The 72,089-nt window shown below is 42.8% G+C and overlaps 2 long non-coding RNA genes and 2 other non-coding genes across 6 annotated transcripts; 2 read left to right on the top strand and 2 right to left on the bottom strand.

Moving 5' to 3' along the window:
* Positions 1 to 27,655: 27,655 nt before the first annotated feature.
* Positions 27,656 to 40,959, top strand: LOC114430268 (uncharacterized). Its single transcript, XR_003669977.1, has 4 exons — positions 27,656 to 27,690; positions 40,039 to 40,212; positions 40,296 to 40,518; positions 40,911 to 40,959. It is a non-coding gene; the product is annotated as an uncharacterized LOC114430268 (long non-coding RNA).
* Positions 38,591 to 38,663, bottom strand: trnak-uuu (transfer RNA lysine (anticodon UUU)). Its single transcript has one exon. It is a non-coding gene; the product is annotated as a tRNA-Lys (tRNA).
* Positions 40,960 to 43,145: 2,186 nt separating the features above from the next.
* LOC114430265 (uncharacterized) lies at positions 43,146 to 48,696 on the top strand. 3 transcript variants are annotated; one of them, XR_003669974.1, is made up of 9 exons: positions 43,157 to 43,207; positions 43,297 to 43,354; positions 43,443 to 43,484; positions 45,432 to 45,563; positions 45,688 to 45,750; positions 46,081 to 46,221; positions 46,287 to 46,949; positions 47,937 to 48,064; positions 48,138 to 48,696. It is a non-coding gene; the product is annotated as an uncharacterized LOC114430265 (long non-coding RNA). The 3 variants fall into 3 exon arrangements; XR_003669975.1 differs by having other exon boundaries at positions 43,443 to 43,569; XR_003669973.1 differs by lacking the exon at positions 43,443 to 43,484 and having other exon boundaries at positions 43,146 to 43,207.
* Positions 48,697 to 51,614: 2,918 nt separating this feature from the next.
* On the bottom strand, positions 51,615 to 51,687 carry trnak-uuu (transfer RNA lysine (anticodon UUU)). The gene has a single exon. It is a non-coding gene; the product is annotated as a tRNA-Lys (tRNA).
* Between the last annotated feature and the right edge of the window lie 20,402 nt (positions 51,688 to 72,089).

Genomic DNA, 72,089 nt, shown 5'->3' with positions numbered 1-72,089 from the left:
TTTTCCACTGTCACACTGAGAGGCACTCTGGACTCTGACTCCAGCAATCTGAGTTCAAATCTCAGTGGAACATTTTGTTTGGACAGTAATCCTGGTGTCCTATCTACACAGATCAGTCTATGGAGAAGTCCACAGTCTGTTCATTGGTCCAGCTGTAGTCATTAATTACTGAAATAAATCAACCTTTTCATGATATTCTACTTTCAAGTGTTTATTTCTTTTAGTTTTGATGGTTATAACTGACAACCAATGAAAACCCACATTCAGTAGGTCAGGAAATGAGAATATGTGAAAAGGTTCAATATTGAAGACACCTGGAGCCACTCTAACCAGATAATGAACAAAACACCTGCAAAGGCCTTTAAATGGTCTCAGTCTAGTTCTGTAGGCTGCACAACCACAGGAAGACTGCTGACTTGACAGTTGCCCAAAAGACGACCATTGACACCTTGCACAAGGAGGGCAAGACACAAAGAGGCTGGCTGTTCACAGAGCTCTGTCCAAGCACATTAACAGAGAGGGAAGGGGTGTACAAGCAAGAGGGAGTACAAAGTGTTCTGCCCAAACAGGGACTTGAACCCTGGACCCTCAGATTAAAAGTCTGATGCTTCCAATACTTCACTAGTGCACTTCATGTAGTGCAGTGAGTCCTGATTGACTTGCAATTGACCCTTTGTACAAGGCATCCTCCAGCCTGCATTTTAAGAGGGAGGGTGTAGCTGGATGGATGAGGATGGATAACGTAGTGGACTCCCACCCAGCAGATCAAGTCCCAGAGGTTACAGCATCATTTATTAGCTGAGTTTCCCCTCAGGGAAGCTGCTGTTTACAAGCTGTTTACAGAGAGAAGCAAGAAAACAACAGTCAGCATCATCTTCCATAAAACACATGACAATAACATGTGAGACAGAGAGTTTATGATCAGTGCTCCCCCTGCTGGTTAGGACATATGATGACATTTTAAATGTACCAGTCAAAAGTCACTCAGTGGTTTGTCTTTGTTTTTATGACTTTCTACATTGTAGATTCATCCTGAAGACATCAGAGCTATGAAGGAACACATGTGGAATGATGTAGTGAACAAACAGTGTTAAACCAAGCAGAATATGTTTGATGTTTGACATTCTTCCAAGCAGCCAGCTTTTGCTTTGATGACAGCTTTGCACACTCTTTGCATTTTCTCAATCTGAACTGAACCACCAATGCTGTGCAATGCTGACATCTAGTGGTGAAATCGCAGGTTACAGAATCAGATCAGAAATTACTTTATTTATCCCAGAGGGGAAATTCTTGTTTGTTACAGACAAATAGAAGAAAAGATAATTGAAATATGAAATAGAAATATTGAAATACCTAGACAGCATTTAAATCCCTGAGTTGTATCTAAAGAACATATTTACTATTGTATAAAAACCTTTACACAGTAAAGAGCATGACATGAATGTATCAGTATGAATGTACAGTGTCTGAGTGACTGTTACAGTTCAGAGTTCAGTAGTTTGACTGAGACAGGCAGGAATGACTTCCTGTGTCTCTCAGTGGTGCATCGTGGGAGTCAGAGTCTGTTGCTGAACAAGCTCCTGTAGCTGGTCAGCACAGTGTGGAGCGGGTGGGAGGGACAGTCCAGTATGGTCTTTATTTTGGACAACATCCTCCTCTGACACACCTTTGTCAGAGAGTCCTCTCCCACAACATGGCCGGCCTTCCTGATGATTCTGTTTATGTCCCTCACCCTCAGACTGCTGCCCCAGCAGACAACAGCATACATGATGGCACTGGCCACCACAGACTCATAAAACATCCTCAGCATCGTCCTGCAGATGTTAAAGGACCTCAGCTGCCTCAGAAAGTAGAGGCGACTCTGGCCCTTCCTGTAAACAATGTCCACGTTCTTACTCCATTCCAGTTTGTGGTCCAAGTACATTCCCAGGTATTTGTACTCCTCCACCACCTCCACACTGACCCCTTTGATGCTGGTAGGGGTCACTGGAGCCTTTGTCCTCCTCAGATCCACCACTAGTTCCTTTGTCTTTGTCACATTGAGCAGTATGTGGTTGCTCTCGCTCCAGGTGACAAAGTTATCCACATACATCCAACCACTGCAGAGTCATCAGAGAATTTCTGGAGGTGGCAGGTCCCTGTGCATTAGTTGAAGTCTGTGTAGAGAGTGAAGAGGAAGGGAGAGAGGACGGTCCCCTGTGGAGCCCTGGTGTGGCTGATCAGTCTGTCAGACACACAGCTCTGTAGGCGTACACACTGTGGTCTGCCAGTCAGATAGTCCACCATCCAGGACACCAGTGGGGCATCCACCTGCATCGCTGTCAGCTTCTCAGCCAGCGGGGCCAGCAGTCGTTAGCAGGGTGAACCGGGGTCACCTTTAAAACTGATACAGCTCATTGGCCCTTTGCACACTGCCATTAACTCCACCCCTGCTGCTCCACCTGTAACCAGTGATGGTCCTCAGGCCACTCCACACCTCTCTCGTGTTGTTTTGCTGAAGTTTCCACTCCAGCTTCCTCCTGTACTTCTCCTTGGCCTCCCTGATTTTTATTCTCAGGTCCTTCTGTGTAGCTCTCACCTCCTGCCTGTCACTCGCTTTGAATGCCTTCTTTTTTCTGTTTAAAATGGCTTTAATGTCCTTAGTCACCCATGGCTTGTTGTTGGGGTAACAATTCACTGTCCTAACTGGAACAACACTGTCCACACAGAAGTTTATGTATCCAGTCATGCACTCTGTGATCTCATCAATGTCCTGCCAGTCAGTCACTTAAAAGCAGTCCTGAAGTGTTGCAGCCTCCTCATTCCAAAATCAATCCCTCCTCCACATAAAGTCAGAAGTTCTAAATGTGAGTCATTAAATGAGAGGTTCCAGCAGAAACTTCCAAACATCTGAAGAGAAGCTGAGAAGCCTGAGATACAGGGGCTGCAATCTGTGCTTCAACTGTTCCTGTTTAGACAATAAGAACAGATCATCACTGTCTTTTAAAATGTTCTGATCAAATCACATTAGTTTGTATATTTATATTACACACAGAGCTGTTGTTTCAGTCACATTCATTTGTTATGTGTACAGTGGGTGCAGGAAGTATTCAGACCCCCTTAAATGTTTCACTTTGTTATATTGCAGCCATTTGCTAAAATCATTGAAGTTCATTTTTCCTCATTAATGTCCACACAGCTCCCCATACTGACAGAAACACACAGAGCTGTTGACATGTTTGCAGATGTATTAAAAAGACAAAGTGAAATATGACATGGTCCTAAGTATCAGAGCCTTTGCTGTGACTCTCATATATTGAACTCAGGTGCGTCCATTTCTTCTGATCGTCCTTCAGATGGTTCTACACCTTCATCTGAGTCCAGCTGTCTTTGATGATACTGATTGGACTTGATGAGGACAGACACACACCTGTCTGTATAAGACCTTACAGCTCACAGTGCAGGTCACATACTGGGTGATGACGTCCTCCTGCAGGTGTTACTGTGGAACAACTGCTCTGGATTGGGATGAGTCTGAATAGAACTTTGTTAGCTTTGTAAAGCTGTGTGGTAGTTAGAGAGGAACTGAAAAGAGTCAACAACAAGGAGTTGGTCTCCAATGGAATAAAGTTAAACATCAAGGCTCGTCCAGGATTTGAACCCTGGACCTCTCGCACCCTAAGCGAGAATCATACCCCTAGACCAACGAGCCATGTGTGCCTCCTTGTTTTTCATGTCAGTTGGTGGAAGAACAACACAAAGCACATGTTCTTCTTAGTTTGACATTGGTAAAGATATGAACAAAGATTTCTTCTAATTGTGTCAACAAAGATTGAACACTTTGCATATCACTGTCCTCCACGAGGAGACTGTCCTCCATGAGGAGACGACTGTCCTCCATGAGGAGACGACTGTCCTCCATGTCTATTTTTTTTTTTTTTATTTTAGATAAAAAATTAATCCCAGAGGGAAATTCTTTACAGCTGCTGCCAAGCAGTGTCATACAATGACTAGCAAGGCATGCCACAGGCTAGGCTGTGGCATTAGCTCAACATTGAATCATAAAGTCTATTTGTTGCATAACAGGAAGTGGTCTTGTATTAGGGTGTGACCCTCCTGAGAAGCAGAACCTCTCCTTTATAGGGGCTGTCTTGATAACACCTGAATGCTGCAGAGCATCTTCTTCTTTCCTGCTAAATAAATAATGGCCCTGTGGTCTGGTGGTGTCGGTTCACCTTGGACAGCGATGGACAGGAGGACAGGAAGGTCCGGCTGCTCTCAGCTGGGACCTGTGTGTGTCTGGGTGCACACACACCTGCAGTCTGCCCACAGTTACTGACGTAGCCACTCCGTCACACCCCAGCTGACACATGACCGCACCAGGTGGCTGCTGCTATGACAGATGGTGGTTGTCAGCATTCCTCGTTAGTATAGTGGATAGTATCTCCGCCTGTCACGCGGACGACCGGGGTTCGATTCCCCGACGGGGAGAAAGACTTTTACCAGCAGATAGGATGATACTGACCCTGTACATTGCTGCTGCAATAGAAAACATTTCCCAGTTTGGGATAAATAAAGTATTTGTTCTGTTCTGTTCTGTTCGTCTTGTGTCTTGTGAGCTTTAGATTATATTATTTCTTGGGCTCTATGCTCTAAGTGTCTTAAAAATATGTGGTTTCCTTTATTTACAGTGTGCATGTCATGTGACTTTACTTATGCAACATGTATGATAATGTTCTGTCTCCTCTCATTTCCAGACGTGCAGCCAAAAACATGTGCAGTGATGATATGTGACGGTATCATCATGGTCTCAGAGAGAAGAGCTGAGTGTGTCTGTTCTGATCTTTGTTGTGTCTCTTCTCCCCTGTAGTTTCTGCTTGTTGCTCCGTCACACGCCCTCTGCTGGTGAGCTGCGTCATTACACACAACCTCTGCTGCTGTCAGACTGTATAATAACCACTTCTGATAGGTGCAATATTCACACACCACAGTGTACAACACATTATTTATTTAGTTATTTATTTAGTTTCTCCACATATCGACACTAATGCTCCAGATATTTCACGTTCACCAGCTGCAGTCTGAATATTAACACCATCATATAGCATTTTCAAGTCCTCATACAACCTGCCCAAAATTCCATCCACTCCACAATCAGACAACTCACTCTTCTTTGCAACAGCCAGTAGACGGATTGCAGCAGGTTTTGATCTATATTTTGGATGAATGTTTCCTAATGTATAATAAAACATCAGCAACTTATTCTGGGAAGCATGAGATCCAAGTGCATTGCAGATTTCAAATAATGATCTGTAAAGCAGAAGGTGGGGCTGAAAATAAAGGCTGTGATTTCATGAGCTCTCCATCTATGATGTCATAGAGAGAGCCACTTCTGTATTTTGGTGGCTCATCTGTCAGTTCTAACACTTTTGGATGGGACAATAACTGTTCTGAACTTGTAATCAGAGGTATGTAATGAAAACATTCAGGAACTGTGGCAAGAACCCTTTTGTCCCTTTTTCCTGCAGCAGGCGGTATAGCCAACAGAAAGCTCCTCTGACTCCACACACTTGACATTGTTCTTAATCACATTGTCCTGCCTGTATGCTGTCCAAACACATGTGAATGGATCCTCAATCCGGTCCAATACTGCCAACGCTTCCTTTTCAAGTTCACTTCCCTGATGTTGAAATACAGTTTGTAGCTGACTCCTCAGACTAGTCACCAACAGAGCTTGATATTGCTGCATTGCTGCCAAGACGTCATTCACACCTCTGCAGAACAGACAAGAAATAAGAGCAAATTAAATACAAGCAGTCCATGTTTTTAATTTATTAGCATGCAATCTCTATTACAATGTGTATTATATTAACATCCACACAATGATGCTATTTAACTCATTATTAAGGCATTCAAAGTACATTCAAATCCTAATTAGATAGCAGAGAGCAAATACAAGGAATTATTAAACATCACATCTCATAGAGAAATATGCTGCAGCTCATTGACTAATAGGGTCACTGTAAATGTATTTTTTATTTTCAATATATATACACAATATTTGAAACAATGTTTTCAATTGCAGGCATCAGCCCAGATGTGCACCATTCAGTGAGAGTTAGGCTTGTCCTTGACATGCAGATAATCAACAGAGCCACAAATCAAAACAGATGTAATAATGTTGTATGTAGACAGACCTGTGAAAGATGGTGCTTTCTCTTGCAGTCAACATAACAGCAGTAGCTTGTCTGGTCAGACGGTTACACCTGATGTCCTCCTTAAAAAGAAAATCACTGTTCCTCCACACAAAACATGATGCTGTTATTAAACTGGACAGGACTCACCTCTGACTGACTTGATGCAGAGAGTCTACAGGAAGACATGACCCCTGTTTCCAGCACTGCTTCATCCGTTCGCTCACTGGTTTCCCCCGTCGCTCAGCTGGACTGTATGCCCACACGGTTCTCTTCACCTGATGAAGCTGCTGTTGTCTTCTCTCCCTGTGAATGGTTGCTGCCATGTTCAAGGTGTTCGCGGTGGTTTCTTCCAATGTGACCATAGTGAGTTGTAGACTCCATATTCTTTGGTGCATCAATTCCACAAACAAAGTCCGGACTACGACTATGAGCAGTATTTATATGACTCAATAAAGACTTGAGAGTGAGAGCTACAAACACAAAGCAGATAACACAGCGCCAAATCATTCCCTGTTTTTAGCCTTAGCTAGCAGCTAGCTGCCTGCTCTGCATGAAGCCGACCTGCTGACACGTCATGATGAAGGTACGTACCACAATTCCATGTCTTATAACAACAGAAACCACTTACTATTTATCAATTATCCAGATATGCCGATATATTATGAAGCAATATGACCTTATTTACGTGAATATAGTTTGTAAAAATGCAAATTAATCGTATTTAGGCTTAGTGCCCCTCCCCGCTCCCTCTTGGAATATGGTACATTCCACCTGTCGCGTTTTTTTCCACTTGGAGTCCGTGAAGCTAAACTTTAAGCTAGAGGTTACCTGCTGCTGCTGTGAAATCATAATTCTCAACAAACTGTGGATGTCAGACTCATAAAATGGACAAACTGGACGAGGTTACACCTGCCACAGTCAGAGGTATGCTACAAGGGTTACTTTGATGTTGTGCTGGTGTTAATGGTGAGTTAATGTAGTTAGCCTAGCTTAACAAGTTGTGGATTCGCGGCTAAAGTTTAGCAGCTAAAACACATAAAACGGGCTAATCTAGTAATAGCTTATGTCTCATTGAGCTGTGGGGCCATTCTCTCAATGTCAAGGACTGTAAACACTGAAAATACAGCAACAACTGGTCATTTGTAAGACATGAATACATGATGTTAAGTTCACATACTACTCTTGAAGTAGAAGTAGCAAGAAATAAAAAATGTGGAAACAGGTGCTGACAAAATATCCTCACCTACTATGTAAAAATCTGAAGGAATTTAATGATAACCTCTGTTTCTTGGCCCTGACTAACTTTTCTGTTTTACAGCTGCTAATATTGGAGAAGACTTGATCCCATCGCTTTCCCGAGATGACGTTAAAGACCTCTTTCCTGGTCCTGAACATTTCTGGAGGCGCCGGGCTATATGGCTTGTAGTGAATCAAAATGAAAAGGTCAGATCTGTCTGTCACAGTATAACAGGACTGATAAACAGCACATGGTTCAATATCACTATCTGTTTCAAATACATTTTTTAAAAGTTATAAGTGTTTTTTTCATTCCCCAAAATGATCATGTGACTATGACAAAAATGCTCAATAAATGTTTGTGTAAATGTGTTTTAGGTGGATATTGCTCTGGAAATTAATCAATCTCCCCCCACTGGAGGCAGTGACCTTTCAAAAGAGGAGGCAAATACTTCTAAATTTGTGACTATGTCCAACCCAGAATACATGGTGTTCACGGACAGTGAGCTTGAACAGGTGCGACGCTCCTACTTCGAGCAGAAACGACTGGGAACTGAGCACAATGTGACCTTATCCAAGGAGCTCTTTTGCCGACTCATAAGAAACACTATGACTGATATTATCTCCATCGCAAGAGCCACAGAGGACTCCAGATACCCTGCCAAACATGAGGTGCAACCAAAGTTCCACCTTCCAAGAAACCACGGCAAGAAGTCAGTTCTGCAGATTCCAGTGCATCCACCATTATTCTGGAACATTCACCTGTTAGTTCCATGGGCATCCCAGTGTCACCTAGAGCCAGCACCCCAGTGCAAAACGGGACAGCAGTGATGAAGAATGTATGTATTGTATTAAATATAATTTTGGATGAGTTCATTCATATGGCACATTCTGGACATTCAGCAGCTTTGGAATGTTTCACTATGTGTCCAAGAGTGTCTGTACTCTGGTCCAATATTTTACTTTTATATCAAGCAACACAAACATTAATGAATTAATGCTACCACTTACTCAGTTTATTATACTGACAACTTGCTTGTTTGGATATCTCATGTCCTCTTTCCATCATAATGTCCCTGTAATGTCTTCAGCTTGTTCAGTTGATGTCTGGACAGCCAGAAAATCCAAGCAGGACACTACAAGACCCTCCAAGAAATGTACAAGTCCAAAAAGCCAAACAAAGCTGCAGTAACTGATTGCTGAACCTTGAATCCGAGTCTAGAAGACGCTTCATCACCTCTGACGTCTTAAAGGATTCTAGAGGCTTACCCTTGTTTCAGGGAACTGGATCACGTAAGTAATGTTGGTCCCACTTAGTTCACATGACTCAGTTTGTAGCCTGACATAAATAGCATAATGTTCATATGTCTCACACATTATAGATTTGTTTGGCCTGATGGTGAATCATTTTAGATAGAATGTTAGACTTTTTTTTAATTCTTCACTGAATCTGTTTTTCAGGTGCTTGACGAGCTGCAGCCACTTATCCAACCAACCAACTTCCAGCACATATCAGAGATGCAGAACAGATGGAAAAGCTTCTACTCAAAGGTCCAGTTTTATGGTGTGATGAAGAAGGCCATGAAGCCTCCAAAAACTTTGAATGGAGGTGAAGTCATGATGCATTTAGTTCTTTTTACATAATAATGTCTCAGTTATTTATGTTACAGTTACTTATAGTACCACGTTGTATTGTGCCTTTTCCATTCAACCAGTGGAGCATATCACAGCTGTCTTCAGAGCCCTGCCACTGCTCTGTCCGTCCAGCACTATGCCACCAAAGAAACTGGGCTCGAGCAGCCAGGCTCTTTTCCATGTCCTTTCGGTAAGATTGTTCATAATATATTCCTGTTTTTCATACATTTTATATTTAGTTTAGTTACTTTGAGATAAACTTTGATCATTTCCAAAGTTCCAGGGGAAGGGGAAGTGTTTTCTACAGTGTGCTTAATGTAGTACTGACTTCATTGGCTCTAGCTGTGCTGCATTCAGCATTTGCAGGGCTGAATGCTAAGGGGATTTATTGTGACCATAGAATTTCACTAATGTCCTCATCCAGGTCAAAGTTCTGTTTTTCTAATCTTCTTCATTTATTTGTGTCATCCAGACTTCTGAGGATCCTGATGGGTTCATGCAGCAGCGGGGCCTGTCTTCTCCTGTTCTGCTTGTTTCTGAGGACAACTGCATGATCGCCGTTGGAAACACTCCAGTGAGCAGCTTCACCATGGACAGACTTAATGAGGGACTTCTCTACCTCATGGCATATTACTATGCCCTGCACATACCCAAAGTGCATTTCTACACTCCTGTCAGTACTGCAAACAGAGGTACACAACCATTCAGTCCATGAGCAGGATTTGACCTCCCACTACAAAGAAGCGATTGGTGAGTGGAAGTCCTTCCCTGAGTGAGTGAGCCCCTTTGTTTGTAGAAGCTTGTGTTTGATTTTCAAAGAAAAGTTCATCACATTCGTCACATTTGTTGTTGATGTTTTTTGGAATGTGGAAGTGGTCCTGTTTTGAATTAAATACAATATATTGAATGAAACACTTTTGGTGTCTTGATTTAAGACAACTTCACTTATATTTGTTATACTGTTTTAAGAAATGATGTCTTATTTTAACTACATTTGTGCAGATTAAGGTGTCATTTCCTAAAGGTAATTTAGTAGATAGACTTAAATTCTAATTTTAAGTTACTTAATCTTAAATTAGTGGTTTTTCATTTCTGGTTTTAGAACAAAATGGTTTACTTGAATGTTTTCTGTCATGTTTTAAGTTGCATTTTAGTCTTACAGAGCCAAGAATTTTGTGCCTATTTTAAGAATTCTTGTCAATGTCTGGAGTACATCTTCCAAATCACAACGGTGTTACAGCACCTCTGATTGACCCCACACCCCTGTGAATCACCCAGGAAGGGGAAGACCTTAACACACATGGAGGAGGCACATGTTAGCCCCAGTGGCCTAATGGATAAGGCACTGGCCTCCTAAGTGCAGAGGTCAGTGGACCAAACCAACCTGTGTGAAAATGCATCTCAATGTTTTCCCTAAAGAAGCAAAGTCCACATGTCGGTGTGTCTCAGCAGCTCACTGTTCATGAGCACTATGCTGCACTGAACTGATATACACTCTAAAAACTGTAAGCAGGCTCTACTCAACGTGGTGAAACAGTTTTACACTTCAAAATATTAAGTAAACATGAAACTAATTATTTAAATATACTAACAAAACTGAGTAAATGTAAGTAGAAAAGTATATCTGTGGATGCTCTCATTCATCAGGTCAGAGTCATTTCCAAGAGTTTAAATCGAGGCAGCTGGTGTCAGGGTTTGTGTAAGGAGGTGAGGACACAGTTGCAGGACGCAGAGTGGTTAAAATCCAAAAGAGTCTTTTATTTAAAGGCCAGGAGGGCAAAACAATACAAAACCAAAAATCACACTTAGCGTGGCAAAACTAGATTCAGAAAAAAAGGCACATGGCATAAAAGGCAAGAGCAAAAACAAGGCATGAACGAGGCTTCTACCTGGAGCCTGGTGGGGTCAGGCAGAAGTACATGGAGTAGGCAAGGATCTAGGCATGGCATGGCATGGACGAAACATGGAACAAAACAAACCCTACACCAGACGAGACGAACTAGCAAGGACAAAGGGGAAGACGCAGACTATATACAAAGGGACCAGGGAAGACAACGAGGCACAGGTGACACACATGAGGGCAGGGCTGGTAATCAACAAGGAGGGAAAACACAGGAAGCAAAACTCCAGACAATACACAGGGAGGACAGGACTACCAAAGTAAAACAGGAAACACAAGACAAGACTAGACAACTAAACACAAACCCAGGAAAACAAAACACCAGAACTACAGGAAAATAACAATAACTAAGCACAGATTAAACTAAAAACCCAAAACAAGGACATCAAAAACCATAAATAACACCAAGTCGTGACAGCTGGACTCCAGGACTGTTTTTGAAGATGTTTCCCACTCCCCCCGAGTGGCTTCTTCAGTTCTGCTACTGTTCTGGTTGGAATCTGAGTTTTATGTGTTCAGGACCTCTGTAGGTGGATCTTGCAGGAGCTACCATGACTAAGATCCCTATAGTTGGTTAATGGTCAGTTAACAACCAGAAAGTGTGTCTGGGCCATGTGCAGGACTAGTTGACGGCCCATCGTTAGAGATTGAATGTGAGTGAAGTCTGCTAGGAAGGGATGAAGGGACAGAGCTGTAAACAGGTGAGAGCTGATGCAGCATCACTTATTACCTGAGTTTCCCCTCAGGGAAGCTGCTGTTTGCTGTTGCATCATCCAGGGGATTCCAATTCCCTGAATGGGAAACAGCTGGCTTGGGACTTCCACATGCTTTCCTAATGGAACACATGATGTGTTTGTGTAACACTGGAGATGTTAGCTGTACATGTGCAGAACAAAGACATGACCCACAGCAGACCATCATGTTTAAGGAGCAGCAGGACGTCCTCTTCTTAGTAACATTTAGGTGAATGGGACGGCACATTTGATGTTTGACTTCATCTATGAACACATGTCTGCAGCATGTTTACTGCATTTGAACTGTTACTAATGTCATGATGCCAGCTGTGTCAGCTTTGTTTCCCTTTAAGTCCTCCATCTTCCTGCTTCATGTACTTTGTTGTTTTGTTGGATATCCTGTTTTATTGTGAAAGGACTCTTTCCTTCCTCTTGTGTTTCCCTCCTTGTTGGTCAGCTGCTCCGCCATGATTGTTGTCACCTGTGTCTTGTTAACTCTTGAACACTATGCTCAGGGCTCTTGGTAGTTTCTGCTTCTTCTCCTGTGCTCCTCCAGACACTCCCAGTCCTCCTCTGACTGAGCTCACCTGCTTCCACTCCATGTTGATCGGCTGCCCCACCCTGATTGTTCTCACCTGTGTCCTTGTGTATATAATCCCCGAGCTTCTCCTGGTCCTTGGTCAGTGTGTCTGTTCCAGTCTGTGTGTCCTCTTTGTTCCTGTCTCACTCTGTGTGTCCTCTTTGTTCCTGTCTCACTCTGTGTGTCTGCAGTTGTTCTCCTGGATTCACAGTTTTTTTCCATGTTATTTCTTTTGTTATTTGAGTTTCTCTTTTTTGGGTGTAAGTTTATGAACTCACCTTTAAGTCTCCAATAAAACCAGTTTAATTCACAGACATTTTTTTCAAGTAACAATTGTTTTATTTGAAACTTCGGCTCTGAAGGTGTTCATATAGATGCATAAAGGCCTGTTCAACAGCAGCCACTTTTCTCCACTTGGTGACACACCGGCTGAGAAACCACTGGCTCCATCTAGTGGGCCAAGTTGAAACTGCTATGTATTCAGATGGTTCAGCTCGATCTTGTGCGAGTGCGAGAGTCATTTTTAACATGTGCTCAGTTATCTTGTTTTATTGGTTATATCTTGGAGCTGGAAGGTCAGGTCTTTTTTTGTCATTATTATTTATAATAATTCAGCTCTCAAGCAGGACACATCATTCCCTTCCCCCCCAAAGCACCTCCTAGTCACCCCATAGTCCCACAGCAGCTCATCACCAGTGTGGATATTCTTAGCGCTGCAAACAGGATGACTTCCTGCTGCCCACTGGGTAAATCCACCAAACTCGTGCGGGGTGTGACGTTGGGATTTTTGGGGGAGTGACTTTAACAGGACCCAGGCTCCCAACACCTCTGCACAAGTGGGTTTGTTCTGCCCCATCCTGCCTGGATGCAGGCCTTGAGGGGGGTCTTGAAGAACTCCTCTACTTTCTTCAGTGGTGTAACATTTTGAGCTACAACTTCTCATCTTCTGTCATAAACCGTGGTCACTATTGTTCCCAGTTCATTGACATATATTGTCCAAGCTGCTGATTGCAGCTTTAGTTTTCCAGAAAAAGTGAGCTTGATGCCTTAATAAACTTGACCCCTCCATCTCCTGAGGGTTCATTAAATGATGACATTGCACCACCAATAAACAGCTCCACACCTCCAGAGCCTTCGTTCTCTTCACATGCCTCCAGCACTGCCCCTGCCATAAGCAATTTCCCTTCTGGGATTGTTAAAGTATTTCTGATTCTGATTCTGAAGCCCCCTGAAAAGGTACATCTGTCTATCCCAAGCAAGTGGATAGTTCAGGATGAAAGTCTGAAGAGGAAAGTTTAAAGGCAGAATCAGGAATCTGTCAATAAACTGAAAGAACAACTACTGAATACAGTTACTGAAAAATCTGTTAACACTTTTCGACCCAGAGCACCCAAAAAACAAAAAACAAGCACTCTTCAAGACCTTCACAGAGCATAAATGGCAACAGTGATGAAATGCACAGGATGTCTGACCGGCAGCTCATCAGATACAAACCATTCTACATCACTGATCACAACACCTGTGCATGCCATCAACATGGAAACATGAGGCTTTAGACTACAACTGTTTCAAAGAGAGGATTAATCACAACATATTTCCTCCACTGACTGAACAATATAATGTAATAATAATAATGATATTCTTTGTGAGCCTTTGTGTTTTTATATGAAGGCTCTAGCAGGAGTATCACATAACCCAGGAAGCGCAGCATGCACAACCTCGGCCCTGAGCATATCAGCACATGCTCCTAGTGTGGACATGACACCAAACCCTTTGGCATATTCACAATCCCATCTGCAGAGGATTGCAAATGGGAGTCCCCCACGAGAAGAACAGGAGGCTTGATCCTCACATGGCAGCCGTCGATTGCTCCAGCAGCTTTGCAGAAAGCTCTGTGTCTCGCCAGCCCTGCAAACCCCTGCTTACTGCCGCCAGGTCTTCTGCGGTCTTGGAGAGGTAGATGACCTTGTGGCAAATAGCCCCCACCTCCTCAGTAACCCGATGGACGATGTGGTGGTGCGAGGCATCCCGAACACCCTTGACACCACTCTGTAGGACACATATGTCAAAGTCAAGGCCCGCGGGCCGAATCCGGCCCGCAAATGAATTATCTATGGCCCCCGGGATGATATTGGATTAGTATTAGAACCGGCCCGCAGGCCGTAGCCGCCCGCTGGTGTTTTGCACGCACCAATACTACATTTCCCACAATGCAATGGTAACCCGCGACCCGGCTACAGAAGAAGATTGTACAGGACATGTGATTTTTCTTTGAAGGCAGTTTGTTCTTGTCTGTGTGCCTGCTGAAAAATGTTTTCCCGATTATTCATTTAATCATTAAATAATACACTGTGTTAGGTCTTGGTTCAATGGGCTACGTGCAATCATTTCAATATGTTTTAATAAACATTGAATCAGTCCGGCCCTCGGCTTATAGCCAATTTGTTTTTTTGGCCCTCTGTGTATTTGACTTTGACATCCCTGCTGTAGGATGTCCCACTCTCCAGCCAGAAGAGGAAAACCAAGGTCTCGCACCCCATCCCTGTCTTCTTTCCTGTTGTAGAAGCTCCAGCAGCACCGCCAGGGACTCTCTGCTCAGCCCGCCGGAGCCGCCTCTCCTCTTCCACCAACAACATAAAAAATAAACAAAACAAAATCCAAACAAATACAACATCTTCATATGATCTTCCAGCATGTGCAGCTAAAAGTCCATTTGACATCCCTCAGCAGGTCAGAGGACAAGGAGAGGAACAAAAGCTGAACTAGGAGACTCGCTTGGTTGACTTGCTCTGGTTTTCCCTCCTGTGTGATTGTGGGCCGCCCTGATCATTGTCACCTGTGTCTCTTCACACTCTCGTCTGTCTTGTTGCTCTGTGTTGTGACCATATTAGGAAGCAGAGGACCAGACACCTCTGTACATGTGTGGCATCCCTGTGTCCTTCTGTTCTCTGTGTTTAGTCCAGTGATCACACTTCAGATTATCTTCCTGTTGGACGGTGAGTCTTTCTTCACACATCAGGCAGCTTTGTCTCCTCTGAGCTCCTCATTTGCTGTTATTTTGGGGCACCTAATTAATGTAGGTTAAACTTTAGGCTGTAGAAAAATGAATGGCTTAATGTTTGATCAGGTTATGTCAGTCGACATATATGACAGGTTTTAATGTAGGCACAAACACCCTTTAATAAGAAAGCAGCAAGCTGGTAGAGGCAGGACTGATGTGTTCCACTAGGTGTCAGTAAAGCCTGGAGAACTAACTGGTGGTTAATATTTGAATAAAAATGTGTTGGTGTTACGGGTCCCAGGGATGGGAGACCACAGTAACAAATATAAGACCTGTATTTAGCAGGTAAAGAGGAGAAATGAGGACGCAGGTCTGTATGTTTTCCTCTCCAGATCACATCTGACATTTATTTAACACGTCTGACATTTATTTAACATAACAGTCACACAAGCACAATTCCTGCTTCATTTCAGTTTTCTAGAGCACAGTTTCACATTTCCACAATTAATTCTTTCATCCGGACTTTAGGTTCACTAATACAATTTATCTCATCTTCAAGCTACATCCTTCTTTTAGTTGATACTCACAACCATCTCCTGTAAATACATCACTCTGTCATTCAGTGTAAACTGGTACAAATGCATCATCATTCTGCTGTTTGTGTATCGACCGCTCTTCTGTCTCGATATTTGTCACGCTCATGTAAAAGAGCACTGAAATGTGTGCTTAGGTAAAGTGCTTGTTACATTCAGAACATGATTTAATTATCTAACATTTAACATTTCAACAGGTGTACCCAGCGCCACACTAGACAAAGAATAGTATCCTCTCAACAGTCATTTTTATGATATAAAACGTTCATAAAACACACCAAAGTAACATACAAACTGTCTCGCTTCAACTGTGAGTCAATATGAACTAACATGTCTAAGGATGGCCCTCTGACACCCGAGGCTTCGACACATGCGCGGTAGCTCATAAAGCAATTGTTTCGAACCACTGTGCCAAGGCTTGCTTCGGTCACGTGACTAGTGACGTTTGAACCACTTCAGTGACGTTTGAAGCAGTTGAGTGCTTCGAACCATGTGATTGGTTCGGTTTGTCATGTGAATCACCAATGAACCCCAAAACAGACTTTCCTATGCATTTCAAGTATTCTTAACACAACATATGTGATTATAATTATTATTTTATATTATCAGTAATTTTCCATGTCAAATCCCATAGCAGTGCAACTGAAATGTGATATTATTTCTATATCCGTCATAGTCAAACGTAGTGCCTGCTTTAGGAAAAATCATGTGACTTACGTCATATGAAACACTTCACTCCTTTACACAGGATCGAAACCCTGTCACTAGGTTTGTGTTACTTACTGCAATTAAACATCTAAACAATATATTAGTACAATGGTAATAACATCTTTCTTTAATATATGTACTGTATTGTGTTAGCTTGAAACCAGTGAAACCTGTAGTGGAACGAGACTGTGCATGGGCAGTCAAATCCCAAAGATCCATGAACCAATAACACACACCGCAGTTCATTTTATTCACCACTAGATGTCCTACTCGAGCTACTGTGTCATGAAGCCTCGAGTAATGAACCTTTTTCTTGAATCAGGTGTCGAGGCTTTAACATCACTAAACATGTCACCGCACATTTACTGTTACCGACCTGTATTTAGCAGGTAAAGAGGAGAAATGAGGACGCAGGTCTGTATGTTTTCCTCTCCAGATCACGTCTGAGAAGAAGCAGGCGCTCCGCCCCCCTAATCGTTCCACGGGGCAACTCACAGGTGTACACAGGTTCCGCCCCCCCCTTCCCCCTAAATATAGCGGTTTATGACAACGTTCATAATTTCTAATTGAAAACAAAACAACACAGTAACAGTACACACCTTACAAAAATGTCAAAAAATAATTACAAATAACTTTTGTGATCAACCCATTTTAGGGGTGCCACATTGGCATGCCGTCTGTTTTTAATCCACCATTCGACCTAAGTATAATAGTGACTACATGAACGTGTCTTCATTCAGACAGCATTGTTCACTAGAACACTGCAGTGACACAGCTCCCCATCAGCTTCAAGTAATGTTCTCACTGTGTCACTCATTCATGTTGGTCTGTAGATGGAGCTTTTACTGAGCAGCAGCCAGGTTCAAAGTCTTTAATGCAGCCATAAAATGGTGGAAACCTGTGCAGTAACATGTTATCATCCATCACTGATTAACAAGCAGAGATCCAATGCAGCTGTAGAGATTGAGTTATGATGCACAGATGGTGTTCAGGAATCAACATTTCTAACAGCATAAAATGAAGTGTTTCCAGAAACCTGCATAGGATTATGAAAACTGAGAATATCTCATCTGCCCACTGTTTTCATCCACGCACAACTAATCAGCAGATCTGATTGTATTTACGTTTTACACAGCGTCAACATGTTTATGCAGCGACCAGTAGGGTGTGTCTGATTTTATCAAATAATAACTACAAGGTTTTCTGTAAATCTGTTCTTTGCCACTATCAGAGTGTCACTGTGGGTTCTAATCTACCTGCACACAGTTCTAACACAGTTGTGTAAATGATGTTTACCTACATGTGTGGAGCTGATGGATTTGTTTTCACTGAAACACACTTTATTAAGAAGGTGTGTTTCTCCTTCCTTACGGTCAGATCAAGGTCTGTAACTGTAACTGATAAGAACTCTGTGCTGGTTCAGTCTGTGAATGTTTGACCTGAGCTCTTTGTTCCAAAGGTCAGAACACCGTCATCATGTTTCCTTAAAGAAGCCTTGAGTGTGACGATGAATCCAGAGAGCTGAGCCTTTCTGTGCATCAACAGAGCGTTGAAAAGCTGCTGCTGTGAGTTCCATGTTTGTTCTTTCTCTGCTGTTTTCCTGCTGATGGACGTCACCTTCACTCCTCGGCTCATCCAGATTCTTTTCTCCATCAGGAGGTAACAAACAGCAGTGTATTGATCAATGTTGTTGTGTTACTGTGACTTCAAGTGTTTGATTGTTGTGCTTCATTTGGAAGATTTATTGTATCTCTGGGTTTCATGTTGTGTGAATTACAGAAGTATATAAAGCAGCAAACAGCAGAAAACCTGTGACACAGGTATACAGTGGCAGTTTTGGGCACGGGCGAACCGGGCAGTCGCCTGGGGCGGCATCACACAAGGCGCAGCACAGGCAAAACAAATTATCTGCTAAGTCCCCCCCTGCAGGCTGCATCACTAGTTGTGTACACATTAACCTTTGATGCTGGACAAATTATGAACCCAACACTGGACTGAGGGCCACCAAAGGAAAAACAATGAAAAAAGAAGAATTTTAATGACCCAGTTCTTATCTCTCTTCTACATTTATTGGTCTAGTATAGTATCTAGTAATGTGCTATAAACACCAATGGGCTAAATTGGGCAGCAGTGGCTCAGTGGTAGAGCAGGGCTGTCCAATAACCAGAAGGTTGGTGGTTCGATCCCAGCTCCTCCCTAGTCATTGTTGTGTGTCCTTGGGCAAGATACTTTACCCTCATTGCTTTCAGTGTTCTTGCTGGTGTGGCGCCCCTTGCTGGTCATTGTATGACATGACATTGTATGACAGTCGGTCCCTGGGTGTTTCTGCCCTCTACAGTCAGATTTGGATATAGATTCAAGATTCAAGGCATTTATTGTCATATGCACAGTACAGAAACTGGTTTCCCTGTACAATGAAATTCTTACTTTGCTGCTCACACTGAATGCCATAAAGGTTTAAGAAGTCAAACTAGAATCATTTGCAAAAGAGCAATTTGAAGAGCAAAAAGATGCAAATAAGTACACAAAATATAAACTATGGAAGTAAATGAAGCTATGTACATATAAATGTGCATGTGTGCTACATCAGCTGTTGTGCAAATTGAGCAGAGGATGAATCATAGTGCACCCACCCTCTCCACTTCTAGTCCCTGGATAAACAGTGGCTGATTAGGTCTCTCTCTTTCCTCATGTCCACTATCATCTCCTTAGTCTTGTCCGTGTTGAGGGTGAGGTTGTTGTCCTCACACCATGTCACCAGAGTGGCCACTTCCCTTTCGCTGCTGAACAGCAGAACCCACAGTTCAGGTGAACATGCAGCGGAGGAGCAGGATTTGTTGCTACTATGTGGGTTTTGCTAATTTGCTGTTGACCTGAATGAGTGATGATAACGAGCCGGTCATGTTCAGGGAGGGGGCGTGACGTGCTCGTAGCATCATAACAGACTGAACAGCAGGTCTGAGGACAGTGTTATCTGACCTGTGTGGTTCATCCATGAAGGCTGAGTCACTCTGACTGACAGCAGTCAGCTGGTTTAAGGAGTTATAGAACATGGTTACATGACGAACGCCCATTTAAAAAGTATTGTTATTATCCTGCTATAGTGGACCATTGTCTGCCAGGATGATGTCTGCATACAGCTGAAACTGTAACAGACAGAATGAAGAGTCTGTCAGCTGGAGCTCAGCTTTAGAACGAGAGGAGACACTGAGACAGAGAGGAAGATGAGAGAAGAGATACTGTAGCTGCATTAGAAATGTGTTGAAGAAAACAAATATATATCTCAATCACAACTATTAAATAAATAACAGTGTATATAATTTTAATCATTTTAATTCACATTGGCAGATAGATAAGTGAGGAGTGACAGCCAGAAAGTCTTCTGTGTTAAGACAGGTGTCTGGTTAAGGCTGCTGTGTGATGCGGAGCACCTAACCTTTGTGCTGGTGCACCTAAGAAAAAAAGTTAGGTGCAACCAGTGCAGACAGTTAGTGTAGAGCCCTGCCCTGTATGCACCCTTTATGTTGACATGTCAACATGTTGGTGGTAATTGGGAAATACAGTCCGTAAATTACACTGCTTAAAGTCACCCGCTGCAATGAAAACAGCTTCAGGGTGAGCCGTCTCTAGTGCGCTGATGACGTCATGGAGCTCCATGACATCATCAGCATCTGCTGAGTGCCTCTGTAGAGTTGGCTCACGGAGGAATGTAAAGCGGCCAGAAACACAGATCTCCACATCAGGCGAACAGTGCTTATGGACAGTCCGTACATCTCACGCCACGTGTTGTTGATGAACACACACACCTCCCCCTTTCGCCTTACCGGCTGCTGTCCGGTCTCCTCGGTGAATGGAGTGTGTCTGTAGCTGAACGGTGGAATCTGGGACGTTCTCTGAGAGCCAGGTTTCAGTGAAAACCAGAGCACAGCATTATTTGTTTCTAATATTTGCCATGAGGAGAAGTGTGTCAGTCCTCAGAGCTCAGACAGTAGCTGCTCATGTGTTTGTCCTTTCTATAGAAAACAGTCCACAGACTGTTACAGAGGAAGGTCTCAGTGCTTCACTCAGTCTGTTCACACTGTGACAGAAACACACATGAACACATGTTCATTTATTCACATGTTCACACATGGAGAGAAGTGACAGAATTCTGAAGCAAACACTGAATGTGTGTGTGCACTGTTCCACTTACAGCATGTGACATCAATAATAACAGCATCAGAGATGTTGGTGTGTTTACAGACTCACCAAAATAAAAGCCTGAGAACCAAACCTGGTCTGAGGCTCTGATGCTAAGCTAACAGCATGATTAGCCTGTTAGCATCTACATGAAGGATCAATACCAACATGCTGACTGTGTGTTTCTGTGTCATGTTGCTGTGTTTGTGTGAAGGTGTGAGCTCTGATATGAGTCAGTGTGAGGACAGAGAGGAGGGAGTCCCTCCCTCTAAAAGCCCTCTGTGTGGGGACCATGAGAGCCGGACCAAAGCTCAGAGGTAAGAGGACCGTCTCTGACTGTCCATGACTCTTCTCCATGTCAGAGCTCACACTCACATTCACACATCTGTGTGTTCAAGAACAAAGCAGCAGCACACTGCACACTCTGCTGGACCTGGACCTGGACCTGGACCTGGACCTGGACCTGGACCTGGACCTGCCAGCTGTGTGTCCATGAAGAGTGATCGGTCAAAGGATTATCCCATTGATTTCAAAGCTGTTGATCCATCTGAGGGTCAAAGGTCAGAGTTAATGTCACAGCTGCAGTTTGTTTCCATCATTATTAAACATTTAAAGTGTAACATGATGTTCAGCATCATTTTTCCAGAAGAAGCTCAGAGTCAGAGTGTTTGTGATTCTATCAGGATCCAGGATGTGAGAGCAGACTCTGCTGGACCTGGACCCAGCTGTGTGTCCATGAAAAGTGATTGGTCGATGATTCAGCCCTTTGATTTCAAAGCTGATCAGCCATCTGATGATCAAAGGTAAGAATCACTCTGGAAGTGTCTCCATGCTGTGATGAGCTCTGCTGGACTCTTGGGGTTGTATGTGTCTGTTTGCAGGTGGTTGATGGTTTGGAGCATCTGTAGCACAGAGTAATGCATATTTACAGTGCTGCTTCAAAGTGTATGAATCATTTAAAATCTTCTATATGTCTGCATAAACATGACTTAAACATCTGCCTCACTGTACTAGAAAGGCAGCCCACTGAAACAAAGTATGGAAAGACATTTCAGTAATAAAACATTTAAATAAATGATAGATTCATACACTGTATGTAAATATTATTGTGCTGCCCCCTATAGTCAGCCAAAATTCTATGTTTGAGTTGAGATTGTCCTACGAGGAGGCACTTTAAGTTATTTAAGTTTAAGAAAACGGGTTAAAAGTGTGACGCTAATAGCGCTAGCGACCTTATGGGTTTTCAATGCAAATTAGCATTGTGCTAATCGCTAGCGGTTTATGCATTTTTCTGTTGTCTAGCTCAGCTATGTTTTGTCGGCCTGCAGAATTCAGCATTGATCGTGTTTCGGGTCATATTTATGCAGAAATATAGAAAGTTTGACCAACTTCCCAAAACGACTGTAGCTGTCAGCCTATATGTAGCTAGGAGCTAGTCTCCTCCTCCTCAGATTCCCAGGGTCCTGGTTTGGATTTTTGCACGTACCTCACACTGCTGATTATTCTGACTTGAACACAGCCTGTGCAGAACTTTAAGGTGGCTTCTGTTCTTCGGTGTTTTTGGTTGAATTTGGTCAAATTGTGATCAAATAAATTGTGTGATAACAGTTTTTCAGTCTCTTGTAGTGGCCATCATGGACACTGATCCAGCTCTGTGTCCATGAAAAGTGAACATTTCAAAAATGTTGATACCACTTTAAGTCCTGTTTCTGTAACTTAGCAGAGTTCTTCGATGATCATGTGGGTCTGCTTGGCTCTGTAAAAGACCCATAAGCAGGTCTGAGTTTGTAGATGTATAATAGAAAGTATCAGTATGTATTTATGTTGTCATGTTATCATCTCATGGTGGTTTCTGAAGGCTTTAAGTAAAGGAAATAACAAAGTTCTGCAGTGTCATGTGTTACAACCGGCCAATTCAGAGTGGTTGCGATTCTTTCAAAGGCACTAAAATAGCAATCCACCTCAGACTCTCTGAATGGTGGCACTAAAGCAATGTGCTTGCTCACATCAAATGTGTCACGAGGAGAATGAGGAACCTGTCGTGAGGCAGATGGGTGTGGAGTCGCAGAGGGGAGACGCTCTAGCTCTAAGGCCCTCACCTTCAGGTGCATGGCCTCCACCTCTAACTCGCGATTTCTCAAATCAATTTCTTTTATTCTGAGAGTTAGCTGCATCTCCTCTGCCGTCATAGCAGGCGTAACAGACGGACCAGAGGGAGCGGTTGGGCCGGGCCGCACCGTGTCACGGGAGCTCACGTCAGCTTTCGCCGCCTCCTCTACAGAGGGCACAGACACACACAGACCTTCCTCCACCAGCTTTTCCTGCAAAAGCTCTTTCAGTTCCTCCTTTTTAACGTTTTGAGGCACTCTGACCTGAAAACGCGCAGCAATCATTAATAAAGCCACCTTCCTACACTTGTCCAACTGCTGGACTGTAGGATTCTTCACAAAATACTCTAGATCAAACTCCATATTCAGAGCAAAACTGTCAACCAGTATTATGCAGAGTAATATGAAAAATACAATATTCCAAAAAAACGACGAATTGCCAATTACTTACTGACACGAATCAAAACACGAACGAGCCAAATTTAACTTACCGATAACAAACGTTTTACTTACCAACACGCTTTCAAAAGAATCGACGAGCCCCCAATTTATGTTACAACCGGCCTAGGGGAAACCTAGTTGTAGCATAAAGTGACTCTTCCCTCCTGTTCCGACTCCCAAGGTAGATATGAAAAAATATCAACGACGAATGGAATTTATATAAATTTATTTATAAACGAACCGAGACAACAGAAACCTTCAGGGTGAGCAATGCCAAAATAACAAACAAAACAACTAAGGTTCTCAGCTCCTGTCTTTCCTGAACAAAAGAAAAGAGATTCAAACAAAAATACAGGTGACTTCCCTGACTTCCTAACAAAAAACAGGAGAAAACGAATAAACAAAAACGGCTTCTCACCCCTACTCAAATGTGCCTGGTATGTAATAATAACTTAAATTCAATTACTCTAGGTAAAGCCAAAATCAAACGACGAGTCTAAATTACATAAATTAATATTCACAGTCTAATGTCTAATATACAAGCAAAAATCGAGTGCAGTCTTCTCGAGATGTGGAGAGGAGGGCAAGAGCATCGGGTGGCTGATGTGGAGGGTTTTTAAATTCAGAGCCCATCTGTGTCCTCCAATCCTCGAGCTCCATGTCATCCAGCTGTAGAACCAATAGTATGCTCCCCCCTGTTGGCGGGGAGGGAGAACACTCACACACACAAAATATGACTTAGTCATAACACATGATATAGACTCTATATCATGACACTGCAACATTGTCTGACTGCGATTCATTACAAACCCATCCTGCTGCACATCGCTTAATGTTAAAGAAAGAGAAACATGGTGAGTGGAAGATTTAACTGAACTCTTACAGCTGTGCTGGCAGCCATTAAAGCAGAATATGTGAAGAAGAACAAATTACAAACCTGCTGGATGCAGCTGAACAGTGTGGAGTCAGGATAGTTTTCATTTTTAATACACACATTTTGTGTATTAATTAATTTTCTTCACCAGTCTGTTGACTGTTGTGTATCTGTTTAAAGTGAAAACACATCAAAACACTTAGTGAAGTGATTGTGTTGTTAAATGCTGATGTTTCTGTCACAGACTGCAGCAACCCAGTGTTCAGACTCCTGCTCAGGACGCCATATTTATGGTGAGTACAAACAGCTTCTAACTACAACACAACAGTCCTGGTGCTCTACAGAGACCCAGAGCCTGACCCCTGAGCAAGCATTCACAGAGACAGAACTGTGGTAGTAATACTTATAACTACAGCAGCTGTGCATACACAACACTTCATATCTAATGTTGTAGATTCAAGTAATACATGTATGAACATAAGCTGTAATGTCATGAAACACTAAACTGTTATTCTGCTCCTCAAAGTCTGAGAGTTTATACTCTGTTGTTCTGATCCAGCTGCTGGAGGAGAACATTGTCAGGTTTGTGAAGGATGAGCTGAAGAAGATCCAGAAGCTCCTGAGTCCAGATTACCCAGAATGCTCAGAGAGCCAGAGGGAGGATGAGGAGGATGAAGAGCAGAGGAGCAGCAGAGAGTCATTAGTGCAGATCACAGTGCACTTCCTGAGGAGGATGAAGCAGGAGGAGCTGGCTGAGCGTCTGCAGAGCAGTAAGAGGATTTGAAGAGCTTTAACATGATGGAAAGAGGAAATGAAGTTTACATTTACACACTCTGCTGTTAATATGATGCAGACATCTGTGAATTCTTCTGACTGAAAACACAAACTGTTTGTCTACAACTGATGAACAGATTTCATGGAGACAGAAAATATTTATTTGACACATTTATTGTAGCGTTCACTTATTAATGACATTTATTGTTTGTTTAGGAACTCCTGCTGCAGAGTGTGGACGTAAACTCAAGTCTAACCTGAGGAAGAAGTTCCAGTGTGTGTTTGAGGGGATCGCTAAAGCAGGAGAGCCGACCCTTCTGAACCAGATCTACACAGAGCTCTACATCACAGAGGGAGGGACTGCAGAGGTCAATGAGGAACATGAGGTCAGACAGATTGAAGCAGCATCCAGGAAAGCACACAGACCAGAAACAAGCATCAGACCAGAAGGCATCTTTAAAGGCTCATCTGGAAGACAGGAACCAATCAGAACAGTGATGACAAAGGGAGTGGCTGGCATCGGGAAAACAGTCCTAACACAGAAGTTCACTCTGGACTGGGCTGAAGACAAAGCCAACCAGGACATCCAGTTCACATTTCCATTGACTTTCAGAGAGCTGAATGTGCTGAGAGAGAGAAAGTTCAGCTTGGTGGAACTTGTTCATCACTTCTTCACTGAAACCAAAGAAGCAGGAATCTGCAGCTTTCAGCGCCTCCAGGTGGTCTTCATCTTTGATGGTCTGGATGAGTGTCGACTTCCTCTGGACTTCCAGAACAATGAGACCCTGACTGATGTCACAAAGTCCACCTCAGTGGATGTGCTGCTGACAAACCTCATCAGGGGGAAGCTGCTTCCCTCTGCTCGCCTCTGGATCACCACAAGACCTGCAGCAGCCAATCAGATCCCTCCTGACTGTGTGGACGTGGTGACAGAGGTCAGAGGGTTCACTGACCCACAGAAGGAGGAGTACTTCAGGAAGAGGTTCAGAGAGGAGGAGCAGGCCAGCAGGATCATCTCCCACATCAAGACATCACGAAGCCTCCACATCATGTGCCACATCCCAGTCTTCTGCTGGATCACTGCTACAGTTCTGGAGGACATGTTGGAAACCAGAGAGGGAGGACAGCTGCCCAAGACCCTGACTGAGATGTACATCCACTTCCTGGTGGTTCAGACCAAAGTGAAGAAGATCAAGTATGATGGAGGAGCTGAAACAGATCCACAGTGGAGTCCAGAGAGCAGGAAGATGATCCAGTCTCTGGGAAAACTGGCTTTTGATCAGCTGCAGAAAGGAAACCTGATCTTCTATGAGTCAGACCTGACAGAGTGTGGCATCGATATCAGAGCAGCCTCAGTGTACTCAGGAGTGTTCACACAGATCTTTAAAGAGGAGAGAGGCCTGTACCAGGACAAGGTGTTCTGCTTCATCCATCTGAGCGTTCAGGAGTTTCTGGCTGCTTTCCACCTCATACGCTGTTTCATTGATGGGGACGATGAAGAGCTGGTGAACTTCCTGGGAGAGAAAAGTTGGTCATCTCTGGATGACATCCTGGGCAGAGTCATGGAGAAATCTCTGAACAGTGAAACTGGCCACCTGGACCTGATGGTTCGCTTCCTTCATGGTCTCTCCCTGCAGTCAAACCAGAGACTTTTAAAAGACCTGCTGGGTCAGACAGAGATCAGTTCAGAGGCCATCCAGACAGCCATCAACAACCTGAAACAGAGACGCACTGATACAGTGTCCCCTGACAGAAGCATCAACATCTTCCACTGTCTGATGGAGATGAACGACCTCTCAGTGCATCAGGAGATCCAAGAGTTCCTGCAGTCAGAGACCAGATCAGAGAAGAAACTCTCTGAGATCCACTGCTCAGCTCTGGCCTACATGCTGCAGATGTCAGAGGAGGTTCTTGATGAGCTAGACCTGATGAAGTACAACACAACAACAGAAGGACGATTGAGACTGCTTCCAGCTGTGAGGAACTGCAGAAAGTTCAGGTGAGTCCAGATGTGACCAATCAGTGTAGATTACTGGTTTAGTTCTTAGACACATTCACACTGTGTGTTTCTCTCTAACAGAGCTCCTTGTGTTCATTGACACATCACATCAGCTGTGTTTTTGTCTCAGATGTTCTTCTACTGTGAAAACATTGTTTTGTATGTTTCTGTTTGAAGCTGTCAAATGAATGGACAATAAATGTGTCTTTATTTGTAGTTAAAACAGCTGCATGTGGCCAAAGAGCTGCACAAACTACATAGATACAAAGACTGCAAAAACTGCAGCACAACATCATGGTATGCAAACATGCAGACACATACCATTACACAAACAGTTCAATCAGGATGTCACACAACAGAATAACTCTTTAAAGTCTCTGCATGAAAGAGAAGAATTTATCTTTCAGCAATATCAGCTGGAAGAACCTACAACAGAGGAATAAAGTGAAATACACTGTCAAAATGAGACGATGAGAATGATCAGAACTATTGTTACATGTCAAACAGTCAGATCAAATGAGATCACTGCTACTACTTAAAGTGTCCCTTTCATAATGTTCTTGTTTCTGTCATCACAGACTTTCTGACTGTGAACTCTCAGAGACTCACTGGGAAGTTGTGGCCTCAGCTCTGAAGTCCGACCCCTCCCATCTGACAGAGCTCGACATGAACCGGAACAGGCTGCAGGATTCAGGACTGAAGCAGCTATGTGCTGGACTGGACAGTCCTCACTGCATACTGCAGGTTCTCAGGTCAGTTAATGTTATTATTAGGCTGAGGTCCAGTTTTTAAATCATCTGTCAGGACTGACAGACAGAAAAGGACCACAGACATGTGTATAAGGTGTAAGGTTTGGGTTTACTGAAGCTCTTTGAGATGCAGCATGGTTTTGTTTTCAGTTGTATATCAGCATGAGTTGCAGATATAACTAGTACAAATGAGTTCCAAGATAAAATTGTTGGAACTTTCTGGTGTAAAATATTTCCGACAAACATATGTGAATATAGAAAACACTTCAACAACATGTAGCGCTCCCCTCTGTAGTCATATTGATGATGTTATGTGCGATCACAGACGGAGATCCAGAAGCAGGTACATTTACTCACTTTAATAGAGAAAACAAAAAACTACCACTGAGGAGAAAACTGAGCTGAGTCCAAAATATAACCAAAAACAACCACAAGGGCGAACTACGAGGTAACTTGAAGGAGGAACGAAAAACAACCACGAGGGCGAAGCACAACTCAGGTCCAGGGCGAGAAACAACCGGGTGGCGTGGCTGGAGGCCTAGGCAAGAAACAAGGTAAGTCACTGGTCACTTAGAACGGACAGAAAGGTGGCTGGTTGCTTAGTACGAAAATAGCAGTGAAGAACTGGCGCCGAGGAGAAGGGAGGCGGCGCTTAAGTAGCCGGCGGAATGACGGGAAACGGAACCCAGGTGAGAAGAAGCCACGACTCCACCCAGCTGGACCATCGCGCCTGGAAAGAACAAAAACAAGGAAACGAGCAAGAAATGAAAAACACAGGAAGTGCCAGAGGAGCAACTCTCACCACATTACAGATGAGGGCAGGCTTTTAGGTTCTTTTCAAGTATTTATCCAATGTTTCTTAACCCTGATTAACTCAGTTTTAATTATTATCTTGGATGTCCCTTTAATACACACAAGTGCAGTGTTTGACCCATCAATCAAATGGCCATCTTTAAATTATATTTTTAATGACGATCTTAACTACGTCTGCATATGTCTCTGCAATTGAATCCCTGCCCTTTCTCAGGTGAGTAATAAGTAACACAACACAAGGTTTTAGAAAAATAATTCTGTTATTTAAGAAAAGGTTAATGCTGGTGAACTAAGACATGAAAATAAAATTAGAATATTGTTTTGGAGCCTTAAACATCAAATGTCACTTTTTTAAAGAAAAACACTCCAGCTGTTTGGAGGCAAAAACACAATATAACCTTTTTTCTTAACCCTCTAATGAATTCAGAAACTCAGTTTACCAACCTCAAGGTCACTTAAACAAAAGTTGTGGCCCCCACACCTTAATACACTCTATAAAGCAGCAACTTAAATGATTACAGACTGACATATACCGCAGCAGGCCTGATGCGGTGCTTGTGTTCGTGGACGCCCAAAACTTAATGGCCGCTTCACTCTGTGAGCAAAATAAAACAAGCACCTGAGGTGTTCCAGTCCCGTCCTCCAACAGTCACAGGAGCAGGCTCAGCATCAGCATCTCACCACAGACTCCGTCTACTGTCTCTATCCTCTCTTCTTGCCGGAAGAAACTCCCAAGTCCTAGTGGCTCCAACCTCCGTCCGTGTCTCTTCTCTGTCCTCAGGTGGAAAACAGCAGATGAGCTCCTCAAACAGTCGACTGAGTGAGTCCAACTAGAGCTAGAAAAAGTCCCTTCACTTGTCATCAACTGACTTGAATCTATTCTTCCAGGTGGCTAACAGCTAGCTTTAGCATTAGCACCAAACATAAACCGTCTGAACTTCGTGCTGAAAGTCTTCCCGCCTCTCAGTATGCTGCTAGACTTCTTCTCACAGATTGTCCTGTCAACAACCTTAAGACACAAGTTACACACCGTTTTGTGCACTGCTAACTGTTAGGGACATAAAAAATCTTCTGGATCCTTTCGTTTATCTTCCCCGGTTCTTTGATTAAGAAGAAGTGGACAATATCTGGTCTCAAAATTACAATTTATTCTAACAGTAAAGAAACAAATTCTGAGTCACACAAACAGAAGCTTCTGTGGTTGCCTGGCCTCACAGCCAGAGAACAATATGCCATTCTTGTAAACACCTTTTATCCTATCTTGAGATCCCATAAAATCATGTCCTTCCCTAACTCTGCACCAATAGGGTCAGCTCAACTGATATTTAGTTTACCTTATTTGGTAATGGTTAAACCTTAGAGAGGAAATAGCAGGGGGTCCCCTTTTGTCAGTCGTAAACCTAAGTTGAAGATAAGTTCTCCAGGAGAATGTTCACTGTACCATACGAGCAACTATATGACGCCCCATAAAAGCTTACACCTCTTCCCCCATGTAAGTTCACTTTAAGTCCTAACATCTCATAGGCTGTGGGTCAAATCTGAAAGTGACCAGAAAAACAAACTCACAGGAAGGGTGGGTCGTAAAATGGGGTCATGGAGATTAACACATTCTTTCAATCAAGATCTGGATTTACAACCTTAGCTTGATATCAACCAGAGCTGTCTGCAAAGAGCAGACAACAGCTAACAAAGGAAATGAATTACAAAAGTCTATGAGAAGTAGGGAAATTACACACTTCTCAATACATTCAGTATACCTGTCTTCTTTTGATCTTCTGTAAAACTTACTTAACACATAAGTACTTATAAAACACATTACAGTAATATGCATACAGAAATGAAAACTTCATATTAGGGACACACTTCTAGATATGTGGACCCACACCACATAACAACATCATACAAAATAAAATCTTTCACCTAACAGTTCCCCCTTTTGAGCTCATTTAAGAGCTCACAACAGAGCCTCCTCATCCTCATCTCCATCAGGCACCTCTGCTACTAACAAAGGCATTTGATATGGATGATATACACCTATATCCTTCTTCTCAACAGCTGATACAGTTAATCTATTACACAAACTATGCATGCAAGGTATGCAACAACATCCACATGTAATCAAAATAGCTATAAAAACTGTAAGAGAAGTCATTACAGAAATGATTAAAGTGTTCCAGGGACCAAACCACTTATTCAGCCAGCCATCTAGAGGGTTATCAACTCCTGGGTGCTCATGCATCTCCTGAGACAGGGTTCTGAGGCCTTCTAAAGCTCTTGTCACCTTACCATCCGGGCAGTGTTGTTAGGAATAAATGTACAGCACATTTCACCAAACATAGCACATACCCCTCCTTTTTCTGCTAATAACATATCCAAAGCCATCCTATTCTGTACTGACATCAGAGAGGTGGGGGCCAGCTGTTCAGAAAGACCTTCTACAGCATCCCTGGTTAAATTAGCTAACCTAAGAACATTATAATGCACATAATTAATTCTGTCAACATTTTTATTAGGAGTCACTGGAAAAAGAGCAGAGAGAATAGGAATGTTCTCAAACCCTGCTGCAACCTGATCAGCCAATTTGAATTCATCTGGAACGCCTCTTGGAACCCTTATTGCATCTATGTAGGTGGGACTGCCTAAGGATAAATCAAAGTGGGTTGCGTAACGCTTTGTGATGACATGTCGCCGCCGTCTGCGAGTCAGCCCCATTTCCTTGTTGTTGGGATGGTACCCTGGTAGCTTTCTCACCTACTATCTGCAATGGAGACATCAATCTAACCATAGAACATAAACCCCTTCCGTCTATTCGTAGAGAAACAAACAAATGAGGCCCCCCACAGTAATAATATAAATCCGCTCTAGCCTTTGATTCTAAAACCGAGGTATTACGTTGCACCACCGTCTCACACCATGATACATCAATATTTCCATAATTAACTGTTCCTGTGCCTGTCATGTTGAAACATGTGTAATTACCAGTACCCTTCCATGGCCTGAAGGGTCCAGTTTTAGTTTGCTCACTAATTGGTGGGAACAAAGAAGACAACGTGGTACAATTTGGTGGAGAGACTTCACGAGTCATTGCCATAATACAACCAAATCTTAATGCATCATCTGGATACAATGGGGCGGGTTCAGTGAACAAGTGGGGTCGCGCTGATGCACAAGCAACACAATCTGACATATTTTGCTCCCTCACCTGTTTCACCATCCATCTGAGCCAAATATTATAATCCTCATAACCAGTAGACAATGCTAATACATCAAATGGGGTAAACATAGTGTAATCATGAACTACGATGTCCTTCTGAGGAAGGGGAGTTGGCGATGGGTTAATCAGTGCCGGTTTATCAAGCAAATTAATCTTAATCAATCCTACAGGATCCCTACCGGACACGTCTACTCCCACGACAATATAAAAATCATCGGATTTGGAGTCCCAACATTGGCCAGGCACTCCAGAAGGTTTAACATAAGGGTTTTGCTCCAAGCCAATAATTGATAACATAATGGGGTTCTGAGTGTGACTCCAATCCCTTTGTATACGGAAAAACCCATTTAACAAGATCCGCCCATCTGAGGTTGTTTTAGCTGCTCTAGGTGCCCAATTTGTTGCCTGCCATACATGTTCCCATGAGGAACACCATCTCCAGGCCCCTGGCCATCCTAACCCACAAACATAGACGTTATACTCTCTTCACGATGCATTATGTCCTCCACAGTTGATTACTGCACACAGATCAAAAATATAAGAGGACTCTACACCCTTATAATAATCTAACTCTATACCCCTTTCTTTTCTCACACATGCATCTCCTCCTGTTCCTGGTGCTCTCCTCACCCTACGTATGCTGGACCCTGGGGGAAAAACCAAATCACTTCTCTTTTCACACACATATAAACTCAGAATTACAACAGTTACAAATAACAAAATGAAACCACCCAACACTCTCCACTTTCCCCACAGTTCCATCTTGTCAGTCGAAGTCTTCTTGATAACAGGAACCAAAACCTCTGCTCCTGAAGCTTCAAACCTTCCTCTTGACAACTGCTCACTCGTGTCGGCTGTAATTCACCATCTCGTCCTCTTCAACCAGTAGGGTAGACTACCTACTGGTCACATTCCTGTGTTTAGGGGATTATTCTGCCCCTTGTATTTTCTCCTTGTCCTGCTCCGTCTGAATGTCGGCCAGCGTCCGTCCTGACTCCAAGGCCGGGGTGCACTGGCTCCAATGATACCAGGTGTCTCCTTTCCCTTTCAGCCGCACCGCATGGGAGGTGCGCTCCACCACCTGGTAAGGGCCTGTCCACCTTGGCTCTGACCACTTCTTCTTTATCACCTTCAGGAGGACCCACTCAGTATGTGGCATGTCCTCATCTGGTCTCTCAGTTTCTCCTTTCACCTGTGATATCACACACTCATACCAAAGCTTAAAATTCATTCCAAGAGGCTGTCGGCCTGTAAGAAACTCATATTATGTGAATTATGTGGCGTTATTAACTGAACATCATATACACATTAATACAATAAAAACACTTGAACCCATATAAATTTGGTGTGTGCACAGATTTTAGCCAATTTTTGTTTTTAATTTTGGTTCATCCTTTCCACCTTTCCCTATGACTGTGGGTGATATACTATACAATACCTGTGTCTTAGGCCTAAAGCCTGCTCCACCTTTTCTAGGTCTACACTCTTGAAGTGAAACCCATTATCAGATCAAACACTTTATCACTGTAGCACTGTCCTCCTTCTTTGCAGGCCACGCTTCTGGCCACCCTGTGAATGAATCCACTGCCACCAGGAGATACTGACATCCCTGGTGCTTCACCATATCTATATAATTAATAACTATTTCCTGTCCATGTACAACTGGAAGTGGAAAACTTCCCATGTCTGACTTCACTATGTGTTTGGAATTATACTCATACATATTTTACACTCTTTTACTCAATTCTTGGTCATCCTTGCCATACATGGATGCCACCAATGTGTCAAATTCCTCAACATTTATTTCCCACATATCCAGGCCCATGCGCCTCATTTAAGACGCTCTTCCTGAGCCCTGGTGGAAGCACTGGCTTCCCTTCTGGGGAATACATCGCATACATCTTGACTCTCTCTTGACTCTGCCCCCTCTACACCCAGACCATCTTTTCCTGGGAGAAGTTAAAGACCTGATGAGCTATTTTCTGCACCATTTTAATAATTCCTGCTGCATGTCTGGTGCATTCTAACTGTTGTTTAACCAAGTTAAAACTCAGATTGACACCTGTCTATTACCCCCCTTTTTCTGAAACAGAACACCATGCACATCTCCATCTGTTTCAGAAACATCAAGTAAAATGAACTAAGTAGTCTAGGAGGGCTAAGCCAACAGCACATGCCAGAGACTCCTTCAAGTCAATGAATGACTGCTCTACTACCTGAAATAACAATTTATGTGGATACTAGAAGAGCCAGATCAGTGTGGAAGTTGAGACTCTGAAAGAGACAAGAGTACAGTGACACAAAAACTTACATCTAGAAATTATGTGGTAGTGTAGCTAACAGCTCCTGAGCCTTATGATCAGTCACTTGCCTGCTATACCATCTGTTTGTGTTAAAAACATGGAATCATCTACTTTGGGAATGGTAATCTAATAAGGTTTGAGGATGAAGAATGCTAAACACCTATTCGCTGTGATAGCTGCCTATCAGAAGTAGCTTTACATTTCTTGACCATGGAGCCTAATTCTATAGCTTGATATTTTGGATGAATGGCTCATGAAACATGTGGCACACATTTTGAGCCACTTAAACTATTCTGGTGTAAACTATACATCAGCAACTACTCCTTCCTCAGCCACAAACAAATTATCTACTATGATGGACCAATTTCGTCCCTCTAATAAGGAAGAGAACCTCTCCTGGTAGAGAGATCCTCATGCCTGTCATAGAAGAGTGTAACATACAGAGGGTCTGTGGCAGCCTATAGGATCGGAGAGACGTTATCCAGGGTTTCCACTGCTGGAATAGACTGAGGAGACCACCCCCTTGAGGAAACTCAGGCAGGAGGCGAATCCAGTAGATATCTGCACAAGTCATCTGTATCTTAGTGGTGTCATCAGCCACTATCCAGTTACTCCAACACTCAGGGAGCATGCAAAGTTCTGTTCATCAGTGAATGTCACTATTAGTCCATCTGGGGAGCACAAAATGGAGGTTCCAGTTTTGATCAACAAGTCTCTGCCCATCACATTCACTGGTGATGAGCTGGAGCAAATGAAACAATGTCTGTGCTGGTCTGCTAATGCAGTTTCACAAGTTCTGTGAATGGCAGATGTTGGAAGTTCCCCAAAGAAGCCAACCGATGGAATGATGTCAGATATCAGTGTGATCCTTGGATGCCATTTCCCTGGGGAGGATACCAGGGAGCCCCTTGTGGACAATGTAGGGGTTGCACTCTGTAGGGACAGTCTCTTTCCCAGTGGCCAGGTTTTCCACAATAGAAGCAGTCACCCCCACTCATACCGCTGTATCCACCCCTTCCATGCCCCCCTTCCCTACGGCCACCCTTCTTCCTCCAGTTACCTCCTCTATGACTTTGGCACCACCCATCACGATAGTGGGTGCGGGTGACCCAAGGTGGGGTTAAATACATATCAGGTTCTCCCACAACTGGGGACTGTGGCTGAGGTGGGAGAGTGGGCTGAGGCTGAACTACCAGCTGTGATGCAGGGGTGTATTTCTTCATTTTCCTCTGATATGCTGCTTCCTTTCTAGCTTGAGCTAACTGCAGCTTTAATAATTGTATCAGCAGCCCTTTCATCTCCATGGTCTCTTTGTCAGTGTTGTCAGTGTGTAGATTCATATGGTGTACAACATGTCTCTCCCAAGCAACAGAATCACTTCCTGGTAAATCAGGGTCATTTTTCTGGGCCTGCTGAAGCAACAGGGGAAGCCCCTCCTCTGTTGCTGGTCTATACCAGTGCTGCTGGGCACCAAGTTGACTAAAGTTCACTCCTGTCTGTCTGTCTGTTACTCGCCCCCTCCCATCAGGGACAGTCATGATGGGGTACATCCCAGAAGGTGGAGTCTGAGATAGGGCTGTTATGATAGATACTGTGGAGGCGGGCGAATAAGGAGGTGGTATCTCCGCCCCCTGAGTTCCCTCGCTCTCTACTTCCTGTTTAATGTCAGTGGTACTACCAGACTCCTCACAATCATCATCTATGCAGCACAGATATGCCTGATATAAAATCTTACGTCTCTCCTCATCTGCCTTCACTGCCTCCTTCAACTCAACTGTCTCTAATACTAAGGATCTAATAATCTCCTCCTTTCTCTCTCTCTCTAATTTAACTTTATTCTCTGCTGTTGCAATCACACTTTTTAGCAACTTTTCATCATCTCCTTTCACTCCCTGCTCTGTCACCGCTTCACAAACCACTGCTTCCATTTCAGCAGCTGCCTTCTGCTTGTTGTCCGGACCTGCCTGTCCACGACAGCGGCTTAACATCTTACCCATCTGTTCATCAATTGTCTTCCATTTAGACATGATTACCACTTACAAATTCCTTCTATACGTTAAAATTTAACTTCCTATGTACCTTCTTCTGTCCCTCACTGTGACTCTGGCAACAGAGACACACACCTTCACTTAGACACACTCTCACACAACCAACTTCCCACGTACACTCTGCACAACCTCACTTCTCTGCCGACGCAGAATCAGTTTTAAACACAATAATTCTCCGACAGTGCGGAGTACATTAAACAACCACGACAAAACAAGACAAGACAAAACAAATCACCGGTTTATCTTTCTCTCAACAATAAAGCACTTTCTCAACAATTTACTTAGGCCTATATTTGAAACTTATTGCCAATGTTTTAAAACATTTTAAACTTATTGCCAATCAATCGTTATCTTTGTCAATCCGCCTTTATTCTGGTTACGCCCAATCTTTACATCAAGTTTTTCACTTTTTCATTCATTTAACACTTTTTGATTCTATTACTGCCAATCCATTCTTTCTTTTCAGGGGTCATCAAATTCCCTCGGGCTTTCAACCGAGCTTATCTATGCCCGCGTCCAAACATAGTTGGGGCTGCAAAACCCAATGACTTTTTTAATTTTTTATGTGTTACTCTTTTTATTTTAATATTTTATTTAAATTTTTGAATAATTCTTCAATTATGTGGACTCACAATTTGTCTCATACTATTTTACTTAAAAACACCATACCAGTCACAGTGACTACTTAATTTAGAGTGTCCAATATGCAGAATTTGATTAAACAGGTTTCTGCTTACCTTGTTTGTTGTTGGCTAGCCAGTAGTCACTCAGTCAGGCAGGATGTTGTTAGACCCTCACTTCTTTAAACCGGGCGGAAACACCAAATTGTTAGGGACATAAAAAATCTTCTGGATCCTTTCGTTTATCTTCCCCGGTTCTTTGATTAAGAAGAAGTGGACAATATCTGGTCTCAAAATTACAATTTATTCTAACAGTAAAGAAACAAATTCTGAGTCACACAAACAGAAGCTTCTGTGGTTGCCTGGCCTCACAGCCAGAGAACAATATGCCATTCTTGTAAACACCTTTTATCCTATCTTGAGATCCCATAAAATCATGTCCTTCCCTAACTCTGCACCAATAGGGTCAGCTCAACTGATATTTAGTTTACCTTATTTGGTAATGGTTAAACCTTAGAGAGGAAATAGCAGGGGGTCCCCTTTTGTCAGTCGTAAACCTAAGTTGAAGATAAGTTCTCCAGGAGAATAATCACTGTACCATACGAGTGATTTTATGACGCCCCATAAAAGCTTACACCTCTTCCCCCATGTAAGTTCACTTTAAGTCCTAACATCTCATAGGCTGTGGGTCGGATCTGAAAGTGACCAGAAAAACAAACTCACAGGAAGGGTGGGTCGTAAAATGGGGTCATGGAGATTAACACATTCCTTCAATCAAGATCTGGATTTACAACCTTAGCTTGATATCAACCAGAGCTGTCTCCAAAGAGCAGACAACAGCTAACAAAGGAAATGAATTACAAAAGTCTATGAGAAGTAGGGAAATTACACACTTCTCAATACATTCAGTATACCGGTCTTTTTTGATCTTCTTAACACATAAGTACTTATAAAACACATTACAGTAATATGCATACAGAAATGAAAACTTCATATTAGGGACACACTTCTAGATATGTGGACCCACACCACATAACAACATTATACAAAATAAAATCTTTCACCTAACATGAGGCGGTCCCATCTAGGGATAATGGGAGACAATGACACCCGAAGTGTGTTTCTTATGTCCAGTCCACTCCGTAATTTTGTTTTGGCCGTCATTAATTGCTTCAGTCGTTCTTGTTCATGTTTTCTTCCATGGCTTGTCTTTTAATGCAGGGTGCTCGGTCTCGCAGTTTTGAAGGCTTCGTTGCCTCATTTGCGAGTCTGTCGCCACATCACTCAGAGCGGACTTGGTGTGTGAGAATCACCTGTTGCAATAAATCCGTATTTTAAATAGGACGCCTGATATAGTCTTTTAAATGCGGGTTTCTTTTTCTTTGAAGGGGTAGGCTCCTCTTCTTCTGTCTCCTCGTTAGGTCTTTCCCCTTTCCGAAGAAGCTCTCCAAAGACGTTTGTATTTTATTCATTTTTGCTGCTTGTGGGCTTAATTTTGGGGCCGTATCCCGTGACCGAGACAAGCGTCTGGGCAGGTGCTTAAAGGCACAGGCGGATGAATCTGATCGATTTATAAATGAAACAGCTTTCAGACTCAGATAATGAATAATATATGTTTTGCTCAGTCGTTCTGTGCGGCCCGGTACCAAATGACCCACGGACCGGTACCGGTCCCCGGCCCGGTGGTTGGGGACCACTGATTTAGTTTATTCTAATTCACTCAGGCATACTAATAGACACAATATTTTAAACACTGGAAATGCATTCTCTGAGGTCCCTGGATGTTCCTAGACACCAAGAACATGCATAATGCACATTATTATTGTCTTTTTAGGTGATTTTTTTTTCTTTTAGGGTTTAAAGGGTTAACATCTGAATGTGGTGTAACAAGAGTACAAAGCTTGCCGCCCAAACAGGGACTTGAACCCTGGACCCTCAGATTAAAAGTCTGATGCTCTACCGACTGAGCTATCTGGGCTCTACATGTCATTTCAGGGACTAATTCTGTGCAGACAGGTTAACTGAAACAGATGAATGCTTCTTTAAGGGTGAACTTCCTGTGTGTGCAGACAGTGGAGGTGGTTTCAGGTGTTATAAATTGGCATCCCCATGGTTCAGATGAAGAAGTGGTTCCAGTTCCTCACATGCTCACATCTGCTAGTCCACAGAGGACAGTGGTCCTATACACATAAAGAACACATACTTAATGAATGTATGTGTTTTTATAGAGGACTTCATATTGTCTGAACCTGAGGAGGAGGAGGAGGAAGTCCTGTTCATATCAGCTGACAGGACTGATTCTGGTGTAAGCACATGTTGCTTTAATCTACAAAGTGAAATTGTTATTTGTTGCCAGTCATACACTCTCAGACTCTGGATTCCATTACAGGACAATGTGGACCTCATGACAGTGTTGCATGGAAAGCCAGTTCAGCATTTGTTACATTTCTTGATATTAAATATTTTATTTCTCGCACTAGTAAGGCAAAACGTTGCACTAGTTAACTAGTGAATGCATTTAGACCTGGTTAGTGTTGGGTGTATGTGCTTCAGGGATGTTATTTTAGGTTTGTTGTTTGTATTCATGTTAGTAAACTTGATTAGTTTTTGTGTTGTGTCTCCTTTCTATTGGCTGTTGACAACACGTGTTTGCAGATGGGTTAAGGGTGAGCCTATTAGAATATGAGAGAGCCTGTTCATGAAGAAGGTCATGACTGAACAGTGTATGAACGTTCAGGGAGAGCAGCTCACTGTTCACTGGTGCTTTTGTTCTTTTGTGAAAAGGTAACGGCAATTAAATAAAGAGATGTTTGTTTCAAATAACAAAAGTTAAAGCTGTGCCTGTTTTTATTGCACAGTCAAACTAATTTCATGACAAATAGCCTATATCATAGAATTTTAGTCGATTTTTAGTTGTTAAAAAATGTTGCCAAAATTAACACTGATATGACTACACATACTTATAGGTATGCTTACAATGAAGGGTTAACTACCAAATAATGTAATTGTCAGAAACAGAACTCAGCCTCATAAATATCCATTTTTACAGTGAGCTCCCAAGGAGCCATGCACAATCACTACCTTCACATAAAATAAACCACATCATGAAGTGCTGCTTACCTTTCAGAGGAATCAAACTTCTGAAAGCAATATGGCGCCCTGCACAAACTTCTCTCAGCAACTACGGTGTCACTGAAGAAAAGTGCAGCATGTGAGCTGTCACTCCAACCAAACCAACCGTGCCTCTGCGCCACCTGCTGGCCAACCGGAACAGACTTACATGTATATCTGCATATCTTATGGTTGTTCTGTATCGTCTTTATTTTTACTTTATCTGTTGTTATGCTGCTCAGGACCTTGTTTTGATGCTGCTGCAATGGCTTCATGTTCCTCGGCCACACTTGGAGGAGCTGTTCACGTCCACAGGGAGGAAAGGAGACAGCGTGCTGATGGAGCAAACTCTGTTTACCATGTGGGGTAACATCGGCTTACAAGGATTCAACCTCCAATCTCAAAAACACATTATGGTAAGAAGTCTTATGTCTGTATTTGTGTATTTGTAAATATTAAACAGTTTTACAAATATTTGATTTCACGCCTTTGCGTCTAGATCAATTGATGCGAAAATCGAAGCAAGTGAACCTGTGACTAATTAATCTGGGTCTAAGCTGTGTCTTCTGCTGCTGTCCAACAACACTCCACCGCATCCGTGTCCGGCTGCCGTTAAAAGAAAACAAGCGGTCGCTGCAGCAGTCATACAGCTAACATCAGGAGGAACATGCTAAACAAACAGTGACACATTCAACAGAAGGAACTCTATAGTACGAGAGCAGGTAGGAGTTTTCTCTGAGACATAGAAAGTGTCATCTAAGAACTTCCCGTTTGTGAGCCCAGAGATAGCGAGTAGGAAGTCAAAATGAGTGACAGCATGTAGCTCAGTCAGCAGGATAAAACCTGTTTGTAGTGCCTTTCACTGAACATGGAGGCCTTTCTTCATGGCTGTTCACTTTAATGAAGATGTGTTAAAGCACCAGAGCTGCTGAACTCCTTGTGTGTGAGAGCCTGTTTGGTTTATGTCATTTGAAATTGAACATGATCAAAGTGTCGTGCGTTCACATTAACTTTATTAATACCCATGGAGTCATTGGGTTGTGTTAGCAGCATATACAACAACTGACAGTAAACACAATGCATGTGTTGATGATTTTCTGTGTCCTCTTCACAGATACTGTGTGTTGATACCCCAGTATTTTCTGAGCCAGTCATCTACAAAGTAAGTTACTAACACAGCCACAACTGTTATGTTGTGTTATTTTAAATGATACAATGATTCTGTACATGGTTTGTAAACCTTCAGCTGTAATGGAAACAGTAGTGCTTTTTATATTGTTTGAATGGAAATGTAACCGTGCCCTGACAGATTTGTTTTCTTCTTTTCTTCTTCTTAGAATTCTTTTCTTCTTTCACATTAAAAAGAAGAAAATGAATCATAATATTAATTAATAATAATTAAGAAGGAGAGGTTGGTGTCTTTAGATAAGCATGTGTTTCAGAGATTCAGTGTAGTTTTGAGTGTGAGTACCAGTATGTGTTTGGCATGGTGTGCTGCTGATTTTGATTGAGCTTTGTATTCTTTCAGGTCTTGTATACATTCAAAATGAGTACTGTGATTAAGTTTGTGCGGCATTATTATCAATACGTAGGGAGTGGCAGAGATGCCTGATTGTCAGGGCTCCTTGTACAAACAGAGCACAGTGTTGAGTAATAGGGCATAGAAACTTCAAGGTCCGCCAAAGAAACTGTTATTACTAACAGCAGCGTTACAGTGAGGAAACATACAATAATTATTCTATAACCCTATTCCCAGTTTGTTTGGGTGTTGTCAGAGCTTATTGCCTTTGATTAGGTGGTTGTTGTTGCAAAGAGCGTAAGGGAACCACACAGCCTCTGCTCTCTTGTTTCTGTGCTCCTGTAATACCTTTCATTCTGCTCTGTAGCCACTTAAGGTTTATATCCATTTTGATGTTGTTGTTGTCACATACACACTGTCACAAATGTTTCATTGAACGCTGGCTATCATACACAGGAAGAGGGATGCGATAGACGTGTATCCAGTGATTAGCCTGGCTGCCTCTCTAAACCCCTCTGGAAATGGTAAAAGCATTTTTGTAACTTCTATACAGATCCACAGTTTACTAAACATTGCAGATTGACACTAAGAGGAAAGATGTTTTATATAGGCTACTATGAATGAGCTGAGACACTCCATAAATCATGTGTACAGGTGTACCTGAAGGGGCAGATGAAAGCTACAGACAGCAGGTCATCAGCTCTAACAGAAGAGACGACTCAACAAAAAGGCACGAGACGTCGTACAATATGTGGTCTTAATAATACAGTTACATTGTTCTAAGTGTTTTGTTGTTGGATTTCTGTTACCACCCCCATGTACGTTGGTATCAGACGGTCAACTGTGCAGTTGCAAGAGTGATCTTGGTGAACCCAGAAAGTCAGCGCTGTGATTTCTTCTCTGACAGAGTCATCTACAGGTCTGTCAGGACCAGACCACCAGTGTTTGCTCACTCACTTTCATCACATCCAACATTCAGTGGAACTGTCTGTCCAGAGCATTTTACACTGGTGGTAGTGGGTACATGTTCGGCATGCCAGTCTGTAAATTAGACAAACAAACGGTGTCACACAGTTCCGGGTTACAGTTTAATGTAAAGGGCATCTCATTCAGTCACTTTCCTTTGGTGCTACTGTGATTGTTCTGTATTCTGTTGTTTCTGAATAATACAGCTGTCTCATAATTGGATTTAAAGGAAATCTACATTTAATTTGTGATTACATTATCATGAAATTTGATTGGCCTAACATTATACTAATTTAGCAAAGATATCTTTACTCTGCTGCAGTTACATTCATTCATGTCAGGGAACAAACTTCTTTGTTTGCACAGACTCAATATACCCGCCCTCATTTGTGTCAGATTTTCATTGTATACATTACATAACAGTAGAATAAAGCTTGCCCATCTGATTCCTAAGACCTTCTATCAGCAGCAAATATGTAACTTGGTTGTTGGTGCATTTCTTGACTGTCAGTATACATGATTCCTTGTGGTTGCTCACCTGTGGGAAGCTTCCAAGGAATTATAGTGGTTTATTGGTTCACCCTGACAAAGAATGAGGAGGGATATAGGGGGAGATTATAGAGTTTGACAGATGATCATGAAACAATGTAGAATATTAATGTTCCCTTTTGTGTTTTTGCAAATTGAAATCGTAAATTGCCTTAAATGCTTCCGAAGTGACCTGGTATGGAGGAAACTTGGAGTGTGTTGATGCCCTCTTTTTGTTCTGCAGTGGCAGAGTGAATGGTCGTCAGTACAGAGCCGACCTGGAGCTTTACCAGAATATTGTTGCTGAACAGTGCTGCTGGGAAATGAAGTCCAACGACCCCGTTCTCAAACTAGTCAAACAGCAGCAGGGACACTGGGAAAGACTTGTCAGGACTAAGGTACTCAACTTGTGTTCAGTCTACAGCAGAAATATAGAATTTTTCCACATCATCTTCTGATTGATTTAACAGGTGATTTATCTTTCTAGAATATTTTTGTGAGTCACGACATGGATCACCTTGACGACGAGGAAGAAACACCAAACGGTAAGCTGCTGGAGACTGACTTAATTTTTGTGATAATACCTACTTTCAGTGAGAATGATTCGCCCTCTTGTGGTTTTGTGGTTTATAGGGAACACAGGAGAGGACAACTGCTATGTGAATTCAGAGAGCGGTAGTGAAAGTGACTGAACATCTAGCTGTGCATGCATTCATACTTATTCATCATAGGATCACAGGACTGTTATAAAGTTTACACAGTTAAGTGATCTGATTTATACTATAGAAAGAGATTTTTGCTCTGAGATGCAGAGAGCCGTTTGTGTTTCATGCAAATATTTTACATCAGACAATGTTACTTTTGAATTATTAGTCTGTTGGAAAAAAATATTCTCCCTTGCTGTCATCAAAGTAAATAGTGTTCAGTACAGAGTAAGTAATAAGAGTAATCAGAGTAATTAATTCTCACCAAGTGGCATCAAAAAGTATGGAAAAAAAATCATATAAAACAAATAACATAAAAAAACTATGAAACCTGTAGTAATATACAAATGCTCCACCATAGTATAAAGTATAGTTCACGTGAGGAGCAATATTGTGGTTATTATATCAAACGGTCATTCTGCCTGTTGGCATTTTGGAGAGAGAGAGACACAGTTTGAACATTTCTAACTATTTACCAGTGGGCATTATGAAAATGTACAGTTTATTATTTATAAAAGATCAGCAGAAAATACTATTCTGACTGCACACACACACACACACACACACACACTCTGACTGCACGCACACACACTCTGTCTGCTCTCTGACTGCAGACACGCGCACACTCTGACTGCAGACACGCGCACACTCCGACTGCTCGCACACACACGCACGCACGCACTCCCGACTGCTCTCTGACTGCACACACACACTCCCGACTGCACGCACACACACTGACTGCACTCCGACTGCACACACACACTCTGACTGCTCTCTGACTGCAGACGCACACACACACTCTGACTGCACACACACACACACACTCTCACACACTGACTGCACTCCGACTGCACACACACACTCTGACTGCACACACACACACACACTCTCACACACTGACTGCACTCCCGACTGCACACACACACTGACTGCACTCCTGACTGCACACACACACACTGACTGCACTCCCGACTGCACGCACACACACACACTGACTGCACTCCCGACTGCACACACACACTGACTGCACTCCTGACTGCACACACACACACTGACTGCACTCCCGACTGCACGCACACACACACACTGACTGCACTCCCGACTGCACACACACACTGACTGCACTCCCGACTGCACGCACACACACACTGACTGCACTCCGACTGCACACACACACTCTGACTGCTCTCTGACTGCAGACGCACACATACACTCTGACTGCACACACACACACAAAGGGAGAACACTCAGTGAACACAGGCCTTTCAGTCTGCTTCACTCCCCTCCATAAGTGTTCTGCCCCTCCCTGGACACAGGCTCGTGGAGGTACATTTGCATAATCTATTTGCATAATAGATCAACAGTTTTTCAAGACCTTCGTTGGTATTACCATATTGGGACATGTTGCCCTGTTATTCCCACCTACCAATTATAATAATTGGTCTAACATATTTATGACTGTGAAACACTCTGTATCCCTCCTATGTTGGATGATTTATCTTACGTCCGATGCCTCCCAGTGCTTCGCCTTCACCGCATCAAAAGGGTTCCAGGAATGATAACATCCTCCCGAACTCCCTGTAACGGAGGATGTGTTTGTGTGAAAGAGTGTGAAAACCTCCCTTTTTCTCTGAGTGAAAGCATACATACGAGTAAAAATGTGCTCTGTATCATGTCAGTGCATAGGTAACCTTATATAATTCCACACTGCGCACACACACACACACACACACACTCTGACTGCTCTCTGACTGCACACACACACACACACACACTGACTGCACTCTGACTGCAGACACACACACACGCTGACTGCTCACTGACACACACACACTCACTGACACACAGACACACGCACACTCTGACCTCCTGACGGACTGTGACTAACCTGTCACCTTCTCTCTCTCTGTGTGTTCAGAGTCGGATCCTGTCCATGTTGCTCTGCTTGTCATCTTCCTCTTCATCCTCCCAGGTACAGCTGGACTTGCAGGTCCTGGTCTGGGGTCCATGTGGAGTCAGTGACTGTTCACACCTGGGATTAGCGTGTGAGGTGACCACATCACATGGCACAGCTGTGATTGGATCACATGCTACAGGCAACCTTGCCTGTTTGACCTTTGACCTCTGTGCAGCTCTGTCACTCTGTCTCTGCTTCCTGTTTTCTCTCCTGTCAGGTTCATGACAGACCTGCTCCTCCCACTAAGCCACTCCCCCCTGACCCCTGCACAACTGGACAGGTACGACCTGCCTCTGGCTGCAGCCTCTGATAGTGCTGAGTAGAGAAGCCGCTTGATTGATCAGTGTAATGTGATCAGGTGGTTGATCACTGTGATTATTGAACTCACCTGAAATCTGGTGTAAGCTGATTGGTCAGGGACACAGGTGAGCGTCAGGTCCTGGATTTATGTAGATTCTGATAACATTCCCTGAACTACAAATTCTCAGGGTTAGTTCGACCCATTTAATCAATCAACAAAACTAATCAGCTATTTGAACGACTAATCATGGTTGATGACATTTGATGAAGATTCCACTTTAGATATAGCGTAAACATATAAATTCTTCAGGTATCAGGTTCCACTCAGACCGGTGCTGCCCAAGAAGCCTCCCCCGGCCTGCTACCCCGACCTCCTACAGCCCCCCGACTACGCCTCTGACATCAAACCCCAGCGGCACAGAAGTGTTGCACCAGCTGCCTCTCCTAACAGGTACAGTGGTTCATTCCAGACCAGGAGAGAAAGACGTTTTAAAGCTCAACTGTGTGTCTCTGCAGACGGCCTCCTCTTCCTCCCATTCCACTGTCTAGCGCCTAAGATGGAGGCCATGAAGATGAAGATGATGCTTGGTCATTGGATTTAATCCTCCTCAACGCTGCTCTGTAAACAATGGTGCCTTGCTAAGCAGCCCCTCAGCACTGATCATGTCACTTCAAAGCCTGGAGCTACGCCTCGGGTCAGTGCCTTGCTCACAGATGGAGTCATGTGATGACTCACAGAGAGCTGCCCACACTCTCTGAAGACGGACTAGAACTTGAGGGACAAAGTCCTTCAGATCGTAATCAGATTACTTTACAGACTGAGTCTTCATCAGATTGTAATCAGATTATTATTTCTATGGTTCAGGCTGAAAGGTGAAAAATCTTTAGTCTGAAGTTTTGATTTTAGAATGAATGGGAGAAGTTGAGCTGCTGAAATGAATAGACGTTATTGAAAGTGAGATGTTTTAGATGTTTTCTTTTTCTCTGAGCCTTTTCAGTTAGAAGGACCTTTCCCCACCTTTGCTGAGGTGGCCAGTGAGTTTGTGGAAGCTGACACACTTCCTGGATCTGTGCTGGACTCTGAAGTTAACTGAAAGCCTTACCAGCAGCACCTGTCTGTCTCTGTGTCTCTACAGTCTTCATCTGTCTAATGTGTCTTCAGCTGCCAGAATGTACTCAGTGAGTTGTCTGCTGTTGTATTGTTATGCCAAAGAGGATCAATCATTCTGAATTAAAATATTGATCTGTTGAGAGCAGAAATCACTGAGAATGCTGTTTCAGCCATGATTCTTCATCTGAGTTCTGCTAAAGTTATGTGAGGCAGAGCACTGATATCTGAACAAAACCTGGTCTGAAAAGGTCTCACGTGGTTTGGTCTTCAAAGAGGACCAGGAGTAAATCAACTCTGCTGGGTCAGCTTTAAATCACACAATCGGTCCTTTTGTCAACACCTGCCCAGCAGCTTTCACCCCATCCAAACCCTAACACAATGGGGCCGTCAACTAGTCCTGCACAGTGTCTGGTCCTTAACTGACCATTAACCAACAACAGGGATCTTAGTCATGTGAGTCAAGATCCCCCCACAGAGGTCCTGAACACATAAAAACTCAGATTCCACACCAGAACAGCAGCAGGACCGAAGAAGCGACGCGGGGGACGAAACGTCTTCAAAACACCATCCTTGAGTCCAGCTGCCGCCATCAGACTCCTGGACACAGCGGCTCTGTTCCACCTTCACTCAAACCAAGTGTGATGTGAAATAGGAGCAGCCAGGTAGCCGTTCTTAGCTAACCTGCACAAAGGGGAGGGACGGAACTTTTGTAACAGTTTGTCTCAGCTCAGTGTGAGAGAGCGGCCTCATCACTCGGTCGTCAACACAGAAATATGAAACAATGGAAACACTCATGTCACATCTTTGACTTCAAGCCACAGAACAGTGACTCACTTCCTCTGAGTCTGAACGTTCTACTAGTCTTCTTACAGATATCAGATCTATCATCTGATACCATCAGTTCATTGTTCACTGACACTGATTGAGACAGTTTGGTTCTGTAAAGAAAATGTATCCTGTCCACTCAGCTGAGTCAGCTGATCACATGCTCTCACATCTCTTTTCTCTGTATTCTGACCACATGACACTTCCTTTCATCACTTCCTGTATTTCAGACCCATCGTTTGTCGGCTCGTCTCTGGACCAAGCCGAGAAGAAACTCTACTTCTTCTTTAGTGAAATTGGGAAAGAGTTTAACTTCCTGGATGAACTGCAGATCTCCCGTGTGTCTCAAGTCTGCAAGGTAACATAAAAAGTGACAGCAGGATGTGATGTCATCTGATGCTACAGTCTGATGCCTGTGTGTGCAATTACAGGACGATGTGGGAGGACAGAGGACTCTGCAGAGGAAGTGGACGTCCTTTGCCAAAGCAAAGTCCCCCAAACAGCTTCCCTTCAACATCCTCCAGGATGTGTTCACACATGGTGGCTGTCTCCTTCCTGCTGGTGCTCTGCATCTGCGCCCTGATGATTGCTGCACTTTACGTGTGGCAACAAAGACAAGCCGACCGCAAATCACACCGTCTGGTCTGTCCAGAGGAGGGCAGCAAAAACAACAACTGTCTAGAGATCTGCTCTCTGAGCAGCCCAGAGGACCCTGGACCAGACCTGAAGGTGGTCGAGTGAAAACGTGTTGGTCCATACACCTCTCCTCTTCCTCCCAACCTGTGTGGCCTTACACTCTGTGTAATGTGCAAAGTGGACTTTAGCCTGTAGTTGTTGAACACACTGTTCTGCTTCGTTTTCACAGACGACGGGATTATTGTTTGATTGTAATGATGGCTGGGAGATCAGTTATCAAGTGATCAATATTTGCACATTTGTAATGTTAGTTTAATTGATTGTGTACAGAGCTGTTGTGTTTGTTTACAATAATGCAGGGATTGATTGTTTATTGTTTTGAATTGATCTCTGACCTCATGTGAATCTGCAGCTTTAATAAATCTTCCTCAACAGCTGGTCTCCTGTTGGTGGAAACACTGCCACCAAAATTTATGACGTCGCGCCACAATCAGGAAGTGCTTTGAAGGCCAGACCGTCCCATTTACCAACGGTTGAGGATCCTCCAGTTTTCCTGGTTACCACAGCGCTGCAATACCGTTACTATAGTAACAGACCTAACAAAGCCAGTGGTTTCTTCGGGCGAGCGTAAAACACAGTGAAGAGAACCGTCGGTGCTGGTCGACGCTGGAGGAGGTGACGTCAGTGTCATCCCACAAAGTCCAGCTCATGCTGAAGCCTGACTGTTTGTCACATGGCCCCAGGTGACATTAGGTTGATGTTAAAGAAACTTAGAAAAGTTGGGAGGAAGCTGCTGTTTACTTTCAGTTACAGTAGACGGTATTATTTGTCTGATGACATGTTGTTGCCTTTTCTGCTCCCTCCCCACACACAATGGACATGAGGAGATTCCCAACAAAGACACGGAGAGTTAGAGTTGTTTTCAGCATTAACCCATATTGTAATGAGGCCAGGTTAGCTCCTGTTAGCCTGCTAGCTTCAGCCTCGCTGTGCCAGTGCACATAGCCACCTGCTCCTATTCTTATCAGCAAGAATAAAACACATGTGATGGACCGTCAGGACACAGTGGAGCATTATATGAACAGGAAACACTGATGCAGCAGATGAGGCAGGGCATCATTATAAACACATCCACAAGGTTTGTTGTGAATTAAGTAGTTTTATAAGCAAATAAAAATAAAGACATGCATCTTTTTGTAAGTTAGTATTTTTAGTGTTTCAGTATTATCTGCATTAAGCAGAGTTTGGTTCATGGTCCAACAACTTTTTGAAACTCAGATGAAGAGAACTGTGTTAAATCAACATGCTGATGTTATTTCATTGATGATATATATATTTAAAGCTCACTTATATTGGTTGTTAATTCAAAAGTATGCTTGCTGAGGTGAGTGATGACGGGGAAACTCTATCAGGTGGACATGAGGGAGATTTGCCAGTGTTTTGTCTCTGTAAATGAGAGAAGGCCTCAGATATGGAGGTTTTGTATCATCTGTTAGTGTAGTGCCACCAGTGTGTTTGACAAAACTGTTGTTTCACTTGGAATTAGTTTCTGTCACCGTGTTTTAAAATCAATGAGTGTTTATTGAATCTGTCTCTGAAATAGTCATTAAGTGTTTACTTCTGTAGCTAAAATAGTTTAACAACCTGTTAAAATCTGCAGGAAATCTCAACTACTTCATATTATTATATTTCATAATATACTAATGTACTTTTTTTCACCACCAACCCACAGAAGGTGTCCCCCCCGTAATGAAGGGCCTCTTCATTACTGTTAGCAGTGGTTGCTAGCACAGTTAATCTTTTTTTAGTTCACCTTTAACCCATGTAGGGAGCATGATTTTTGTTTGTGTAGTGGCAGTGGGATGATTGATAAAATAAAAACACAGCAACATGGAGTAATTATTTATTGTTGTAATCGCTTGGTGGGACCGGGTGTGTTCAGGGATATGACTATATATCAATATATAGTAATAGATCAATCAGTTAGATAGTGAAATATATTAGATACATTGATACATTTATCAGTTTGAGATTCTTTAAATATGAGTTAAATATATTACTTGGATGCAAACGATGCACATTTATTTTTTATTATTTATATCTAAGAATTTCATAGCATTAAACGCAGTTAATCGCAATTTGTCATTGTGTACATTTTAGTAGAAGAAAAGTTATTGATCACGTTTCTCTTGCATGTGTGTGTGGAGGACATCTTGCTGATTCGCGTATCATAAGTTTTGAACCCGGACCCTCTCGCACCCAAACCGACGATGATTCCCCTACACCACCATGCAGCTTTGTTCTCTGCCGCAAATGCTTTAATTGTGTTAAACATTTTAATCGGATTCATCATGATGTTTGATTAGCCCTAATTATTATGTATCCACTTCAAATGTAACTTTGTAACAATTGCGTGCAGTGAAAGTGAAAGTTTAATGTATTTTATTGTGTCAGCCATGTAGTGTAGTCGAACGAGGCTGCACGGAGATTCAAATGCCAAACGATCCATGAACCAATAACACACACCGCAATTCATTTTATTCACCACTAGATGTCCTACTCGAGCACTGTGTCATTGAAGCCTGGAGTAATGAACCTTTTTCTTGAATCAGGTGTCGAAGCTTCAACAAAGCCTTGAAAACCCATCACTAGCTGTAGGTATTATCTGTAAGACACAAGAAACAGATGCTGAATTAACTATACAATGATCGGATTGTGGGTTTTTAATGATTGTTTATTGTTAATGTGTGATGGTGTGTGAGCTCTTACCTTTTGTTGTGGCCAGGGGTGACAGTCAAAAGAGTCCCTCTTGGAACAAGCAGGCATTTATGGTTCCGGACCAGTCCACTCAGGAAATAGGTGCAGGGGGAAGGACAATTTTAGTTATGAGTTTTAAACCAGCTTTTAGCTTTTAATAAAAAGGAATTCCATGTATTTATTGTACATATGTGTTGTATTTGGTGTGAGGTGTATGGTGGGGTAAGTGTAATGGAGGGAGAAGGAGATCACCTATCTGGGGATGGGAGAGGACTCCAGGTGTGGCAGCAGCTATTTAAAGCGGCCATTTTGTACGTATGGTGGTTTTTCTGTTGTGTGCTGTCAGGACCACATGCTGCCTGTGGTTCCCAGCATGTGGGTACATTTATTGATGTTTGTTATGTGCTTGCTAAAAAACATCTACATAGATGGTACATCCAACTCTGTCTCCTTCTTGTGAAGTTGAGCTGCTACATGGCCATCGTAGAACTGTGTCACAGGAGAACAAAGCATTCCACCTGAACAGGGACTTGAACCCTGGACCCTCAGATTAAAAGTCTGATGCTCTACCGACTGAGCTATCCAGGCTCTACATGTTGTGTCAGAGACTAATTCTGTGCGGACAGGTTAACTGAAACAGAGAGCATTGATTAAGGGTGGACTTCCTGTGTGTGCAGACAGTGGAGGGGGTGGAGGAGGAAGTCCTGTTCATATCAGCTGACAGGACCAATTCTGGTGTAAACACATGTTGCTTTAATCTACAAAGTGAAATTGTTATTTGTTACATGTCAGTTTTCTCTTCCAAGGACTCAGTTTAGCATGACATGATCAGCTTGATGTTCATATATGTGTTACACATTATTACTAGATGAGCTGCAGTGAAACATCCAAGCGACCACGTCCCAGCACATGTCAGAGATGCAGAACAGATGGAACAGTCTTATGGAGTGATGGAGGCCATGAAGCCTCCTAAAGCTTTGAATGGAGCTGAAGTCATGATGCACTGATCTTTCTTATATAATGTCTCATAAGTATTTGTTATAATATTGTGTCATTGAGCACTTTACATATCACTGTCCTCCATGAGGAGACTGTCCTCCATGTCTAGATAAGGCTTGCTGTCTAGCAACTATTGCCCTGCACACTGGCTCCCAACAATGCCCAGCTTCAGCCTTGCTTCAGTGGTCTCTATGAATATGACCTGGATGACATGTAAATATACAGTGTGCTCTTTGTAATCTGTATTCTGGCTGTAAAACAAGTGCCCCTTGTAAGAGTTGAAGTCACAATCTTCAGATTATGAGGCTGACTTGCTGCCTACTGCACTAACAGAAGGTTGCAGCCTCCTCATACCAAAATCAATCCCTCCTCCACATAAAGTCAAAAGTTATAAATTCGCCTCATTACATGAGCGGTTGTGTGTAATGACGCGGCTCACCAGCAGAGGGCGTGAGACGGAGCAACAAGCAGGAAACTACAGGGGAGAAGAGACACAAGCATCCACAGATCAGAACAGACACTCAGCTCTTCTCTCTGAGACCATGATGATACCGTCACATATCATCACTGCACATGTTTTTGGCTGCACGTCTGGAAATGAGAGGAGACAGAACATTATCATACATGTTGCATAAGTAAAGTCACATGACATGCACCACTGTAAATAAAGGAAACCACATATTCTCAGACTCTTAGAACACAGAGCTGAAGGATGGATGTACGACAGCAGTTTGTTGCTATCTGACTTTTCTGCCATGTTCAGTTCGTAGCTGCAACACAAGCACAGTCAGAGTGTAGTTATGATCAGCTGAGAGCGGGAGGCGGTCCTTGAACACACCATGAGAACCGCGGAGACTCAATCCAAGGCAGCTCCTCTGCAGGCTGAATGTTCCGCTCGTGTTTTCTGTGTGTGGATGAAAGAGTCCAGATGAGTGTGGGAGCAGCGCTGCAGGCCGACAGTGAAGGAGCTGCTAGCGGACTGTGTCTCTTCATGTTCAGCTCATGTGGAGCTCTGATGATCTCTGCACTTTGCTGCTGGAGAGAGTCCGCGCGCTGCGCAGCGGCTTCTCCCTCTTCTTCCTCTCAGAGATGAAGTCAGACTATCAGAGCTCCATCAGAAGCTGTTTTCCAGCTGAGCCGCATGTTGCTTCAGAGACTCAGAGGACAACCCGACATCTGCTGACGTCACTTTGTCCCAGAGTCCGGCTGTTGCAGCAGCATCAGACCCTGATGATGGTGCAGACAGACTTCTATCAGAGCTGCTCGCTGCTTCTCTCGCTGAGCAGGTTGAATAAAGTCCATCACTGTTCTGTTTGTGTCACAGCTGTTATCATGTAAACAGACACAGACAGAGCAACAACAGGGAGGCTGCTGTAAAAATCAGCTTCATGTTTCCAGTGTGAGGGCGCCCCCTGCTGGAGACGTGTCCTGGTTTAAAGGCGTGGCTTCTGTGGACTTACTTTCGTTTTTGAGCTCCTGTCAGACAGACTGCAGCAGAACCAGCAGCTCCACACACGAAGGTGGAAACTTCTGGAAGTCAGGACTGATTCAGCAGGTGAGTCTGTCGATATCTGATCAATCATCAGTGTGATCAGCTCATTGATCTTTGCTGCCTGTAACTGATGGATCTTTATTGTAGTAAGTCCCTGAAACGCGGAACCAACAACAAGCGTCTCTGTTGATCGTTCTCTCTGTAAAGTTCAGCAGCTTCATTTGCTCTGAAACTCAGATCGACTCGTTCAAAGCTTCAAGCGGAGAAAAGGTCGCTTTATTCTGACTTTATCAGATCAGTCTGTTTCCGGTTTGACGCGCCTGTGCTGCGCAACAGCCGCGCGCCGCGTTACGTAAGTTTGGTTGGTTTAAAGTTCATGGTGCGTTCAGGTGCATCTGGTTGAATTGAGTTCAGATGATTCTTGTTACTAAAACTAAAACATTTATAAATGCATCAATTTGTCATGTTTTATTTTTCATGAATTCATATCGATGATTGAAACTCATCAGAAGAAACATTTTCTCTTCAAGGGTTCATAAATATGTGAATCTAATATTTGCCATGAGGAGAAGTGTGTCAGTCCTCAGAGCTCAGACAGTAGCTGCTCATGTGTTTGTCCTTTCTATAGAAAACAGTCCACAGACTGTTACAGAGGAAGGTCTCAGTGCTTCACTCAGTCTGTTCACACTGTGACAGAAACACACATGAACACATGTTCATTTATTCACATGTTCACACATGGAGAGAAGTGACAGAATTCTGAAGCAAACACTGAATGTGTGTGTGCACTGTTCCACTTACAGCATGTGACATCAATAATAACAGCATCAGAGATGTTGGTGTGTTTACAGACTCACCAAAATAAAAGCCTGAGAACCAAACCTGGTCTGAGGCTCTGATGCTAAGCTAACAGCATGATTAGCCTGTTAGCATCTACATGAAGGATCAATAACAACATGCTGACTGTGTGTTTCTGTGTCATGTTGCTGTGTTTGTGTGAAGGTGTGAGCTCTGCTATGAGTCAGTGTGAGGACAGAGAGGAGGGAGTCCCTCCCTCTAAAAGCCCTCTGTGTGGGGACCATGAGAGCCGGACCAAAGCTCAGAGGTAAGAGGACCGTCTCTGACTGTCCATGACTCTTCTCCATGTCAGAGCTCACACTCACATTATTCACACATCTGTGTGTTCAAGAACAAAGCAGCAGCACACTGCACGCTCTGCTGGACCTGGACCTGGACCTGGACCTGGACCTGGGCCTGGACCTGGACCTGGACCTGGACCTGGACCTGGACCTGGACCTGCCAGCTGTGTGTCCATGAAGAGTGATTGGTCAAAGGATCGGCCCCCTGATTTCAAAGATGTTGATCCATCTGAGGGTCAAAGGTCAGAGTTAATGTCACAGCTGCAGTTTGTTTCCATCATTATTAAACATTTAAAGTGTAACATGATGTTCAGCATCATTTTTCCAGAAGAAGCTCAGAGTCAGTGTTTGTGATTCTATCAGGATCCAGGATGTGAGAGCAGACTCTGCTGGACCTGGACCCAGCTGTGTGTCCATGAAAAGTGATCGGTCGATGTTTGAGCCCATTAATTTCAAAGCTGATCAGCCATCTGATGATCAAAGGTAAGAATCACTCTGGAAGTGTCTCCATGCTGTGATGAGCTCTGCTGGACTCTTGGGGTTGTATGTGTCTGTTTGCTCTGCAGGTGGTTGATGGTTTGGAGCATCTGTAGCACAGAGTAATGCATATTTACAGTGCTGCTTCAAAGTGTATGAATCATTTAAAATCTTCTATATGTCTGCATAAACATGACTTAAACATCTGCCTCACTGTACTAGAAAGGCAGCCCACTGAAACAAAGTATGGAAAGACATTTCAGTAATAAAACATTTAAATAAATGATAGATTCATACACTGTATGTAAATATGATTGTGCTGCCCCCTATAGTCAGCCAAAATTCTATGTTTGAGTTGAGATTGTCCTACAAGGCTTCCGTAGTAGCATAATGGTTCCAGAGCCAAGTGGAAAGTTTCTGTTGTGTTTTTTCATCCTGCTACATGTTTTTTAGTCGTCTGAGAATATCTGTCTGTAAGTATTATGTTTCATAAGCCCTTACCTTACGTCATGCGCTCATAGGAGGCACTTTAAGTTATTTAACCCTCATGCGTTGTTCGGGACATTTTTGTCCTCTGAGAGAAATTTTTCTGTTTATTTTGGCCATAACTTTGTCAATATGTGGACAAATTGAATCATTTTTCCTCAATAAGCTTAATTTTACATAAATATTGTTAATATGATTTTAAAATTTTTCATAGGTCAACGGTACACTGTGGGCAAATTTTACCCCCTAATGTGTTGTTCGGGGACAAAAACGTCCCCTAACTTTAACGGTTTTAAAAATATATTAGATAAATATTTTTTTGAAATTTTTTTGCATAGCCCTTTTAATTAACTTCAGTTCTAATCAACAGTAGTGAAAAAATCATTTTCCCCCAGGATTTTAACCCTTTAATCACCAATTTTATAAGGGGTGGTGCTGAAAATTGAAAAAAAAACACACAAAATGGCTCATTTTTAATAGAAAAGGTGAATGTCGACTGGATTCTTTTGAACCTTTATTACAGTCTTGGTCATGTCAAACATCAGTAAAAAAATGGACTTTATTGCATTATTAGTTTTTGCACAGCACTGGATTTTCTTTTTTTCTCCCATTTTGTCCCATAGACTTACATTATAAACACACTTTTTTTGACTGCACAGCCATGGCACTACATAATCATGCATTCTTGTCATGCAATCAAGTCAATTTTTTTACTGATGTTTGACATGACCAAGACTGTAATAAAGGTTCAAAAGAATCCAGTCCACATTCACCTTTTCTATTAAAAATGAGCCATTTTGTGTTTTTTTTTTTTCAATTTTCAGCACCACCCCTCATAAAATTGGTGATTAAAGGGTTAAAATCCTGGGGGAAAATGATTTTTTCACTACTGTTGATTAGAACTGAAGTTAATTAAAAGGTCTATGCAAAAAAATTTCAAAAAAATATTTATCTAATATATTTTTAAAACCGTTAAAGTTAGGGGACGTTTTTGTCCCCGAACAACACATTAGGGTAGTGTTTGCGAACAATGCATGAGGGTTAAGTTTAAGAAAACGGGTTAAAAGTGTGACGCTAATAGCGCTAGCGGTTTATGCATTTTTCTGTTGTCTAGCTCAGCTATGTTTTGTCGACCTGCAGAATTCAGCATTGATCGTGTTTCGGGTCATATTTATGCAGAAATATAGAAAGTTTGACCAACTTCCCAAAACGACTGTAGCTGTCAGCCTATATGTAGCTAGGAGCTAGTCTCCTCCTCCTCAGATTCCCAGGGTCCTGGTTTGGATTTTTGCACGTACCTCACACTGCTGATTATTCTGACTTGAACACAGCCTGTGCAGAACTTTAAGGTGGCTTCTGTTCTTCGGTGTTTTTGGTTGAATTTGGTCAAATTGTGATCAAATAAATTGTGTGATAACAGTTTTTCAGTCTCTTGTAGTGGCCATCATGGACACTGATCCAGCTCTGTGTCCATGAAAAGTGAACATTTCAAAAATGTTGATACCACTTTAAGTCCTGTTTCTGTAACTTAGCAGAGTTCTTCAATGATCATGTGGGTCTGCTTGGCTCTGTAAAAGACCCATAAGCAGGTCTGTGTTTGTAGATGTATAATAGAAAGTATCAGTATGTATTTATGTTGTCATGTTATCATCTCATGGTGGTTTCTGAAGGCTTTAAGTAAAGGAAATAACAAAGGTCTGCAGTGTGATGATATAGACTCTATATCATCACACTGCAACATTGTCTGACTGCGATTCATTACAAACCCATCCTGCTGCACGTCGTTTAATGTTAAAGAAAGAGAAACATGATGATTTAACTGAACTCTTACAGCTGTGCTGGCAGCCATTAAAGCAGAATATGTGAAGAAGAACAAAATACAAACCTGCTGGATGCAGCTGAACAGTGTGGAGTCAGGATAGTTTTCATTTTTAATACACACATTTTGTGTATTAATTAATTTTCTTCACCAGTCTGTTGACTGTTGTGTATCTGTTTAAAGTGAAAACACATCAAAACACTTAGTGAAGTGATTGTGTTGTTAAATGCTGATGTTTCTGTCACAGACTGCAGCAACCCAGTGTTCAGACTCCTGCTCAGGACGCCATATTTATGGTGAGTACAAACAGCTTCTAACTACAACACAACAGTCCTGGTGCTCTACAGAGACCCAGAGCCTGACCCCTGAGCAAGCATTCACAGAGACAGAACTGTGGTAGTAATACTTATAACTACAGCAGCTGTGCATACACAACACTTCATATCTAATGTTGTAGATTCAAGTAATACATGTAAGCTGTAATATCATGAAACACTGAACTGTTATTCTGCTCCTCAAAGTCTGAGAGTTTATACTCTGTTGTTCTGTTCCAGCTGCTGGAGGAGAACATTGTCAGGTTTGTGAAGGATGAGCTGAAGAAGATCCAGAAGCTCCTGAGTCCAGATTACCCAGAATGCTCAGAGAGTCAGAGGGAGGATGAGGAGGATGAAGAGCAGAGGAGCAGCAGAGAGTCATTAGTGCAGATCACAGTGCACTTCCTGAGGAGGATGAAGCAGGAGGAGCTGGCTGAGCGTCTGCAGAGCAGTAAGAGGATTTGAAGAGCTTTAACATGATGGAAAGAGGAAATGAAGTTTACATCTACACACTCTGCTGCTAATATGATGCAGACATCTGTGAACTCTTCTGACTGAAAACACAAACTGTTTGTCTACAACTGATGAACAGATTTCATGGAGACAGAAAATATTTATTTGACACATTTATTGTAGCGTTCACTTATTAATGACATTTATTGTTTGTTCAGGAACTCCTGCTGCAGAGTGTGGACGTAAACTCAAGTCTAACCTGAGGAAGAAGTTCCAGTGTGTGTTTGAGGGGATCGCTAAAGCAGGAGAGCCGACCCTTCTGAACCAGATCTACACAGAGCTCTACATCACAGAGGGAGGGACTGCAGAGGTCAATGAGGAACATGAGGTCAGACAGATTGAAGCAGCATCCAGGAAAGCACACAGACCAGAAACAAGCATCAGACCAGAAGGCATCTTTAAAGGCTCACCTGGAAGACAGGAACCAATCAGAACAGTGATGACAAAGGGAGTGGCTGGCATCGGGAAAACAGTCCTAACACAGAAGTTCACTCTGGACTGGGCTGAAGACAAAGCCAACCAGGACATCCAGTTCACATTTCCATTCACTTTCAGAGAGCTGAATGTGCTGAGAGAGAGAAAGTTCAGCTTGGTGGAACTTGTTCATCACTTCTTCACTGAAACCAAAGAGGCAGGAATCTGCAGCTTTCAGCGCCTCCAGGTGGTCTTCATCTTTGATGGTCTGGATGAGTGTCGACTTCCTCTGGACTTCCAGAACAATGACATCCTGACTGATGTCACAGAGTCCACCTCAGTGGATGTGCTGCTGACAAACCTCATCAGGGGGAAGCTGCTTCCCTCTGCTCGCCTCTGGATAACCACACGACCTGCAGCAGCCAATCAGATCCCTCCTGACTGTGTGGACGTGGTGACAGAGGTCAGAGGGTTCACCGACCCACAGAAGGAGGAGTACTTCAGGAAGAGGTTCAGAGGGGAGGAGCAGGCCAGCAGGATCATCTCCCACATCAAGACATCACGAAGCCTCCACATCATGTGCCACATCCCAGTCTTCTGCTGGATCACTGCTACAGTTCTGGAGGACATGTTGGAAACCAGAGAGGGAGGACAGCTGCCCAAGACCCTGACTGAGATGTACATCCACTTCCTGGTGGTTCAGACCAAAGTGAAGAAGATCAAGTATGATGGAGGAGCTGAAACAGATCCACAGTGGAGTCCAGAGAGCAGGGATATGATCCAGTCTCTGGGAAAACTGGCTTTTGATCAGCTGCAGAAAGGAAACCTGATCTTCTATGAGTCAGACCTGACAGAGTGTGGCATCGATATCAGAGCAGCCTCAGTGTACTCAGGAGTGTTCACACAGGTCTTTAAAGAGGATAGAGGCCTGTACCAGGACAAGGTGTTCTGCTTCATCCATCTGAGTGTTCAGGAGTTTCTGGCTGCTTTCCACCTCATACGCTGTTTCATTGATGGGGACGATGAAGAGCTGGTGAACTTCCTGGGAAAGAAAAGTTGGTCATCTCTGGATGACATCCTGGGCAGAGTCATGGAGAAATCTCTGAACAGTGAAACTGGCCACCTGGACCTGATGGTTCGCTTCCTTCATGGTCTCTCCCTGCAGTCAAACCAGAGACTTTTAAAAGACCTGCTGGGTCAGACAGAGATCAGTTCAGAGGCCATCCAGAGAGCCATCAACAACCTGAAACAGAGACGCACTGATACAGTGTCCCCTGACAGAAGCATCAACATCTTCCACTGTCTGATGGAGATGAACGACCTCTCAGTGCATCAGGAGATCCAAGAGTTCCTGCAGTCAGAGACCAGATCAGAGAAGGAACTCTCTGAGATCCACTGCTCAGCTCTGGCCTACATGCTGCAGATGTCAGAGGAGGTTCTTGATGAGCTAGACCTGATGAAGTACAACACAACAACAGAAGGACGATTGAGACTGCTTCCAGCTGTGAGGAACTGCAGAAAGTTCAGGTGAGTCCAGATGTGACCAATCAGTGTAGATTACTGGTTTAGTTCTTAGACACATTCACACTGTGTGTTTCTCTCTAACAGAGCTCCTTGTGTTCATTGACACATCACATCAGCTGTGTTTTTGTCTCAGATGTTCTTCTACTGTGAAAACATTGTTTTGTATGTTTCTGTTTGAAGCTGTTAAATGAATGGACAATAAATGTGTCTTTATTTGTAGTTAAAACAGCTGCATGTGGCCAAAGAGCTGCACAAACTACATAGATACAAAGACTGCAAAAACTGCAGCACAACATCATGGTATGCAAACATGCAGACACATACCATTACACAAACAGTTCAATCAGGATGTCACACAACAGAATAACTCTTTAAAGTCTCTGCATGAAAGAGAAGAATTTATCTTTCAGCAATATCAGCTGGAAGAACCTACAACAGAGGAATAAAGTGAAATACACTGTCAAAATGAGACGATGAGAATGATCAGAACTATTGTTACATGTCAAACAGTCAGATCAAATGAGATCACTGCTACTACTTAAAGTGTCCCTTTCATAATGTTCTGATATTTCTGTCATCACAGACTTTCTGACTGTGAACTCTCAGAGACTCACTGGGAAGTTGTGGCCTCAGCTCTGAAGTCCGACCCCTCCCATCTGACAGAGCTCGACATGAACTGGAACAACCTGGAGGATTCAGGACTGAAGCAGCTATGTGCTGGACTGGACAGTCCTCGCTGCATACTGCAGGTTCTTAGGTCAGTTAATGTTATTATTAGGCTGAGGTCCAGTGTTTAAATCATCTGTCAGGACTGACAGACAGAAAAGGACCACAGACATGTGTATCTTCAGTCACTGTTGCTCTGATGACAAATCAGATCTACTCATATGTTCAAATGTTGCTCAGTAATTCAGTGAATAATTATTATTTTCTTCCCTCCCAGTAACAGTAATCTGTACGTTTTAATGTTATCCCATATTATTAGATGATCAGTGGTATCAATGGCTCTATCAATGTCTTGTATTGTTTTATTAGGTTGTGTGGCTGTGGTTTGTCAGAGATCAGCTCTCTGGGATCAGCTCTGAAGGCTAACCCCTCCCAGCTGAGATATCTGGACCTCAGTGGGAACCACCTGCAGGATGTGGAGCAGCTACGTGGTTTTCTGGAGAGTTGTGGACTGCAGACTCTGAGGTCAGTCTCAATAGTTTTATGTGTTGTGATGTAAAGTTTGTGGTGGGGTGAGCTCTGAAGTCCCAAGACTGCAGATCCTCGGGTCAGGGTAAATCTGGGTGTTGATCCAGTCTTCACATTTCATTGGTTGATCGGTTGGATTTTGCTGCTTATGTTTTGAACTTATGATGCATTACTAACCCACCCAACCCCAGATGTAGAATGTCTGTAGGGGTTTAGTTCTTGCTTTTTGAGTTTATGATTTTGTAACTCTACTCTTGTCAAGTTGTCTGATCAATGAGGGAGGTTTGGTTTTACTGAAGCTCTTTGAGATGCAGCATGGTTTTGTTTTCAGTTGTATATCAGCATGGGTTGCAGATATAACTAGTACAAATGAGTTCCAAAATAAAATTGTTGGAACTTTCTGGTGTAAAATATTTCCGACAAACATATGTGAATATAGAAAACACTTCAACAACATGTAGCGCTCCCCTCTGTAGTCATATTGATGATGTTATGTGCGATCACAGACGGAGATCCAGAAGCAGGTACATTTACTCACTTTAATAGAGAAAACAAAAAACTACCACTGAGGCGAAAACTGAGCTGAGTCCAAAATATAACCAAAAACAACCACAAGGGCGAACTACGAGGTAACTTGAAGGAGGAACGAAAAACAACCACGAGGGCGAAGCACAACTCAGGTCCAGGGCGAGAAACAACCGGGTGGCGTGGCTGGAGGCCTAGGCAAAAAACAAGGTAAGTCACTGGTCACTTAGAACGGACAGAAAGGTGGCTGGGTGCTTAGTACGAAAATAGCAGTGAAGAACTGGCGCCGAGGAGAAGGGAGGCGGCGCTTAAGTAGCCGGCGGAATGACGGGAAACGGAACCCAGGTGAGAAGAAGCCACGACTCCACCCAGCTGGACCATCGCGCCTGGAAAGAACAAAAACAAGGAAACGAGCAAGAAATGAAAAACACAGGAAGTGCCAGAGGAGCAACTCTCACCACATTACAGATGAGGGCAGGCTTTTAGGTTCTTTTAAAGTATTTATCCAATGTTTCTTAACCCTGATTAACTCAGTTTTAATTATTATCTTGGATGTCCCTTTAATACACACAAGTGCAGTGTTTGACCCATCAATCAAATGGCCATCTTTAAATTATATTTTTAATGAAGATCTTAACTACGTCTGCATATGTCTCTGCAATTGAATCACTGCCCTTTCTCAGGTGAGTAATAAGTAACACAACACAAGGTTTTAGAAAAATAATTCTCAGTTATTTAAGAAAAGGTTAATGCTGGTGAACTAAGAACATGAAAATAAAATTAGAATATTGTTTTGGAGCCTTAAACATCAAGTGTCACTTTTTTAAAGAAAAACACTCCAGCTGTTTGGAGGCAAAAACACAATATAACCTTTTTTCTTAACCCTCTAATGAATTCAGAAACTCAGTTTACCAACCTCAAGGTCACTTAAACAAAAGTTGTGGCCCCCACACCTTAATACACTCTATAAAGCAGCAACTTAAATGATTACAGACTGACATATACCGCAGCAGGCCTGATGCGGTGCTTGTGTTCGTGGACGCCCAAAACTTAATGGCCGCTTCACTCTGTGAGCAAAATAAAACAAGCACCTGAGGTGTTCCAGTCCCGTCCTCCAACAGTCACAGGAGCAGGCTCAGCATCAGCATCTCACCACAGACTCCGTCTACTGTCTCTATCCTCTCTTCTTGCCGGAAGAAACTCCCAAGTCCTAGTGGCTCCAACCTCCGTCCGTGTCTCTTCTCTGTCCTCAGGTGGAAAACAGCAGATGAGCTCCTCAAACAGTCGACTGAGTGAGTCCAACTAGAGCTAGAAAAAGTCCCTTCACTTGTCATCAACTGACTTGAATCTATTCTTCCAGGTGGCTAACAGCTAGCTTTAGCATTAGCACCAAACATAAACCGTCTGAACTTCGTGCTGAAAGTCTTCCCGCCTCTCAGTATGCTGCTAGACTTCTTCTCACAGATTGTCCTGTCAACAACCTTAAGACACAAGTTACACACCGTTTTGTGCACTGCTAACTTAGAAATGAAGACAGAAAATCTCTGTGTTACACATGTTTCTCCGACACACCTCTCCTAGTCTGTGTCACACTGTGCTCACGGTCCTGTCACTTGTTATTAACCCCATCTATGCTGGTGGGACATCTTTCAGCAACATTCTTTAACATAACACAACAAACATGTAACACTTTTTTACCCTTTTAAATCACATTTTAAATGCTTACACATTTAAACTTGAACTGAAATGATCAACACTCATTAAAACATGTGGGGATTTTAAACTGGTTACAAACAAAACACATTTAGGAATGAAACCTTCTAGATGTAGGCTTCACTCAAGAGATTAAATGATGATGGATTGTGCAAGTACATCTATAACATTAAACTGCAACTCATTAAACAAGACGAAAATATGAATTGACACACTATGAACACAAAGTTAACTAGAAAGCATTTCCTGCAGAAAATGTGAGTTTGGTTGCTGCAGCTGAAGCATTGCTCTGAATGATGTGAAGGATTGCTCTGAATTGCTGGAGAATCTGCAGTCTGAATTTAAGTTGCTGAAACACTTTGAATAGATGAAGCTGTTTTATTGTGAAAAGTAGAAAACCTTTGAACATTAGGAAGTTATGAAACAGAAACTGCTGAAGATGAACAATATGAAGTCACTGACCTTAAAGAATAATAATAGTAATAACTCCTTATTTATTTTAAGCCATGATGACAAATATAAAACCAACTGAAAATGAAACAGTTCTGTCAGCCTCATGGTGGCACTACACTAACAGGTTATTAGAACAAAATGTTTACATCTGTTACTGTCTACCTCTGTGCCACCATGACTTTAACCACAAAAACCACATTTCTGTTTCACTGTATTCCCAATGAGGCCATCAGCTGCACTGTCAGGTTTTAGAGACTTCACAGAACAGATCAGATTAAACAGATTAGAAACAGATTACCCAAAGCCTCCAAAAAAGCTGCACAACAGGTAACTTAGTTCACATGAATCTGTGCTGATGTGTCTGCTTGTGTTGATCAGCACACAATCAGTTCACATGAAGTGACTGAAACACAGAGGGAGGATCAATATAGAAGGAAACCCGCTCCCTGTCTCTCACTCCTGGCCTGCCCTATATGCCATAACGTCTGCTGCACCGTGTGCTTGCAGCTGAATCTCAGACCTCACCTGGCAACAATACATTTTTTTCTGATTGGCTGATTCCTGTTCTCTGCCATAGAAATGACAGATGATTAATAATAAAAAATGTACAAACATAATTCACAAATTATAACCACTGACATTACTAAGCTTAGACAATAGTGTCCTTTCATGTTGTAGAATTGTTTTTTTCATTGCACTGCTCTACTTCTTACAATTATTCAGTATTGTTAAATGTACACATTTCATTTCTTTCAGACTGAGCAGCTGTAACCTCTCAGAGAGAAGCTGTGAAGCTCTGTCCTCAGTCCTCAGCTCCCAGTCCTCTAGTCTGAGAGAGCTGGATTTGGATAATAACGACCTGCAGGATTCAGGAGTGAAGCAGCTGTCTCATGGATTAGGGGGTCCAGACTGCAGACTGGAGACTCTCAGGTCAGGATCCAGCTTTTTGATCATCAGTTAAATTCTGCTTCATGTTCATGTTGAAGATCTGTTGGATTTTCCTTCTTTCTTCTTGAGTTCATGACATGTTTTGTTCCTCCAGTCTGTCAGGTTGTCTGATCACACAGGAGGGCTGTGCTTCTCTGGCCTCGGCTCTGACCTCCAACCCCTCCTATCTGAGAGAGCTGGACCTGAGCTACAATCATCCAGGAGACTCAGGAGTGAAGCTGCTGTCTGCTTTACTCAACAGTCCAGATTGTAGTCTGAAGACTCTCAGGTACACAGAGACCACAGAGCATGAGTCCTCCTCAGTCTGTCAGTTTAGCTCATATATCCACAGCTGTTGATGGATGGACTGAAACTGCAGAGAATAATCACTGATCCCTGATGTTCATCTTCCTCCATCATTAAGTGTCCATCATGTTAACTTCACTTTTCTTTATACACGTTCTTCATGTCAAAATACATACAGACTGATTTTCAGTCACACTTAGTGCAGATCAAATACAAAATGATGCCCTACTTATTAATGTCCTCAGCTGTAAGAACCACTGAATTATTTCCACAAACAAATGTTCCTGAAACAATCCATATGTGAAGCTTCAGAGGAGACAACAACACAATGGTAGAAGGAGGAGTTCCTTCAGTCAGAGACAGAGAGCAGGGAGACACTACAATATTATCACTGTAAAAACTACACACAGACATGAGTGAATGTATTTATTTGAAGTGTGTCAGAAACTCTTCCATCCATGACACATGTGAACCAGGCTTGTGTTTGCATATAGAGTGAAAGGAACAAACAGTCAGAGACAGTGTGGCTTGTTTGCTGCTTTGGATAAATGCACAATGCTGAGATCAAACCTACACTGTTGCTGCATGAAGAGGATTTTACAGTAAAGCACTGACAGAGAGCAATATTTCACAGAATGGAGGACATGAAAAAACACAGAGCAGATCAGGAGAGACTCTTCTGGAGTCGACACAGATGAGTTTCAGTCTGTTTGTGTGTCTCTGACAAACTGAGGAACTCTGCTTCATGTTGATCAGCAGTTTGGACTCATGTTGGTTAGAAAATCATTCTGACTGTGTTTCTTCCTGCAGGGTGGAGCATGGTGGAGAGCAGAGGTTAAAACCTGGGCTGAGGAAGTGTAAGTTTGACTCAGTCTTTCCTCATGTTATTGTGCATGAGTCAGTGTTCTATCAGTCCATCAGAGCTGTTGTAGCGCAGCCTCGGCGGTTGGATTTCTTTGGTGTTTACTGGAGTTTATTACTCCCCAGCAGGAGTTTTAGGTTCCAGCTTTGTCATTGGTTTTCCTTTTTTCTCTTGTTAGGGAGCTTTAGTGTGTTGTAGTGTCTCTGTGTTTGTTTGGGCACTGCTCAGCTCTGAGTTCATGAACTGCAGCCTAACACTGAAACCAGCCTGTGTAGCTGCCGATCTGAGAGTGGGGACGAGTGGGGAGGTGCAGACATGCTGTGTGTGGGTTTCCCCTCAGCCTGGGACATAACAGAGACAACCAAAGCAGACAAAAGACAAAATCCAATAAGAGACCACAAAGGGTTGAAAAGGTCCAAACACAGGAAGAAACAGCTCCACAGTCCAAAAGCAGGCAGGACTCGGACACAAAGAATCTCATCCAAAGGGTCAGACTGGACTGATGGACTGAAGAGTGAAGACACTGAGACACTGAGCTGTGAGCAGCATTATTAGGGTTAGGGTTAGGGCGAGAAACGCCACTGTTTAAGAAAACGAGTTACCACCAAAATAAGTTTCACACGGGGTCTCTGTTTAAAGTTTGTAATCAATTAGTAACAAAACACGTTATCCGCCATGTTTCCCTGCACCGCTTCTTCCCTTTTTTCCCAATCTGCTACAAACGCCCTGATTTTCAGCACAATGCAGCATTTCCATTCAACCAATCACGGGGCAGCTTTCCAACTGTCATGGCGGAGCCCTGTCAGTAGATAGAAAGTATGTCCAGGCGTCTTTTAAATGAGTGTTTTAGCTATGTGACATGAATAACTTTGACAGTATCCATGAGGCAGTCCTCTTTTCTTCCATGGGAAAAAAGCGGAAGCCTTCCAAACAGAATCCCGAAACTCAGCTGGAGGGAAAATACCGGCCACTTCCTGTTCACATACTAAAGAGAAAAACTTTTGTCATGCGGATCAACTGACAGTCGGCGAAATAATATTATTAGAAATACATATATAAATACATAAAATGAGTTTTGTGGATGAAATGGATTTATAGCTTTTTGGGTGGAAAAAAGATTTGATTGTTTAATAAATGTTTAAAATCAAAATATAGATTAGATTTTTGATGTTATTACAAACTCATGATGATATATTACAGTTTGAAACATAAACTAGAAGTTTCATATAAACCCTTTTTGGAAAGAAAACACTTTTTTCTGGATTTATAGCGTTTTGGAAGCAATCTCTTCATTTGTTAGGCGGGACAGCCGAAACCAGTTAAACAAGCTTTTACTGACAGCTCTGAACAGACCACATTAACTTATCATTCATTTTAGTGCAGCCGCCACAACTTCCATTTCACAAACCATTGTTTAATCTTCAGTTATTATATTTCCTTTTATTTTGCTTTGTGCTTTGGTTTCATTCTGTAACACTGGACTTATTTTTATGAAGGTTTGAACTCTGACAGTGTTTGAACAGGAGAGAAAGGAGTATAAAGTGTGTAGTGAGGGGTTCACAGCCTTAAAGCATCTAGAATAACTGTAAAAAATAAAGCCCATCACTTCACGGATTTCACCTTTTGCGGGTTATTTTTGGAACGTAACCCCGCGATTAACGAGGGACCTCTGATGAGAAGGAAGAGACTGGGCTCTCAGCTGCAGTAAAGGGGGCAGGTCTGGCTCCAACACAGGTTTCAATGTGCAAGATGTCTTGCCCTCACATTCTTCTTCCATTTCCACTTGTCCTGAAACTTCGGCCTTCGCTGTCAACCTTCCTTTTCTTACTCACACTTGCCATTTTAGAAATGGGCAATAAAAAAACACAGATCACTGGCAAACAGGGTGGTGAGAGTTTGACCATGTTTGCTGCCATCTTGTGGTGAAATGTTAAATATATATAAATAATAATCATTTTTAAAGGTGTGATTTCATCCTGTGGACAACAGTACTGGTGGCATATTATGACATTATTGATTTTATGACAGAGGCTTCGGCCCAGTGAACATATGAACTGGACTTTTGGTCTGTTCTACAGGAAAAACCCTCAATGATAATGCACCAACAATCCCAACCAAAGAAAGGAACATAAGGACAGAAGAACCAAACAGGAAAGAAAATAGAAATAACTATTGTATATATAACCTAGAAAATTTCACAAGAAATTTTGAGTGGGCCAATGCGCGCTCACCCACACTCTGCTGCCGGTCCGCCCCATTATATACCACCAAACCTCATTCCTGATCACCGGCATATGTGAAAGATGCCACTGATGACATTTCATGCTTTTACAGTGTTTCTGATTGGTTTTATATAAGGTTTAATAGGCCCCAAGCTTCTCCATTCATTCTGAATGGAGGAATCCTAAAGATGTGGATGTGACTTTGGCTGCTATTTTATGAAGTTTGGTAAAAGACATGAACATGAGGACTCAGTATGATAAAGTCCAACTCCTTATGAGCAGTTTGCAGTTGAAATGAATATTCCGTGTAGAGGCATGCCAGACTGATAGGCTTCCAAAGTTAGCTGGGTTTTGTCAGGGATCTCACCAGTTTCCCATTATTTCCTATGAGGGGGGTTAGGTCAGCTTAAGTGGCTTGCCTGTCAAAACAAAAAGTGGCACAGACATGGGGACTCAATATGTCAGAGGTCTAATGTTTATCTACATTTTACACTTTGAATGAAGGTTCTGTGTGAAAGCATGCCCAAACGCCATGCCTTCAAAGTTTGACAGTGATTTGATGCCTGTGGGGAGGGTCGATCTCAGTTTTTCTGGATTTTTTCAAACACCGTTTATCCGATCGCTACCAAACCTCAGAGGGTAGTAGTCCTGACCGAGCCGGTCGATTTGATGTATAATTTGTAGGGGTGGCTAGCGCTAGTTAGCTGTGTAATGAATTAGAGGCTTTTATTTTGAAAATCAGTGTGTGTCTGTGTAAGTGTGTGTGTGTGTGTGTGGGGGGGGGGGGGGGGGGTGGGTTGGGGACACTCCCTAATGCATGTTAAAACATGTTTAAGTGTTTTATTTTGAAAATCTACACTTCAGCATATCCTGTTATTGTGCAGGGTCTTTTATTTTGAAAATCTATGTTTGTGTGTCTGTGTGTTGGCAGGTGTGTATAGTGTGTGTCTGCATATTTCTGGGTGGCTTGTGTGTAGTTTACCAGGCCTAGTAAGGTCTGTAATGATGTGGAGGCTTTTATTTTGAAAATCAGTGTGTGTGTGTGTGTGTGTGTGTGTGTGTGTGTGTGTGTGTGTGTGTGTGTGTGTGTGTGTGTGTGTGTGTGTGTGTGTGTGTGTTTGTGTGTCTGTGAGTGTGTGTGTGTCTGTGTGTGTAGTTGTGTATGTTCCTGTATGGAGCTTTTGGATGATGCTCTTTATCCAATGATACAGTTGATGCTGCTGTTCTTCTCATGTTCTAAATGTGTCGTCTGTCTTTACTCACATTGCTGCAAATATCCAGTTTGTGTTTGAACACAAAGCTGATAGTTGTGTGTTTGTTCATTCAAACATTAGTGACAAAAAGTCTGATGATAAACTTTGTATGAATGAACAACACATCAGTCAGTAAAGACAGAATGAAGCCATCAGATGTGTCAGATGATAAACTGCAGCTGTGTCTTTTTCTCTCCATCAGATTTCTGTCAACTTGAAGTCGACACAAACTCAGTGCACACAAACCTCAAACTGTCTGACAACAACAGGAAGGTGACACATGTGAGAGAGGAGGAGCCATATCCTGATCATCCAGACAGATTTGACAGGTGGCCTCAGCTGCTGTGTAGAAATGTTCTGACTGGTCGCTGTTACTGGGAGGTCGAGAGGAGAGGAGAGGTTTATATATCAGTGAGTTACAGAAGAATCAGAAGGAAAGGAGACAGTGATGACTGCTGGTTTGGAAGAAACAATCAGTCCTGGAGTCTGATCTGCTCTGATCGTCGTTACTCTGTCCGTCACAATAACAGAGGAACATCCATCTCCTCCTCCTCTGGCTCTGACAGAGCAGCAGTGTATGTGGACTGTCCTGCTGGCACTCTGTCCTTCTACAGAGTCTCCTCTGACACACTGATCCACCTCCACACCTTCAGCACCACATTCACTCAGCCTCTACATGCTGGGTTCTGGTTGTATCCTGGTTCCTCAGTGAGTCTGTGCTGTGTGTAGAAGCAGAGTGTGTGGAAGTGACAGCAGCTTCAACTTTGTGCTTTAAATGTTGATGATGTTTCACTTTCATTTGAATCACTGACTGTGATTTCAGGTCAGAACATGTTTTTGTCTTAGAAGCAGTGAAATGAAGAATGTGAAGCTGAATTTATGATCATGAACTTTGACATGTCCTCACAAATGAAACCCTTACATTAAGAAATGCATGATTCCATGTTGTTATGGCTCTGATATTAAAATGTAGTATTATAATAGGAGTTAATGGACCTAAGTGGAAAACACCATTTAAAACTGCTGCAATACAAACACTAATAACTCCAACTCAATATTTTGGATAAACTTTGACATGACAGATATAAAATAATGCCTGAGCCTCCCAACTTGTAACATAACTTGTCTCTCTCCCCCTCCCTCCCTCCCTCCCTTTCTCTCTCTCTCCCTCTCTCTCTCCTGTCTCTCCCTCCCTCTCTCTCTCTCCCTCCCTCTCTCTCTCTCCCTCTTGCTCTCCTCTCTCTCTCTCCCTCCCTCCCTCTCTTTCTCTCTCTCTTTCCTCTCCCTCTCTCTCTCTCCTGTCTCTCCCTCCCTCCCTCTCTTTCTCTCTCTCTTTCCTCTCCCTCTCTCTCTCTCCTGTCTCTCCCTCCCTCTCTCTCTCTCCCTCTCTCTCTCTCTCCTCTCTCTCTCTCCTGTCTCTCCCTCCCTCTCTCTCTCTCCCTCTTGCTCTCCTCCTCTCTCTCTCCCTCCTCTCTCTCTCTCTCCCTCTCCCTCCCTCCCTCTCTCTCTCTCTCTCCCTCTCCTCCTCCCTCTCTCTCCTCTCCTGTCTCTCCCTCCCTCCCTCTCTCTCTCTCCTCCCTCTCTCTCTCTCCCTCTCTCTCTCTCTCTCTCTCTCCCTCTCTCTCCAGCCTCATCTCCTCCGTTATCAATTGTCAGGTTTCTTCTGTTTCTCTCTGCTCCTCCTTCAACAAAATGCCAACAGGCAGAATGACCGTTTGATATAATAACGATAATATTGCTCCTCACGTGAACTATACTTTATACTATACTACAGTAAACAGTCCAGAAACAACATTCAATCAAAACGTTTAGTTTACAGCGCCTCGTATCAACAGGACGTCATGTTTGTAAATACAAAACTCATTTTCTTAATGCTACTAGCATTTTAAAACTCTCCAACTACTGCTCTTTACTTACATTTAAATGTGAATTCGGCACTCCTGCCGGTGCCGCTCGCTTGGTATATATATATATATATATATATATATATATATACACACACACACTCGCGCTGGCTCCCTCTGGTGGACCATTTGTATATTACTACAGGTTTCATAGTTTTTTTTATGTTATTTATTTTATATGTTTTTTTTTCATACTTCTTGATACCACTTAGTATTTCGTGAGAATTACTTACTCTGATTACTCTTATTACTTACTCTATACTGGCCACTATTTACTTTGACAGCAAGCAAGAATATTTTTACTGACTAATAATTCAAAAGTAACATTTTCACAAAAATATTCTAGAAAGATAAATCACCTTTGAAATCAATCAAAAGATGATGTGGAAAAATTCTATATTTCTGCTGTAGACTGAACACAAGTTGAGTACCTTAGTCCTGACAAGTCTTTCCC

This window comes from Parambassis ranga, unplaced genomic scaffold, assembly GCF_900634625.1.
Source record: "Parambassis ranga unplaced genomic scaffold, fParRan2.1 scaffold_22_arrow_ctg1, whole genome shotgun sequence".
NCBI lineage: Eukaryota > Metazoa > Chordata > Actinopteri > Ambassidae > Parambassis > Parambassis ranga.
This window is presented reverse-complemented; position numbering and strand designations above follow the sequence as displayed.